Genomic DNA, 51102 nt, shown 5'->3' on the forward strand with positions numbered 1-51102 from the left:
CCTGGGATTTAGGAGGCAGGAATTCCATCCCCCGTTGATCAATCTGCTTGCTATAGGAAAGTTCTGTTGATAGGCAGACAAAAAAAGCCTTTCTCAAGAATTTGTAAGTGTAAAGTAACCCCACAGTTGGGATTCCCTACAAACACCAGTTTTCCCAGAGCCCTTCCCATGAGTAATGCCTTCGTTCCATTTCTGGGGTGAATAAGGGAGTCCATAATAAGCTGGTAAACGGTGACTTCATGCCTCTACTAATTAAAAATGCAGCGTGAGGCTTCCACCATCAGCTAAAACCTGAGCCAATCCCTTCATTCCACAAGATCAGCCGTGCTCTGTGCGTATTTCCAGCATGGGAGAACAGGAGACATCAGAACTGCTCACAGTGCCAGCCTCTCACATTCTGCCTGCAAATGGGTTTGACTTTCCTCAAAAAACCAGGGAGAGACAGAAAAACCTCAGTGGAAAGACCACTGGAGTATAGAGCAAAAGCAAATTGTTGGGTTTTTTTCTATTTTTTTCCTAGAATTACTTCAAATTGTGTATTAGGACTGTAAAAAGCTGTGTGGGAAGCAGCTGGGGACAGCAAGCACAGGAATTCCTAAATCTGCCTAGAATTCTTCTTGGTCACTTGGGATGAGGGAGATGATGTGAACTCAGGAAAGACAAGGCCACCGGGCTGGTAATTCTGTTATCACAGCAGGTCTGGTCTCCCTGGCAACTTGGGGGTTGTTTTCCCTGGGAGAATTATTAAAAAATCCAATTCACCAGGAATTTGGGACACCACCATTTTCACAATTACTCATCCCATATTTGAAGCAGAAACTTGCAGAACTGGCCCAGGAGCAGGACGTGCAGTGGGGAATTGGGAAGTTCCAACCCAGACAGGTCCTTTCTGAGCTGACAGTGCACCTGCAAGGGCTTGCACCACCACAGGGGCGCTGTCCCGGTTTTCTCTTTGAGGAACACTTGTCCAGGCCCCATCATTTCCCAAAGAACTTTCCATGGAGGGTGAGAAAGCACTGGAACAGCTGCTTAGAGAGTCATGGAGTCTCCCTGTCCTGGCCCCTTGGGATGTGCCTGTTGGGATCGATCCCGTCCCTCAGGGTGTGCCCGTTGCCTGTTGGGACTGATATCTGATCCCACTCCTTGGGATGTGTTGGAATCCACCCCCGATCCCTCCCCTCAGGATGCGGTTGCTGGGACCGATCCCCGATCCCGTCCCTCAGGATGCGGTTGTTGGGATCGATCCCCGATCCCGTCCCTCAGGATGCGGTTGTTGGGACCGATCCCCAATCCCTCCCCTCAGGATGCGGTTGTTGGGACGGATCCCTAATCCCTCCTCCCCTCAGGATGCGGTTGCTGGGATCGATCCCGGATCCCTCCCTCAGGATGCGGTTGTTGGGATCGATCCCCGATCCCTCCACTCAGGATGCGGCTGCTGGGACCGATCCCCGATCCCGTCCCTCAGGATGCGGTTGCTGGGATCGATCCCCGATCCCTCCCCTCAGGATGCGGTTGCTGGGATGGATCCCCGATCCCGTCCCTCAGGATGCGGTTGCTGGGATCGATCCCTGATCCCGTCCCTCAGGATGCGGTTGCTGGGATGGATCCCCGATCCCGTCCCTCAGGATGGGGTTGCTGGGATCGATCCCCGATCCCTCCTCCCCTCAGGATGCGGTTGCTGGGACCGATCCCCGATCCCGTCCCTCAGGATGCGGTTGCTGGGATCGATCCCCGATCCCTCCTCCCCTCAGGATGCGGTTGCTGGGATCGATCCCCGATCCCTCCTCCCCTCAGGATGCGGTTGTTGGGATCGATCCCCGATCCCTCCCCTCAGGATGCGGTTGCTGGGACCGATCCCCGATCCCGTCCCTCAGGATGCGGTTGTTGGGATCGATCCCCGATCCCTCCCTCAGGATGCGGTTGCTGGGACCGATTCCCGATCCCTCCTCCCCTCAGGCCGTCCCCGTTGGGCGGATCCCGCCCCGCCCCTCCCGGTCACTCCGTGGCTCCTCCCGCGCGCTCTCTCGGAGCGGCGCAGTCTCGCGAGAGCGGCGGCCGAAGATGGCGGCGCGGAGCCGAGGCCCGTGAGGCGCGGGCGTAGCTGCGGCCGCTCCGGGGGCTCCGGGCGGGACCGGCCCCGCGGGCTCCGAGCGCTGCGGGCGCTCCCGCCGGCCATGACCGGCGAGAAGCTCCGCTCGCTGCGCAGGGACCACAAGCCCAGCAAGGAGGACGGGGACCTGCTGGCGGCCGGCGAGGACGAGGCGGCCGCGGCGCCCGGGGGCGCCTTCACGGGCGGGAAGGGCGGGCGCGCCGGGGGGCACCGCGGGCCCGGCGCTCACCGGCACCGCCCGCCGGCCCGGGCCGCCCCCGCCGGGCCCGAGCGCGGCCCCTTCCCCGTGCACGAGTGCGTGTTCAAGGGGGACGTGCGGCGGCTCTCGGCGCTCATCCGCACGCAGGGCATCGCCCAGAAGGACAGTCACGGTGAGCGGGACGCACCGGGGAACCGGGGCTCGGGCCGCGTCCCGGCGGGGCGGGAGATGCGGATGCTGGACCGGCAAATAGGGAATTCCTTGGGAGTTTTGCAAGGGAGTTTCATAAGGGTGGGTGAGTACCCTGTAGGAAGGGTTGTGGACAAGGGATGGAGGGACTGGCCAAGGGGGATGGCTTCCACTGACAGGAGGCAGGGATGGATGGGATGCTGGGAAGGGATTCTTCCCTGGCAGGGTGCTGAGGCCCTGGCACAGGTGCCCAGAGCAGCTGTGGCTGCCCCTGGATCCCTGGCAGTGCCCAAGGCCAGGCTGGACAGGGCTTGGAGCAGCCTGGGACAGTGGAAGGTGTCTCTGGCATGGCAGGGATGGGCTTTAAGGTCCATTCCAACCCAAACCATTCCGTAATTCTGTGATTTTCGTAATGTGTATGAGCACTGTGAGCTCCAGTACCAGCACTGTGCTGGCAGAGCTGCCTCTGAGCAGGTGTTGCTCTGTGTCCAAGACCCCACTGCATTTAAAAGATTCGTTCTTTTTTAGGGTGTCTGGGCTGTCACCTGTTTGCTTTGGGGGATGCTGAGTTGTTCCTTTGGCTGTTGGCAGAGCAGTTTTGGATATTTCCCTGGGCTACAAAGATCAACCCTTTTTTCCCCCTTTCTTTTTAAATGCTGTGGCTCTGGATTTTGAGAGAGTTGTTCTCAGCTGCTCCTCTGCAAATGCCTTGTCCACAGTAGTGTCAGTGACAGAGATGGAATCTGATCCCTGTGCTGCTCTGAAATTTGTAAATATTGAATGTCTTGCCAGGACATTTCAAAACGTTTTAATTTGGAGGATATTTTATACTGTTAACAAATAAATCAGCCTGGGGGATGAGCTTGACCTTCATGGTTGGTTCTAATCTCTATTTCAATAGCCGTTTCGAGAGTAACATGATCCATTTCTGCTGGAGAACTCCCAGCTCCACGTGTGTGGTGTCTGAGAAGTTGTGATAAAGAGCAGGCTTGTGTTGTGTTTCTGATAAGGAGATGGGCTCTGCTTCATTGTGGTCTGAAATTCAAAGGGAGCACGAAGGTGAAGGATCTCAGGGGCTGGCACGGTGGCAGGAGCGATGGATTGGGGATTCCAGCTGTGTCTGTGGTGGCACTGGAAGGCAGCTGAGGGCTGCAGGGTAACACAGGGCTCAGCTCCCAGCCAGGATGGGCAGGAGTGTTCCCTGCAGCTGGCACAGCGCTTTCCTAAGGGCAGAGCTCCAAATCCAGCTACAGATCTGTTTATCCTGCCACCTTCATTCCAGCAAATCCTGCTAGAATGAAAGCAGCAGACTCGGGGAGGAATTTTCCCACTCTATCTATTCCTGCTGCTGCTTCTCCTGTTCCTCCTCCAGTTCCCCTTCAAGCAGCTCAGCAGCAGCTCCAAATTTTTCCTTGAAGGCACTTCCTGATCCCTCTTTGCTGTGCTGTCACCCTCAGTGTGTATCTCACACATTGATTCCATCCTTTTTGGATCCATATATAAAGCTCTAATTAAGATCTCCCTGCTTTCCCAGCTCTGTGCAGAGTTGGGACACTTTGGGGATCTCTGACTCATCATCTTCCTCCAAGTTTTTACTTGAACCATTCTAAAAAAAACACCCACAACAAACCTCTTGATGGTTTGACATTCCAAAGGCCTGAGTAACATTTCCCTGTTATTGTTTTCTTCCTGCCTGTTTCCATCTGTCACTTGTTTACACACACTGGAACTGGGAAACATTTGGGGGACACTCCAACTGATGATTTGCTCAGAAATAAGCCAGAGGAATCCAGGGATGTGCTAAGGATTGGACAGAGGGGAGAGAGAATTTATTGTTAATAATCCAGGCCTGTTTTAGTGTTGGTTCAGTGCAGGAAAGCCAAATCCTGTGGAATGGGAGACTCCTGCTGTTCTGCTAAAAGCAATTGAGTGTTAATTGAGTGCCTCCCCAGCTTCCCAAATTAACCTCCAAATCACTGCCCAGAGGAAGGCCGGTGTCATTATTCCCAAACAATGAGTTTCCTGGGAGAAGCCTGTAGCTACACCTAGTAGATGACTTCCAGCTTTATTATAACATGCATTTAAGAGCTTAAATCCTGAACAGACAAATCCTCTTGCTGGAAAACAGCCCTGGCTCCCTGTGGGTGGGTGGGCAGGTACCTCAGCAGAGGTGAAAGGCCACACGTGTGTGGGGACAGGTGCTGTGTTTGAGGTGTGGTGTTGGGTCAGCAGGCTTTGTTTGCCCACCTGCATGGGCACAGGCAGGATTCCAGGAGCTGCTGGAGCACTGATTTCTTGGGAAAGGGGGCTGTGGCTGTGCTGGGCACTGCTGAGGCCCCACCTCTAATCCTGGGGTCAGTTCTGTGGCCTTCATTCCAAAAAAGACCCTGAGGGGCTGGAGCATGTCTGGGGCAGGAAATGGAGCTGGGCAGGGGCTGCAGAATCCCTGAGGAGCCGGGCAGGGGCTGCAGAATCCCTGAGGAGCTGGGCAGGGGCTGCAGAATCCCTGAGGAGCTGGGCAGGGGCTCAGCCTGGAGCAAAGGAGGCTCAGGGGCCCTTGTGGCTCTGCACAGCTCCTGACAGGAGGGCACAGCCAGGGGTCAGTCAGGGAACAGGCGCAGGAGGAGAGGGAATGGCCCCGAGTTCTGTCAGGGGAGAACTGGGCTGGACATCAGCAGGAATTCCCCATGGAAAGGGGGCTCCATGGGAAGGCCCTGGAACTGCCCAGGGAGGGTTGCAGTGCCCATCCCTGGAGGTGCCCAAGGAAGGGCTGGATGTGGCACCCAGTGCTGGTGATCCTGCAGGGCTTTTCCACCCTCACCATTCCTGTGACTCCGTGATTTTATGGCAGTGTTTCCCCTTGGGTCAGGTAATTGGCATTTCCTGGGCACTCGGTGTGGCTCCCTCTCAGACCTGCTCCTCAGGAAGGTTATTGGCATCCCCTGGCAGAGCCTGGCAGCATGCAGGACTCCCAGTGCTGTGCTCCCAGATGTTGGAGCAGCTATTATTAGCAGCAGGAGCTGAGCTGGGTCAGTGTATAATGAGCTGGGCTGTGGCTGCCTGGGCTGCTGCCAGTGTCCTGCAAGGATGAGATGCAGGACACCTTGAACAGCCCTGTCAGCCCTCCTGGGCAGGCAGGACAGAGCTCCCATCTCCATCTGAATTCCCCTGATGATGCAGGGTGCTGGCATTCCTGTGGCAGCCTCTCCAGATGTGCAGCACACCCTCTGCACAGAGCAGGTTCTTCCTGCTGACAAAATGGGAGTTAGAGAACAGCTCTCAGCCGAGTGTGTGTGTGTTAGAATTGCACAAAAAAATTTGTTTTCCAGCATTTTTTTTCTCTTGACTGCTCTAAGAAGATGTTTAAATGTACAAAATACAGTTAAATGGAAGAACTTTACATCCTTAAGCTGCCTGAATAAATGGTGTCATGAGCCTGGTAGCAGCAATAATCCAGGAAAAACAGCTCTGGGTGCCTCACAGTGAATATTTAACAACACAAATACCACCTGTGTCACGAGCATCACCAGGAAAATGGGGACAGCTTTGAGAGGCTGCTGATATCTCCAAAGCTTTCTTTGGAAACAGCCAAAAGGCAGCTTTGTAGTGAAGGTGCTGTTCCTTCTCAATATGCCCAGTACTGTAGTTGTAAAAAATGAGTACTCAGTCTTTGAAATATTAATAAAACAGGCTGTTAAATTTTTAATCAGTATCATATCTGTGAGTAGCTTTTAACCCAGATATGTCAGGCTGGGAAGGGATCAGACCCTTCAGCCTGTGGGGAGCACAGGGGTTGTGTCTTTCTCAAAGACACCTCTGGACCTCTTTGCCTGGAGTGAGTTTCAAGATATCATTAAAAACCCTCTCTTGGCCCATGAAATGTGTCTCAATATATTTATTTTGACAATCACAATCCGAGCAAATGTCACTCCTCTGGTGGGTGTTGCTGTGTTCCTGGGTTAGAGCAGGAACTGCAGTTTCCTAAGGAAGGGATTGCAATGGATTCTGCTGACTTTCATCTCATCTCTTTTATTTCTGTGGTTTCTTTTAGGAAACACTCCTTTACATCTTGCTGTGATGTTGGGACATAAAGGTGGGTAGAACCATTTGTTTTGTTACCTTTTCAGCGATCCTGAAGATTTGGGGGCAAGAGGAAAAAAGGGGTTTTTCCCTTTCCTGAGTGTGAGCTTGTGTTTCAAGCTAGTGAGGTTTTCTGGGAGGAAGATGCCACATGGATTTGGAGAAGAAGAGTGGGAAAGGAAATCTGAGCTTTATTCCCAGAATTCCACCTAACCCTGCCCTCTGGCAGTGGGAAGCCATTCCCCCTTTCCTGTCTCCTCTTGTCCCCAGTCCCTCTGCAGCTCTCCTGGAGCCCCTTCATGCCCTGCCAGGGTCTCTGAGCTCTCTCTGGAGCCTTCTCCCCTGCAGCTGAGCACCCTCAGCTCTCCCAGCCTGTTTATTGAACTGGAAATGGAATCTGGCTGGAGATTCCGAGCTGATTTGCCTGCTCCCTGCAGAGTGATGTTGTTGTCCTGGGCACTGTTTAAGGAGCCATAAAAACCCCTGGGTGTCTTGGCTGGGTTAGTCAGGGCCTTTGTTTATCACACAGGAGACAGTTTGTTCAGCAGGGAGGGATCTCTTCCTCCCCAGCCACTCAGCCTGCCCTGACTCACAGCTGCTGCATCTGGAATGACCAGTGCAGTTTCCTGTGGCACCTGTGGTAGGAAAATAACCCGGGAAGTCCTGTCCTGGTGATGAGACAGCTGGGCCCTGCTGCATCACCTCCAGACAGCTCAGGGTGGCTTTAGTGACATGTGCTGAGGTTTCCTCATGGTTGGAAACTGCAGAACCATTTCCAAGGAGCACATGGGAGCACTGAAACCCTCCTTGCTTCCTTCAGTTTTCCACCATCGTGTCCACCTGTGGATGGGGAATGCAGCTGTTGGTTCCACACCTGCTCTGAGGCTTTCCTCAGAGGTGCCTGTTTGCCCTCCTTAAATCCAGATTCCCCAGGATGTTGTGGCACACAGGGATGTGTTGGTGCCTCAGGCTCCTCTGCCTCCCCTGTACCTGGTGGGAGTTGCCCCAGATCCGTGTCCCCGTGATCCATTCACCCCTTGGAGAGGGATGAGGGCCCTGAGGTATCTCTGCTTTGTGTGTGCAGCAGAGAGAGCTGATGTCATGCATTAAATATAAATATCCTTGTTCCATGGTGGTGTGTGTATCTGACATGCAGAAATATTATAAAAAGCAAACTCCACGTAGCAGGAGGGACAAGTCTCTTCAGTGTTATATAATTGGTGGCTGATCACCAATTATTTTTAGTGATAATATTGAACAGGGAAGTGCTGGAAGTCCTTGCATAAATGGCTTTGTTTGTTAGAGTGAGTCAGAACCCAGATATGTGTTTTGATAATCTCTGTAATATCTTTGATATGAATTGCTTTGGTAGAGTTTTATCCTGACTGCTCCTGCTGCATCCTTTACTGTAAATAACTGTGGATATTTTGTTGCAGAATGTGCCCACCTGCTTTTAGCCCATAATGCTCCAGTAAAGGTGAAAAACGCTCAGGGATGGAGCCCTCTGGCCGAAGCCATCAGCTATGGAGACAGACAGATGAGTAAGCCCCTCTTCATTCATCCCAGTTTGCCAGTTAATCCCAAATTGGGGCTCATTCAGAGCAGGAAAGCAGAGCTCTCAAGCTGGGTTATTTTCCCACAGCCCTCTTTCAGCTCTCTGAAGGGTTTCTCTTAATCAGCTGAACATTTTATATCTGAACATGATCAGGCACATCCATTTCCTTGATAAGAAATTGCACTGGGTTACGTAAGCAAGCTGTTAACTCTGCTCAGACTGAGGGCATTGGGAGAGCTCTGCACGAGCATATTCTGGGTTTGGAATGGCAGGGACAGGATCCACATGGATCTGGGCTGGGTGGGATCATCTCCTGGGCCTGCTCCCTGTGGTCACAGGTTTGTTAGTGTATCAGTTGCCAGTGGGATGTGGCTTTTAGGCTGCATCTCAACAGGCCGGTGGGAAAATGTAATTTATATATTATGTATTATTCAAATATTGTTTATTCACCTCAGACATGGAGTAGCAAAAGGAAATTATTCTGCTGCTACTCACTGGTGGATGTTAATAGTATTTGGTATTACCATGTGTGGTGGTGCATTCCTGTAGCAGAAAACTCACTACATGTTGCACATATAAATATATTATTAATATATTAATGCACTACTTTATAATCTACCAACAGCATTCTCTTGTCAGCTCCTCACTATTGATTTTCTCAGTGGAGTAGATGTTACTCAGTATATTTGTATCCACATATTTACTAATACCTGTGTACAAACCCTCTTGACATGATTCTATAGTTAATGTAACAAACAATTGTTGAGGCTTTCCTTCCTGGGGTGATCTGAGCAGGTTAATGTGCAGTTCCTGTAGCTGGGATTAATTCCTCAGGTCTGATGAAATGTTCCATTGCATTGTTGGGTTTAAGACCTCAAGTAAGACACTCACCTGTAATTACCAAACAACCAGAGTTCATGGATTAATTCCTGTGTAGTTTCAGCACTCCTGAGGAAGCTCAAGCAGCAGTCCAGGGAAAGTGTTGAAGAGAAGCGACCTCGGTTATTAAAAGCCCTGAAAGAGGTGAGTTGTGCTGACAAAACCAGATGGGTGGAAAGCAGTGCCTTGTGCTCTGAGTATGGACACTCTGGAAAACTGCCAGCAAGTTTTTTCCATGTTTTTACCAATCTTCTGCTCTTAAAAGCAATCTTGGCTCTGTTTTAAGCCAGAATTATATTTATTTTAAGGTCATACTTCCTTTCAACTTCTAGAAATTCAAATATAAGGTTTGTGTAAGGCAGACCTGCTCATCATCATTGCAATCTCAGAGTTAAAGAATCTATTTCATTAGATTTTTAAAACTTTCTTAAATCTTGTGCCAGTGAATAATTTCCTGGTGTGTTCAGTCCCCAAATCCCCTTGCCCAGTGCTGGAGGAGATTTTTGGTTTCATTCTCCATCAGCAGCCAGTTCCCCTTGGGCACAGTGAAATATTGCTCAGTTTGGGGACAGCAGTTTGTAGAAGCCCAGTTATTGATCAGAATCCCTGTGGAGGCTGAGCTGTGTTGTGATCCCTGAGCACCTCGTGCTGGGTTGGCTCTGGCTCACACGTGCTCTGACCCGATGACTTCAGCACATTTCCACCAGGCCACTGGCAATTGGTCTTTGCAACACTCCTGCCTGAAACTTGACTCATTAATTATTGTATAATTAGTTCTAATTCTGTGGGATTGATGGGATCAATCAAAGCAAGCAGAGAGCTCCATAGGTGCTTTTTAAACACATGTTTCCAATAAATCTTTTGCAATCTAGGGCTTGATAGTTGACCTAGTATTAAGAAATGATTAAAAATGTGAGTTCAGATGAGTTACATCATTTTGTCATTATTGATTCTGCTGCAGCTAAAGCTTCAGTGATGTTTAAGTTCAGTACAAATTCAAGTACAACATTAGAGAAAGTTTTCTTTGCCAAACACAACTTCTGCCTGTCTTCCAGCAAATTTTACAGTTTCTTAGCCTGAAAGGCTTGTTAACACATTCTTCTTTTCTTCTCAGCTAGGTGACTTCTATCTAGAGCTTCACTGGGATTTTCAAAGTTGGGGTGAGTGCTTCCATGTCCCTTCCCCAGGGAGATAATGCAATCAGCCTGCAGCACACTTGTTCTGTGCTTTGTGCTGGAACAGCCTCAGTGCTTGGGATCTCAGTGCTGAGGAAAGGACACACAACTTTTTCCAGATTTAGTTTTGCTTACTCACTTTTGGAGCTGAATTCTCTCCTCCAGTGACTCACTAAGGAGGGGAGTTAGCTCTTTGCTTTAAGAACCTGGGCCATGGCAGTGGGTGGGATGGGGATGACCCTTAAGGTCCTCCCAATCCAAACCAGTCTGGACTTCCATGATTTTATGTGTTTTATTAATTTAATAATTAATATTAATACCTTGGATCATTTTGATGCTTGTGGCTGTTCTGCTTTAATTGGAACCAGGCTTTCTTTCCCTTGGTGCATTACATAAACTGTTAAATCCCAGAATTCAAATTATGAACAGCCACAGTTATTAGGATTTATGAATGGTTTACCTGTGATGGAAATACAAATTCTGTCTGATATTGGAAGCCGGGTGTGCAATTACAATTACAAAAAATCAGTTTTATGAAATAGGAATACCCCTGATGTTGTGTTTGATTGAGATGTTGGAAAATGCTGTATTTTCATTAAAACACATCCAGAATCAGACTGATGGAATAGTTTTAATGGGAATACTTTGCAGAGGGATCTCAGTGCCCTGATTGCCTTTTCTCTCCCTCCTTTAGTGCCTTTACTTTCCCGAATTCTGCCTTCTGATGCATGTAAAATACACAAACAAGGTATAAATATCAGGTGAGTGCTGCTTTTGTGCCCAAATACTTCTGTGCCAGGGAAAAGCCGGATCCCAGTGAGCCTGAATCCCTGAGGAGCCTGGGCTCATCCATGGCACAGCACTGAGCCTTGCGATTTCAGGCTCTCTGATTATCTCTGTTGAGCTGAATATAACTTAAATATAGAGCAAGAGCAGTTCAGCTGGATAAGGCTTTATCTACCAGATGTGCCAGTGAAAAACAGGGATTGGGTATTTATAACACAATTGCAAATAAAATTCCAGTATTTCCTGGAGAAGTGTTGCTGCTCCAGTCTCTACTTAAAAAAAAAAAAAAAAAAAAAAACAAAAAACCAAAAAGTGATATAATTTCTCTCTTTAAGGTGTTTAATGTGACAAATTCACAAACTCAGTAGGGGATTTCAGGAGTCTCTCTGAGCTCAACTCTTTTTAGTTTGGAACCAAATGTATTTTCTGGCATTTTCTTTAGGGCCCAAAATTTAAAACAGAGAGGCAAGAATATGATCCTGGAGATTCAATCTGTAGAAATTTTTGTTGTATTAAAGGGGCAGCTTGGGTCTGTAAAGTGAATTTTTAGGTGAAGTTTGAGTCTGGGATTGTTGCTTTCCTTCTCATTTCTGAATGCTCTGCCTTTATGAGGCATGAACTGAGGGGAAATAGATAAATACAGGTTTTTCCTTGGAATCAGAGGCAAATCTATGAGGAGTTTTAATCCCTCACCACTTCAGAGTTGAAGTTACCCAGCTGAGGTTCTTTAACCACCTCTTTATGAGAAATAAATGCTCTGGCAATAGTGGACATGAATTACTGCAGACATCCATGGCCTCAGGTCCATCTTCTTCCAGTTACTCAGGTCTGCAGGCGCATGTCTTTGGTGTTGGTGAGGGAGAAAAATAGAAATAGCAATAAAAATAAATAAAATTTAAAAAAATGAGTTTGTTTCTGAGTCCTCTTCAGATTTTGGGTCATGTCCCAGTGTCGTTATTCAAGTCAGGACCCTGCTGAGGAGTTGTTTCTCAGTGTGTAGCACTGAATAGATTCTCTCCCCCTCCCCTCCTCATGCTAGCAGTATTAAATACAATTTTCTGAAGAAAACTTCACTTCTATAGCAATTTTTTGCTGATTTCTGCATCCAGGCCTCACTTAGGAAATCCTATGAAAACTCAGCCCTTCATGTGTTTGTTTGCCATTAAAAAATGCACTTTCCTGCTTGAAAGCTGAATTTCCTCCTGCATTTGTGGGTAATTTTTGTGACATTTGGGGTTGTTTTCACAGGCTGGACACAACTCTGATAGACTTTACTGACATGAAGTGCCAACGAGGGGATTTAAGCTTCATTTTTAACGGTGACGCCGCACCCTCCGAATCTTTTGTAGTTTTAGACAATGAGCAAAAAGTTTACCAGCGAATACACCACGAGGTAAAGCTCTGGGAAGGGGGTGGGACACATCCCAGGCTCTTTTGGGAATGTGTCAAACAGAATTTGCCTCAGAAACACCCAAAGAGCTGCAAAGCAAAGAATTTTTACCTCAGTTCTTCCAACTTGAGCTGTGAAGGTGAAAGCAAATTTTGTGAGGGAAGCCAGCTTTGAATCCAGATTTCTGGTTGAGGAGAAGCTGGAATGGGAATGGACTGGAAAGATGTGGTTTAAATTATGATGTGCTGCTTTTAATCTTTCCACTGGGCTCAACTCAGCTGTCCTCAGGTGGATTTTCAGACCTGTTCCCACTGCTTTGCATCCTTTTAGTCACTCCATGGCCAGTTCAGCTGATAACAGTGTGAGGGTCTGACTCACTGGACCCCCTGTAATTAGTCAAGTCTTTAATTACAGCTTTATCCCCCAATCACTTAAGCAGATGGATTATTGACTGTGGAAAGGGTGTGGCTGCTGAGCTGCTGCATAAATCCCATTGGGATGCTTTATTCACATTAATATTCAAGATTAAACTATTTGGAAACCATTTGGCCAGAGGTTTTACAAACCCGCTGGAAAATGCAGGAAATGCTGCTTCTGGGAAAAGATCCAAAGGACAAGGCTTATGCATTTGTGTTTATTGGTGTCTCTTTAGAGGAAGCAATCGTTGTTTGCTGAGTTCTGCTGAGTATTTTGGAATTTTTCTTCCAGGAATCTGAGATGGAGACAGAAGAGGAGGTTGACATTTTGATGAGCAGTGATATTTACTCTGCCACCTTATCCACCAAATCCATCACGTTCACGCGGGCCCAGACTGGGTGGCTCTTCAGGGAGGACAAAACTGTGAGTGAGGGGGGCTCAGAGCTGCTGCTGGGCAGGAGGGAGGAGGGAAAGGCACTGCAGGAAGCACTGGGGCAGATTCCTGGAGAAACTCTGGCTGCCCCTGGATCCCTGGCAGTGCCCAGGCCAGGCTGGACAGGGCTTGGAGCAGCCTGGGATGGTGGAAGGTGTCCCTGCCATGGCAGGGAGCTGGAATGGGGTGGGCTTTGAGGTCCCTTGTGGCACAGACCAATCCAGGATTCTGGAAGGATAAGGTGTGCAGGACAAAGGAAAAATCCCTGTCCCTGTATCCCAAATGAGCACAAAGATTGTGCTTGTGCTGGGAATGGTTTTGTTCCAGGAGGCTCTGATCTCTGCAGGTTGGTTCCAGGGAGTGCAGGAAGGATTCTGTGTGCTCCTGCTGGAGAAAGGCAGGGATGGGAGTGCTCTGGAAAGGGATTTCACTCAAATTATTCTACAATCTCTGTCTTAAAGCTTCCCTGCATAAGAAGTACCTGTTCCTGCTGGATTTTTGGGATTGCCCAGTGCCAGCCCATGTGGGGGGCTGGAGGAATTCTGGCTCAATCCCCAGGTTCCCTTATTGCCATTATTTGATATGCAAGAATCAAAGTGTTAGTATTTTATCTTCTGTGAGTTATTAATGTCCCGATTCCTTTCGTGCAGGAAAGAGTAGGAAACTTCCTGGCAGATTTCTACTTGGTGAATGGACTGGTGTTGGAATCCAGGAAAAGAAGGGAACATCTCAGTGAGGAGGACATCCTTCGGAATAAAGCGATCATGGAGAGCCTGAGCAAAGGGGGAAACCTCATGGAGCAGAATTTTGAGGTACAGTTGATTAACTTAACTTTGCCCAGGATGTGGGAGAATAATCTTGAACACCACTCCTCGTGGTGCAAAATACATAGATAATGTTTTTATTTTCTTTTGATTGGCATAATCTAAAAATCACAAACATGACCCACAAGTATAATTTTGGTGATGCATTAATGAATTAGCCTGATTAGTGCACACAGGGAGGGATTTCTGTGGTTACATTGGGTATTCAGCCTTAATTTGTCTCTTAGAAGAGATGAGGGGTTTGGCTGTGGCAAATCAACTGCGGATTCTTTTAGACCCAATGTCGATTGTTGGGAATGAAAGGGAAGCCAGAAAGGCAATCGTGCTCCTTTGAGCTTCATTAAAATGGGAGGAAGCCTGTGATTAGCACCAGGAAATCAAGAGCTCTTCAGAAAGAGCCAGGCTTCAGCTGGGAGCACACACAGAGCTTTTAAAGTGATTAATTTATTTCTGTGTGAGCTGGAGCTGCTGCCTTGGCACTCAGAGCCCCGAATTAACTCATTATGGGGGAGCAGCACAGCCCAGTCCTGCAGAGGGTGCCCGTGGGGGCTGAGAGCAGGGGCTGGCTGAGCAGGGCGGGCTGTGGCTGTGTTTGGAGCCGGGGGCAGCTCCAGGTGGGAATGGCAGCAGGAGGGAAGGGGGGCAGGAGCTCTGAGCTGAGCTGTGCTTGTCCCACAGCCCGTGCGCCGGCAGTCGCTGACGCCGCCGTCCCCCAACACCATCTCCTGGGAGGAGTACATCTCTGCAGAGAGTGGCAAGTGAGTGCTGCTGGGCCTGCCAGGGCTTCCCGGGACCCCTCTGCATCCCTGGCAGGGGGCTGGGGGTCTCTGGGGGTTTTGGGGTCTCCACTTGGTGGGTGCTGCTTGTGGGGAGGGAGGAGCGCTGGGTTTGGTGTCTCAGCGTTTGTTCTCCAGAGGGCTGGGAAGGGATCCTTGTGTGTGGGAGCAGTGTCAGTGCCTCAGCTGCAGGCAGGGAGTCCTGGGATGCTCTGGGCTGGAAGGGACCTTGAAGCCCATCCAGTTCCACCCCTGCCATGGGCATTTCTGGGTAGTGGTTAATAAACACTTCCTGTAGGGTTTATTAACACTGTGTTTATGAGGAATTATTTTATTGGAGTAGTTTTCCTGGTTTTGTCTTGTCTCCTGGTTTAGCAGAGTAATCTAATTTAAGAGGTTTTTTATCTTTGTTCTGCACAGCTTTACAATAAAGCAAACCCTTTGGGAGTAGGGATTCCTCCCTGAGGTTTTCCAACCCAAGTCTGTTTTCCTTCCTCTAAACCCACGATTGCCCTGGGAAACACTGACTTTGTCTCTCCTTCACAGAGCTCCTCACCTGGGCAGGGAGCTGGTCTGCAAGGAGAGCAAGAAAACCTTCAAAGCCACGATAGCAATGAGCCAGGAATTCCCCTTAGGAATCGAATCGTGAGTCAAAGCTCCTGGCCACGGGAGTTATTCCTGTTGGGAATGTTTTAGTGTGTTCATGAGCTGCAGAAAGAACCCTCCAGATCCCCAGGAGTGGGAGTGGGAGTGCAGTCAGGCTATTGAGCAAGGAATCCCTTAAACTGGGAGCTGCTGGCACTGGGGGAGGAGCCAAGCCCTTACCTGGCTTGATAAGAGCAGAGTTTTGGGCAGGGTTATCTGTGGTGTCTGATCCCACAGAATTCTGAAATGGTTTTCCCTGTAATAAATTTTAGCACAAAGTTGTGTCCCCTAACCCAGTGCAAAGCCAGGTCAGTTCCACATGTCCATGGAGAAAGGGGGGTGGTACCTCATCCCTCATCTCCTGTGGAAAATGAGGATAAAGAGTTGCTATCCTGGTGTTGGTTTGTTGTAATTCTGGATGTGGGGTGATCCTGACGCCCTGGGATGGAGAAGGGGGATGCTGTCATTGTCACCCTGTGTGTCCCCTGGGCCCTTTGGGTCACGTTTTGCTGTCCAGAGGGACAGGGTGTGTGTGGCAGGAGGATCTGTCACGGGCTCTGCTCTCCTTTGCAGGTTGTTGAATGTCTTAGAAGTCATTGCACCCTTCAAGCACTTTAACAAACTTAGAGAATTTGTTCAAATGAAGCTTCCACCAGGCTTTCCTGTCAAATTAGGTAAGAGCACACAGCAGCTCCTGGGGCTTTATTTATCCAGAATTTTAGGTTGGAAGAGCCCTCTCAGTCCAACCATTCCCCAGCACTGCCAAGGCCACCACTGCCCCATGTCCCCCAGTGCCACATCTACACAACTTTGAAATCTCTTCAGGCATGGGGATGCTGGAAAACCCTTTCCAAGAGAAATTTTCCCAAATATCCAATCCAGATCGAAACATGTGCATTTATTCTTGCAATATGTTCAGAAGGTCTTTTGTGGAGTTTTGGGGAGGAACCCTCACCTAGGGATGTGTTACTGAGAGTTCAGGAGCACAGAAGTGCTGGGGCCTTGCTCCAAGGGCAGTGGGATGTGCTGGATTATTCCTGCATATGGGGAGGATCTCAGGTGTGGAGTATTTTGTAACATTCCTGTGTTTCCTTTTCTTCAGGGATTACTGGGGATAGATTGATTTAAAGTGAAAAATAGAAAACTGTTGCACTTGTAACAGATGGAAATGTCTGAGGTCAGCTTATTCATGGGGTAGATGATCCCAGAAGCAGTAGCCCCTTTGCTAAGGATGCAGGGTTCTGGAGTTGCAGGGAGCTGTGTGAGCCTGCCAGTTCTGCTGTATTCGCACAGCGTTCCAGAGCACTTTGGGTTGGGAATGACCTCAGATTCCAGCTCGTGCTCCCATTCCCATGGGCAGGGACACCTCCCACTGTAACCCAGGCTGCTCCCAGCCTGGCAGGGGTGGGGACTGGTGGCACTGTGGCTGTCCCTGAGCGTGCCCTGTCCCCGCAGACATCCCGGTGTTCCCCACCATCACGGCCACTGTGACGTTCCAGGAGTTCCGCTACGACGAGTTCGATGACTCCATCTTCACCATTCCCGACGACTACAAGGAGGATCCCAGCCGCTTCCCGGACCTCTAGGGGGGGCTGGCAGCTCCTGGGAGCACCAGCCCGGCGTCCCAGGGCCAGGGCAGGGCCGTGGGGCACAGCAAGGGACGAGCTCGTGAGCCCGCAGCCGAGGGACGGAGCTGGCGCTGCACTGGGCACCCAGCCCCTCCAGCTCCCGCCTCCCAGAGCCTCCCGCTGCCACCCCCTCTGGCACAGCCGCTCCCGGCTCGGAGCTGCCGCCCCAGCTGGGAGGAGCTGCTGCTTTTTAAATTTTTTACACTTGTGGTGATCCGCGAGGCACTGCTGGACCTTGGCACCGAGCTGGGGCTGGGGTGAGGTGAGCCCCCTGTCCCTCCCCTGCTCCCCGAGCTCCCAGCTCAGGCACGGAATGTTGGAATGTCGGAAGGTATCCTGGAGGAACGCCTTGGCTGTAGATGAATGCACCAAATGGGCACCACTGACACTTGGATCTCCTGCTGCACCCAGGCAGAGCCAGCTGTGCTCTGCAGGGAGCGAGGCACCTCGGCAGCGCCGGCCCAGCCTGCTGCTGGCCCTGCCCGATCCCTCCCTTCCCCTTCCCTCCCTGCTCCCTGCTCCTGCCTGGCTCCCGGGGCTGCCTGGCCAGGAATGTCACTCGTTGTTTATCCTTTATTTGAGAGAGGCCGAGCACCGCCAGGTCAGTGTGTGGGCGCTGGGAGGGGCTCAGGCATTGCCCCTCACGGCAGGAGCAGCTCTCCCTGCACTCGGGGCCACCCTGGTGCTCACGGGCAGCTTGGGCTGCTCCCACATTCATTCCCTGCCTCTTGGTGTTTAAATCACAGAGAATCCCAGGCTGGTGTGGGGTGGGGGGACCTTGAAGCTCATCTTGTGCAGCCCCCCTTCACGGATGGTTCAGTACTCCAGCTCCTCGAGCTTATTCCCATTCCCAGTTGTTCCAGTCTCCTCATCTAACAATAATCCACCTTTTTGGGGTTTGTTAGGCAAGACTTGTGCAGAAGGCTGATGGTGCTATTTGTTTGTATGAAGAAATTTAGATTCAAGTGCTGTGGTGTCATTGTACAAAAATGTAAATATTTTCCAAATTATATTCTTTGTGCACTGTAGGTAAAACTTTTTCTGGAATTCCATAGAGTTAAGGATCAAAGTTTATAATGAAGAGGATCATTGATGCTCAGTGGAGGGAACAGCTGTGCTGAGCACAAGGGACAAGGAAGGGGCTCAGCACAGGGCAAGGTGTCAGGCACACCTGAGAGCAGGGAATTCCAAACTGCTGGAATCTCTGATCCATCCCAAAGAGGCTGCTCTGGGGAGGGACAGAGAGGAGGCCCAGGGAAGCATTGTCAGCAAAGTCCAGGAGCACTGCAGTGGGAGGGTGGGGTTGGTCCTTTCCCAGCTCCCCTGTGGACCTGGGGAACAGGGGAGCACTGGGACAGGGGAGCACTGGGACAGGGGAGCAGTGCAGCTTTGTTGTTAATTCAACCTCAAATCCAAAATGAAACTTTAGGGAAAACAAGCAAAGGGAAATGACTCCTGCAGTGCCGTGTCAGGGCAGGTGTGGAGCATCCTCTGGGAATGATGGAACTTGTTCTCCCAAGTCATGATGAATTCCTGATGTGTTTCACACCTCTGGGATGAACTGGCACCGTCTGTGCTGCTCCTGGGAGCCAGGTGGGGTCCTCTGGGACAGACTGGGGATGTCTGTGGGGCTGAGCTGGAGCTTGGATCGGAGCCTGTGGGGCAGCACAGGGCTCATCCCCTGCCAGGGGTTCCCTGTCCCCTCCAGGGGTCCCTTTGGGGTGTTTTGTGTAGCTGCAGGACCTGTGCCAGGTGAATTCCAGTGGTGAGAGGTTCCTCCCCGAGGTGAATGTCAGAGCTCCCTTTGCTCAGTGGTACAGGGACATCCATGGCTTTGTGTCCTTTGCATTTTTGCTCATCCCAAATCCACCCCTGGCTCCGTGGAAGTGTTGCTGGGGCTGTGGGGCCTGGGCGGTGCAGCCACTGCTGGATCCCAGGGGGGATCCTGGCCTTGGAACTGGAAAACAAAAAGGGTTTGGGTGGCCTCCTGTGGGATTGAGGCTGCTGTGGCTCTGTCCCCTCTGGACAGCCCTGGTGGCCGCAGGGTGTGTGCCCAAAGCCCAGGGCAGGTCCTGGAAGCGTTTCCTGTGGTTCCTGTGGCCTCTGGCTGCAGACATGGGGGATTTTCACCCCCAGACAGGGCTGCTCCCTGGGACACTTGCAGGGGCTGCAGGAAGGGCTGCAGGAAGCTGCTCCTAAGGCTTGTTCTGCCTTGGAATGTGGGCACAGCTTCGGGCTGTCCTTGTGCTGGGTTATCCCAGGAACTCCAGCTGCTCCTGCTCTCCCTGTGAAGCTGAGGGATGGCAATTCCCTGCATTGTCCCCCAGCTCCCAGGGCAGCCCCTGGGCTCCCAGAGCTGCTCTCAGTACTTGTCCCTCCTCCTGGGATGTGGTTCCTGTCTGAACATTCCTGGTGAGGAGTTCTCACACGTAGGGACACCTGGGCATTCCCGATGGATGCACTGCAGGAATTCTCAGTCAGAGGGACACTGGGCTGAGCCTGTGCATCCCGAGGGGCTGCCCACGTTGAGATCCGTGTTTGTAGCCATGTGTTCTCCACTGAAGCCTGTTTTTGTCACTGGGTTGTGTTGCATGGACACAGGGAATGTTTGTGAGCCCGGATGCGTGTCCAGGGTGTTCCCAGCCCCAGCCTGGGGCACAGGGTCCCTCCCCTGTCCCGTGGCTCTGGGAAATTCCTTTTCCAAGCAGCATTGATCCAGCTTTGTTTTCCTGGAGGCCAGGCCAGGTGTTCAGGAGGGTTTGGTCCCTGGGAGTGAGCACAGATCCACGGATTGTGTCTGTGCAGCAGCTCCAGCTCGTCCCCGTGGCCTGGGAATGTCAGGGGACCAGGAGCAGCCCTGGATGCCCCAGCTGGAGTCCAGGGCAGGAGGAGAAGGGAGCTGGACCTGGTGGGAATCACATCCTGCTGCTCCTGCCCAGGTTGGGGCTCCCTTCCCACCACTTCTTTTTTTCCTGAGGATTTTTATGGCTCTTAAAAGACAACCGGGAATTTTGCTCAACCCAATTGCGACCTCACTGCGGAAGGATCCCGCGGGTTGTTTCTGAACCAAACTGTTCCTCTGGTCTTCCAAGCTCCTGCTCTGTCCCGTGGCAAAGGGAACACCCTGGATTTCCTCTCCGGAGCTGCTGTCCAGGCACTGCACTCCCAGCACAGCAATTCCTGTTCCTGCGTCGAGTCCGTTCGTCCCTCCCGGGTGTGTTTGTGCTGGAATCCCCCGGTTCCGTTGGTATTCCCACAGCCCTCTGTTATTTTCTGTCTCTGCTCCTGAGTTGTAATTCCCGCCAGGAGAACTGCGTTATTTAATCCGGATTAACCAATTCCTGTAATGCTGCAGTTTCACTTTTCTGTTCCTGACAGTTTGTAACTCCCATGGAAAACGAGTCACCTCTCTTGGTTTTCCTGTCGTCCGCTCCCTGGTTTTCCCTTCCCTTCACTCATAGTCACTTTGGGTTGTATCATTGTTAGAATAAAGACCAAACTATGCTGTTGGATTTGGAAGCTGCTCCACCTGTGCAATCCAGGCTTCCCTCTCCTGTCCCGCCGGGCCTCGGCTGCGCTGCGGGAGCGGGACCGGAGGGGAGGGAACGAGCTCCTGCTGCTGCGTTCTGCAAGGGCATTTTCTTGGTCATTTTTTAAATAAAATCCTGCATTTTCATTACAGCCTCCTCTCGGCCCTCTCTGAATCCCAGGATTTACGGGGAAAGGATGCAGGAGTGGTTCCCAGCCTCACCCGGAGCTGAGGGAGCAGATTGGGAACAGCTGCCTGGGAGGGAGGGGGGAAAAGGAGCCTGAAATTCACTGAACTCTGTTCAGCCCTTCCAGAGGTTTCAGCTCCTCCATCCGGGAACAGCCTCCCCTGGATGACAGGCTGGACAGTGCTGGGGGAAAGGAGAGCAAAGCCTGGATGTCCATGGAGGCTTTGGCCTTGCAGGAGGGTGGGGGCTTGGAGGGGATTTTTGGTTTGGTATTTTGGCTTTGAGGGAGACTGTTTGGGGTTTTGGGTTCTTCTGGGTTTTTGGTTTTTTTGAGGGAGGGCTGGGGGCTTTTTTTGAGGGGGAAGGGGGGGTTTGGAGGGATAGCTTTGGGGCTATTAAGCTTTTTGATTTAGCCTTGCTCTCCTGCCCCCAGCATCAGCCCCTGAGCTGAGAGGGATCAGGGCCTCCCTCTGCAGGTACAGAGCTGCTGATGGAAAATCTGTTTCCAAAGGGGCAGGAAAACTTCCTGCAAGGGCTCCAGGCACTGCCAGTTAGAGTTTTCATAACTGCAGTGGCTGGAGCTCCCTGCCAGGCACGGTCTCCCCAGAGCTCCTCTTGCTTTTCATCCACCAGCACTCCCAGCTCCTTCTCAGCAGTCCCATAAACCTCCACATTCCCATTTTAACCCATTTCCCCCCAAAAAGGAAAATAATTCTTTCTTCACTGTAACAGAGATGGGAAAGTCCCCTGTAAGGAGCAGGTTAAGTTTGGTGCACTCAGAGGTAGAAATAAAACCCAGGAATTTTCTAGGAAGAGGAGGTGAAGTTTCAGGGTTTTATTATCAAAGTTTTGTAAAACATTTTCTGAAACTGTACATCGACATGGCACAGACTGTCGGCTACTTTTGTCTCTTTACCTGCACAAAAGTAAAAGCTCTGGAGCTGCTGGAACTAAGGAACAGCTTTGGGTAACTACTCTGCAAATACCATGGGATCACCGAGTGCGGGAGAGAGGGAACGGCCGGGACAGGAACACAAATTTATCTGTTTGTACAACTTGAGATCAAGTAAAAAGTACATTATCAATGGACTTGCTTTAAAAACAGACCAAGGTCATTTTAAAATGCACTCCCTGCTGCAGCGGGCGAGCTCCTGAGCCCCAGCCCTGGGTGAGGCTGCTCCCCCAACCCTCCCTCACTGGGCACGGCCAGGATTCCCCTTCCCGAGCTCTGAACGGACACAGTGGAGACAGAGCCCTCAGGAAGGTCAGGGCACAGAACCCTGGGCAAAGCCAACCAAAACCCGCCGGAAAGCAAACCCAACCAAGCCCAGCACGTGGCTTAAAACCAGAACTAAAGCCAAGAGCACAAAGAGCTGGTGCGATCCAAGGCCGACCCCTCGGTGGCTGCAGGACAGGAGGGCTGTGCCACACTCCCAGGGCATTCCCACAGGACAGGGGGCTGTGCCACACTCCCCACACCCCTGGGACGCTGCCACGCTGCTGGCTCAGCCCGGGACACTCCGGAGGGAGGGAGGGAAGCAGGGAGGGAGGGAGGGAGGGAAGGAGGAGGGGTGGCCCAGCCCGTGCTGTGGGAGGGACGTGCGGGCTGGCCCGGCCCCAGCTGGGCCCCGGAGCAGGGGATCCCTGTCTCAAGCTTTGGGTGTGAGTTAGTATCGGGATGGACAGACCATGGAGAGCTCGGAGCTGGATACATCTAGGTTGAGGATTAACAAGTACAGCATAAAGGATCACACTGAGGGGCTGTGGGCGGCTCAGTCGCTCATGTCCATGTCCTCCTCGTGGTGGTCGTCCCCGTTCACCTTGGACTCCCTGCCCGGATCCCCGCTGCCCTTCTCGGCCGCGGGCTCCTTCCCTTTGGGGGAGGGAGCGTCCGCCACCTTCTTCTCCTCCTTCTTCTCCTTCTCGCTGTCGTAGCCCTGTTCCTCCTCGTCGTAGTCCCTTGTGACCTGCTTTGCCAGGGAAAGGGACACGTTAGCACTTCCCTGTGGGCCGGGCCGGGGGGGATGTGGGGCAGGGCTGGGAGCAGCCCCAGGCCTTTTTGGAACATACTTTCACATCCTTGTCGCTCTCGGATTTCCGGTCTCGATCCTTCTCCTTGTCTTTGCTCTTCTTTTTCTTGCTCGTTGACCGCTCCCTCTCGTCTCTGCTCCTCTCCTTGTCTTTGTCCTTCTTCTTTTCCTTTTTATGCCTATGAGGACCAGCAGGAAGAGGATCAGGCCCATCCTTATCACCCCATTCCACAGCTGGAACTGTGTCCAGAGCGTTACCCACAGCAAACCCAAAGGAAAACGGCAGAGGGCAAGTAGGGAACAGGCTGTGCTTCCAGGAAATACCCAAAATCCCAACTTCTCAGCTCTGGCTCAAGGACAACAGCACAAAGCCAAGGCTGAGCAATGCTGTGGCAAACAGAACCATGGAATCTCCTGAGCTGAAGGGCCCCACAGGGATCATGGAGTGCAAAACCTGGAGAGCACAAACAGCAAGAGGAGCACCCTGAGTTCCCCATCCTGGGACAGGGTCACAGAACACCCAGGCCACCCAAAATCAGATGATTCCTACTGTGCAGAGCCAAAGGGGCTGGGAATGGTGGCACATCTACTCATATCACCCCTGGAACGCCTGACCCTTGGAGCTCCCTGCCAACCCCAGAGCAGCTCCGCAAAAGCAGCAGAGATTCCCCCACACAGAATCCCACGGAGCCTCCCTGAAGGTCACAATTTGGGCATTCCCCACCCAGACACCATTCATTGTTCCCAGCCAAGTGCTTCCCTGACCTTCTGGGCGACGGGGACCGGGACATTTTCCGTTTGGGAGACCTGGGCTTTTTCGGGGACCGCGTCCCGCTCCGGCTCCGCCGGCGCCGCCGTTCTCTGCAGGGAGACACAGGAGCTTTGCAAATCTCTGCTGATTTTTTTACAGCTGCAAATGCATCTCTAACTTCAACCCTAGCCCTGTTCACAGGGCTACGCTGGATTAACAACTAAAGAGCCATTAAAACTGCAAGCTAAATTTGGATTTTTTTTTTTTAATGAAACACTTTTGCCTGGATTTATTCCCTAAATGAGGAAGAGCTTCACAGAGACCCTGGAGCATCAAACTCTGACACAGAGCAAGGAAAACTGTTCTAAGCCTAAAGAATTTACCTCAGACACTGCAGGAAAATGCAAGTATCAATAGACACAGGTGGTAGAGGTGCTGTTGTGCCTGTACCAGACACATCCTCATTGGAACCATGATCCAATGGGATCCAGGCATAGTTTGGGGTGGAAGGGACCTCAAAGCCCAGCTCCTTCTATGGGCAGGGACACCTTCCACACACCAGCTGCTCTATCACAAGAACATTTTTTTCTATTTAATACTGAAGTGCATCAAAATCCTGCTGGGAACAGAGAGCAAGGAAAATCCCATTTCTGTACCTGCTTGTGCTTCTGGATCTTCTGGTTGTGCTGTAGCTTTTGGGGGGAGTTTTAGAACGTTTCTTTTCTTTCTCTTCCTTCTTTTTATCCCTTTTAGTAGAAAAGAGATTAAGTCACTTTCAAACAGCACTTCCTAATCTGCTGTGGAGGGAAAGGGATGCAGAGCTGGAGGGACACAGCCCCGTGGGGACCCAGCAGTGGCAGCACAGGGCACAGTCCCTGCCCTGCTCAGGACTGCACTCCCTGGAGTCATTACCTGGTTTTGGACGTGCTCCGAGACCTCCTGCTCCTCTCTCTGGAATGAGATCTCCTTCTCCTCGGACTTTTGGATCGCCTCCTGCTTCTGGATTTGGAATGGGACCTTCTCCTTGACCTGCTCCTGGAGCGTCTGCCAGGGACAACCAACATGGAGTCACGGGGAGGAGATCCTGGGACTGCTCGGGGCCAGGAACCCCCAGACCACAGCTCAGCCTGGCCTGCCAGGAACCCTGCACACTGAAATGGCAATGAAGCTTTGGAGCCCCAAATCAAACCCAAGGCTCTTCCCAAGGATGATTTCTGCAGGAATTGTTCCAGCTGTGGGAGGTGTTGCTAAGGGATTGCTCAGTCACCTGTGTCTGGATGAGGAAGGTGTCCTCCTCCTCCTCGAGCGCGACCTCGACCTTGAGTGTCTTCGCTTTTCATCTTTTTTGTCTGGAAAAGGAAAACCAGAATAAAAACCAATGTTTGATTTTAATATTCAAAAAGATTTTCTAAAGGAAAGGACCCAGAGCTTCATATAATTGATATAAATCAACCTGATCTTGCCATTTGCAATGAAGGCTCATCTATAATTTTCTTCACAAGAAGACAAAAAGAACCAACAGAGGATGGGCATATGTTTGTGACATAAAATAACAGTTTTATATTAAATTAGAGAAGTCAAAATTCAGAAAAAATCTTAAGTCAGTGAAAGGCTGATGGCTGCAGGGCCATGGAAAATCCTGTGAAAATCCCAGAATCTGCCATTTCCTGAGGGGCTGAAGAACCTGACAAATGATTGTTTTGAATTTCCCACAAAAACGCCTGAAACTAAACAAGAACAGGAGCTCTGTTCTTTCCTAGAAATCATCAGGAGGCTGCAGGACTGATGAATATTCTGTATTTTCAGCGTTCAAGTTTCTGCCTCTCAGATTTGGTGGCTCTGACATTTGTGAGGGAGCTGCTTGTTCTAAAACCAAACCTGCTGAAAGAAGCTCCAAAAAAGAATTATTTACAAACCTCCCAGATTAGGAATCAAGATTAACAAAAGCATCCCTGAGAAACATCAGCAGGGTGCCAAGTGGTGAGGCCAGGAAATGCACATTCCCTTGGAATTTGAGGCAGCAGCAAGAACTCCCCTCAGGGAAGCCTGGTTGTTTTACAGCCTTCGAATCAGTGAATTTTGGGAAATCAATGGATTAATTTCAACCTGTTTCTGCAGGAAATGGAGCATCCACTGCAGGATGATTAAAAACCTACTACAGGAATTCCCACAGAGCACAGGCATGAAGGCAGGGCTCTGCAGAGCACCAGTTCTGCTCAGTGCTGTGTCCAAGCCCCATGCTGGCTGGAAGGGCTCATTCCAGGCTGCAATTACCTGGCTCTATAGCAGCAGAGATTAAGGACTGTGCTTCTCGGACTCTCTTCATGGCCTCTTCTATTTCTTTACTGGAGGTATCTGATTTCAGACTGGGGGACACGAGACCTGCAGCCACGTGGTTCAACCTGGCCAACACAGAATTCCAAAACTCAGCACTCAGCAACCCAAGGGATACAGCTCTGCACTGTCAGACTCGGGGAACCCTGGAGTGGTTTTGGTTTGGAGGGACATCAAGCCCATCTGATCCCACCCCCTACCCCGGCTGCTCCAGCAGGACAGGGCCTGGGCACTGAACCCATGGATATTCCCAGGGACATTCCCATGGAATCCCCCAGCAGTGCAGTACAAGGGTTGGGGAACACTGGTGCTTACTTTGGATCCACTGTGCTCATCAGTTTTAGGAGCTGATCTGCTGCAAGAGACTGTGAGGGAAAAACAAAGTTAGAACCAGGCTGGGAGATGTGAGAGCTCCAGAGAAGCTCCCTTGGAATGTCCCCTGGAGTTTTCCCAGCTGGAAAAGCAGAGCAGAACACCTCCAGCAAAGAGGAAAGGCAACTCTGGATGCTGTGAACACCCCACACTGGGGATTCATCCTCCACAGCAGCCAAAGCCAGCCCTGACCGGGCAGGATCAGGGATAAACCACAAATGGGTGAAACCACAAATGGATAAAAATACCAGCAGATAAAAATACATTGCTGGGGTGTGTTTGTCCTTATGTACTAGTAACTTTTTGTGCACAGGTTATTTCTGTCACTGCAAGAGAACAGAGCCCTCTCTAAGCTGTCTGTCCACTAAAGAGCTCAATGCCAACTTACAAACATTTAAGTATTCCATGAAAAAAATGTTACAGCTCTTAGGATAATCCAGGTATCATGATCACTTCCTGCACCAATGGGGTGTTAAGAAAAAAAAGTTTAATTCTCACTCATTTTTTTATAATGAACTCCAACTTTCATTGTTGAAATGTTTGTTACAATCTGATAGTTTAATGTACAAAAATACTTCGTCTCCCCAAATTTACATTTTTCTAATTTGCCTTAAATTTTTTTTCATTTGTTATTTAATTTTCACCATCATTTACTTGTTCTTCCACATGGGAATACATAAAAAATTTAAGTGATGGTAGTAGCAATGCATTAAATTATTGCTGCTTCTTGTGGCTGTAAAAGAGTATTTTATTCTTATCTCTTAAATATTTTATCTATATAGATATGACCAATATATTTATATTGACATATTTTTATTGATATAAATATTCTAGTACTTAGTACTTAAAAACCTTTTTTGTTCAGCTGTAACAACCTGATGAAGTTTCCTCACATTTTTGACACCTACAAAATTAAAAAGCCAAACTACTTTTTACTTGAAGAACAAGGCAGGTTCCTGGTCTGATAATGACACATATTTGAAATACTTCATTGCTATTCCCAAATTATTCCTTGGCCCCTTCCAGCCTTTACTTTGATATTCAAGCAGGTATTTTCATTCCAATCCCCGGAGTTCCCAGGCAGTGGCTGTGAGGTGACACAAATGAAAACCACTCTCAGAGCAGGAAAGAGGGGGCAGTAAAAGATATTTGGAATGAGGACGTACCTGGGAGTTCAGGTTTGCTCCAGGAAGCCCAAGAGCAGCAAGGGCAGGGTCGAGAGCAGGAGCTCCTAGAGCAGCTAAAGGGACAGCACCAATCTGTGGCAGAGACAGCAGTTAGGGCACAGCAGTGACAAAAATCAGGCAGGGACATCACTGGGCAGGGGAAATAAAGGTGAAGGAGCAAAGCATTCCAGCCAACTGAAGGGATAGTTGAAAACAAAGTTATTTTTCAGTGCTAAAATAGAAATTAATTCCAAGTTTTTGAGGCTATTGCCCCATTTCTAGTTCATTTTAGGGTTGAGATGGCCATAGTTTATGTTGAAAAGCAATTTAACAAGACTGCATCCCTGCAAATGTCTCCAAATTGGTTAAAAAGCTACTGGGAGAGCAGAAGGTTCCCTAAAGCAGCTCATTTTGGGCCATTTCAAATGAGATGGCTGAGACAGCCAGCCAAACCCAACACACAGTGCCAAGATGTGCTGAACTGTGCAGCACAGTCCCCTCCTAAAATGGATGTGCTGAACACATCCCACCAGAGGGGCTGGGAGCAGAGCCACAGCTGCAGTTCAGGTGGCTCAGCATCCACTTCCAGGATTCACATGCACACTTTTTTTAGTGAATGAAATCTTTGGGTTGTATTTGGTTCTCCCAACCCCTTCCCTGGGTTTCAAAGGTTAAATTCAGGCTCTTCCCTCCTGAGCAGCTCCGTGGCCAGGGGCTCCTTCAGCTAAGCAGGAGCTGGGGAGGGTTTGAGAGGTGCAGAATTAATGAGGCTTTATTGTGATTAATTTGCCTCCTGCACTTTGATTCTGTGCCCTGTTAAGAGCTGAGCTGTGACTCCAGCTTTTCCCACAATGTGCAATTCTCACTGTTCATCTTCCACATGAATTCCTGTGGGTTCACACAAGCAGGCTCCAATTTTCCCCTCAGCTGGAGGATTAATGAAGGGAATCTCACAGTGTGGCAGCTCCTTGGACTTGAGGAATTTACAGTCTGTGAGATCTCTACTGCTTGTCACATCTGTAAAGTACAGCGGGTGAGAGGGGCGGGAGGCACAAACAGAGCCCTGGGAAACCAGGAAAGAGGAAATAAGGATATTCCATCTAACAACTTGTCACTGTCATGCCCCAATCACATCAGAGCTGTCCCAGTCCAGCAGGGTCAATAAATCACTCTAGGAATTGGAATGAACACATCAGTCCTGAAAGAAAGAGCAGGAATGAAGGGGAATGCAGCAGCAGGCACCCAGGGGTCCCCAGCCTACCTGAGAGAGAGGGTTGGGAGTGGGCAGCAGGCCACCCCCGGGCAGCAGCCCTGCCACGGCATTAGCTGGTGCCAAGAGAGACAAAGCCTTAGTCTCATCAGGAATGACTCCTGCAGGGAAACAGCCTGGCATTAGAGGGCATCCCAGCCCAGAGGCACCAAATACACAAATACACCCAGCAAAGTCTCCCTGATACACCACCTGAGTTTGTTGAAAGTACTTATGTTGGCTAAAATACAAAGCTTGATGGCTATTAATATTTAGCATTAACTTTTTTTGTCAGAATGCAACTTCAATGGGTGACAATTTGACTGTTCCTTTTTCTCTACAAAAGGTTAAGTTTCTAGAGCAAAAAAATAGCACAATACACACTACTTTGTTGTTAACACTGCCAAGGTTTCATCACCTGTACTCGATTTTTAAGTCATGAACCAAACGTAAGCAAGCACAGTCGGTTCTCCAGGGGTGAGAGTGCTCTCAACTTTCAAAAGCTGTTTTATGAACAACGACTCGTGTCGGCTGCTTCACTACAAAGCACACAGAAAAATCAAGATACACAAGACAAAAAAAGTTGGATTTAGGGGTTAATAATATGGTACAGTTCACTATGTTTTCTTTTTACACCTACCATACAAATTTTGGCAAACTTAAAGAGAAGGGACGGGTGTTTGGGTAGGGCTTTTGCTGACGTGGCACAGGGAGTGCGGTCCCTGCGGCTCTCCGGGAAGGCTGGGGCTGTGTCTGTGGCTGGGACACACACAGGGATGCTGGCACATTCCTTACCTGTGCAGTAAAATGCTTTTGCTCCAATACGTGCCAGCCTAGAGCGCCAGCAGTGCTGCTGCCACCTGCCGTGGCACAGGGGACTCTTGCAGCCAGCTAAGCCCAGGGGTTACTGCACTGCCTGCTCTGCACACAGAGTGCTCAGGGCCCTACTAGCAAACAGGTGTGGAGGGAGTTTTACTCTATCCAACAGCAAAAGCCCTATACAGATGGATTAATTTGTTAATGTGCCCAAGCCCCCAGAATGAGAGTTCAATAAAACAATTTTACTATATAGTTGCAAATACCAGTAGTGTTTCTGTAATACATATTAAGAAACTGCATCTCATCATAAAACATACAATATGTACAGGGCACTTAAGAGAAACTGGATAAGCTGCAGAAGAAAACTGTTGGGTGGTATTTTCAGCAGGGCCTGGTATATAGTTCAGGCTGAACCAGGGAAAAGAACTGTAAAACACAACAACAAAAAAGAAAAACCACTGTTAAATAAAGGTAATGGTTCCTCCCACCTATACTGAGAAGTGCCGATAATCTACACAAATGTACAATACACAGCACTGATATCTGGCTCGTGGCACTGAGCTGGCAGCACTTTAGATACCCAAAGTTATGGAGGGACAGGGAAAAAGGTCATGGAGGCAAAGGGCAGGAATGCATAAATATATCAACATACCTACAGAGAGATTATGGGGTCATTTGGCATGCAAAATTATGTCTCAAGAGGATATTTATCAATTACAGCTAAACATTTCAAATTAGTGCAACTACAACATTTCTGGCATCTAAATACAAATCCTCAGACTTAGCTCGAGACACCTCACAGAAGATCTGCATCCATTAAAAAAATTCATGCATCTGATCCTCTAATTGTTTCTTTTAAAAGTACTTAAATAAACTACAATTTTAAAAAAGCAATGAGGCCCCTCACCAGTTAATTTTCATGCTTCAAGAGCTTTTTTTACTGCTGCTTTGTTAGAACCATGAAATACTGCATGAATGTGTAGAAATGAAAGAAAAAGAAACAGACAAAAGAAACAAACATTAACCAAAGAACCTAAACACCCCCCCCAGCCATCTTTAACCTTAAGAGTTCCTTCCAAATCCAGGAATTAGCCCAGAGAAAATGACAAATACTAAACCTTACCGTAGCCTTTGTGTATAGTTCTATAACACAAAGCAACAGCCAACACCAAAGTGTCTGTGTGAGCTAAAACTTGGGACAGGGGGGGAATTATTGCACTAAACAGATAATAAACATTTGCTTTAGTGACAGGCAATAATCACACAGGTTCATTAGCACAGCAGACATCAGAGAGAGGACGGCCCCACTCAGCACAGGCCTGGCTTTAAGCACATCAGCAGTGGCACTGTGGGCTGGGGAAATGCTGCTCCTGCTTCAGCTGGGACCCTGGCAGCTGAATTTTGGGGGAAACTGTATTCCAGCACAGGGACACAAGTATGGGATCATCAACCCAGGGGCAATGCTTTATTGGCTGAACATCTCCCTTGGGATGTGCCAAGGCCATTAAATTCTGAACTGTCAGACAACACAAGGTACAGCCCAGGAGTGACTCCTTGACAGGCCCAGGAAAATATTCTACTTTAATAATTGCATTTTCTGCAGCCCAGCTGCTGGGCAGGTTTCTCTGTGTGCCAGGTTTATCCAGAGTGGACAAAGTGAGACTGACAAAGAGAAAAGTGGGTTTATCCTTGTAGGAAGAGTTAAACACTGGCATTATTCCCATGGGCCTTGGAGAATATTGCAGCAGAATCCCACTGGCCTGGTGCTGTGTTAACACCCACACAGGGACAAGAAGCTCTCAGCTCTGCTGTTCTGCAGCAGTGGCAGCAGGAGCAGTAACTCCACTGCAGAAGGGGCTCTGTGCCCTCAGGAGCAGCAGGGCTCAGTCAGAGGCCACACTGCACATTCCTACACTCCAGGAATTAGGCTGGACATCTTGTAAAGTTTAAGTTTCGTATCTTTTAAGCTTAAAGAATACAAAGATAAGATAAGACAGCTCCCCAGGCCTCAAGAGACAGCTCCAGCAGGACAGATTAAGATTACAGGTGTGACCCCAGGCCATGTACCCAACTTAGCAGTGTAGTATGACTTAATCTGCAAGATTTTATTCAATTCAACCTTTCCCAGAAGTAAATCAAGAAATGCACAAGTACAATGGAAATCAGTTACTTCTAAAGCAAGTCTAGAAGAGTTTAATAAGACTTCTGTAAGAAGAGGTGTCTTCTCAGCACTTTGCTTTTAAGGTAAGTTCCAAAAACCCTGCTCATTGCCTTTCAAATTACTGTAACACCCTAAAATGTAAAAATAAAAAGAAGAAGAGAAAATGTAGTTAACAAGTGGTTACACCAGGAAAACACTTGGGGACTTGAGTGCTTGCTGGCCTTTAGTTAATGGCTAGAATCCCCTGTAGCTGCAGAGGACCCACTGTTTTTCAGTCATCTGGAAGGGCTTTGCATTTGCCTTCTCCACTACAAAAATCACACACACAAATAACAGAGAGAAGAGTTTATTATTTAGTGAAATTCTATTAAATATATCAAGGATGAACAAGAAAACTTGGAATTAAAAACTAGGACCAGTGCCCATGTGGCACCTCTTGGAAGTTGTCACTTTTGAATTAAACCATAATTATTCAAACCCTTGGTATACTGGACTCCACAAGGAGAGTGAGGGCCTTTTTTTGGGGATGTTCCCAAATAAATGCAGTGGCAGCATAGCCCAAAGGAATGTTAATTACTCTCCCATGCACTCTCAGGGAGGGAGAAACCATTCTCATGAAGAGAGTGAAACAATTATTAAAGTAAAATTTCCTTAAAATATGGACCTGTTTGCATTACGAACTGTTTGGGAAAACGTCTCATTGAGACTGACACAGAGCAAAATTGGCATAGAATTCTGCCTAAAACGTTCTTAGACACACACAAAAAAACTCCAAGACACACAAAACTTTCCAGTTAGATTTGGTGTCACTATGGAAACACAGTGACCAAACGCAGGGGCCAAGGCAATATACCAAGGGTTTCAGAATGGCAATCTCTGACGTGTTTGACACACTACTGTTAAATTCTGAGCACTGGACAGGAACCAACCACCACCCAAGGGTGGCCCCATAGAACACCAAACAAGTTACAAACCTTCAGCATAGGGAACGACTATGAGGGCTCTGTCAACGAACACAGTGTTTGTCAGGTGCTGGGCCACCACGGCCGAGTCGGGGTCGTGGAACTTTACAAAGCACACGCGCGACGACACCGGCAAGGGGGAGTCACTGCAAGAGACAGAGCCACGTCAGGGACAGCAGGGACACTGCCACCCAACCCACACCCCACCAGCTGTTATACCCCCCTCTTGGAGCTGCACGAGAGCTCTGTCATCCCCCGGAGCTGCACGAGAGCTCTGTTATCCCCTGGAGCTGCATGTGAGCTCTGTTATCCCCTGGAGCTGCACGAGAGCTCTGTTATCCCCCGGAGCTGCACGAGAGCTCTGTTATCCCCCGGAGCTGCATGTGAGCTCTGTTATCCCCCGGAGCTGCACGAGAGCTCTGTCATCCCCTGGAGCTGCATGTGAGCTCTGTTATCCCCCGGAGCTGCATGTGAGCTCTGTTATCCCCTGGAGCTGCACGAGAGCTGTTATCCCCTGGAGCTGCACGAGAGCTCTGTTATCCCCTGGAGCTGCACGAGAGCTGTTATCCCCTGGAGCTGCATGAGAGCTCTGTTATCCCCTGGAGCTGCACGAGAGCTCTGTTATCCCCTGGAGCTGCATGTGAGCTCTGTCATCCCCTGGAGCTGCACGAGAGCTCTGCTGTGCGCAACAAATCCATGAGCGGCCACCTAAATGCAAATTCCGCCCTGGCTGGGAGGAAAACTTGGCTGAAAAAGGAGATAAAGTGACCAATTCTGTCTCAGTTAAACCCTGAGGTTTCACGCTCGCTGCTTTAGGCCCCAGATGACTGACTAAGGTAAATGGTGAAATGAAGAGGGTGATGATTAAAGGATCCTTGGGCGTGTAGGGGCAGGGTGTGGGGTGAAGGATTTGATCTGACAGAGGGCAGGGAGGGATGGGATGTTGGGAAGGAATTCCTGGCTGGGAGGGTGCCGAGACCCTGGAATGGAATTCCCAGAGCAGCTGTGGCTGCCCCTGGATCCCTGCAGTGCCCAAGGCCAGGCTGGAGCAGCCTGGGACAGTGGAAGGTGTCCCTGCCCATGGCAGGGGTGGCACTGGATGAGCTCTAAGGTCACTCCCAACCCAAACCAGTCTGGGATTCTGTTTCATTCATCAACCCAATTCCATCCCAGCTTCTAGGCTAAACTTCACCATGCTCTCACATCCTGAGCAATGCCCAGTGCTGAGCTCCTGCCTGTCTTCAGCAGGGAAGAACAAACAGAAGGAAATGCAAGGAGCTCAGGCAGGACTGGAAAGCTGAGCACACTAAAACAGACTTCTCTCCAAGGCAGGCCTGTGCTGCTCCAGCTCAGAACAAGTGACTGTCAGCCTACAAACCCAAAACTGAGAAGTTCTGAGCCACTTCGAAGAAAAACCAACCCAGAAATATCAACTTCCTATGACAGGAAATAATGGTAGCACTACAGCTGTAACTTCCCTAATACCAAACCAAACTGAAAAACCAGGTGCAGTCAATCCAGGCACGGGTTTTAAGAGTCCCCCCCGTCCTTAAAGTGGGGCAGATTTTGCTGTAATTGGATGTACAAAGTGAAGGACAGGAAGGAAAATTCTTCTGCAGACAGAACTGTGGGACAGAGGAGTTAAAAGCTGCCTCCAGAAGGCCCAGGCAGGGAGTGGAAGCAGCAGCAAATCCTAAACCCCTTGTTCCTACGCCAGGCCAGAGATCCAAATCAGCCTGGGGAGCTCTGAAAACATCCCTGACGCTGACAAAAAGCTGCTTTTCCTACCTGGATTGCCAGCCCAACTCCAAAACATCCGACTTCAAAGCAGTTTGATCTGGGCTGCTGAGGCTGATCAAGCCTTTCAGCACCGGAGGCTGTCGGAATTCAGGGAACAGCTCCGACACCAGCACGCAGATCCAGGCTCTATTTTGGGCACTGCAAATGCCAAAAGCTCCCTCACCTTCAGCCCCACCGGCCCCAACACGCACAACTGCCCCCAGTGTCTGTCAGACCACACTTCAATAACCTTACATTTCACCTGGTGTGGAAAACCAAATGGGAGCCAGCACATTGCAGCTTCTGAAACATTAAAATTAGAAACAGCCACTTGCTCCCACAGCTTGCAGACTGAATAAATTGGGAAATAACTGCAGTGATAAATGAGAAAAAAAATGGAATCTGTTGGCTCATTTGTGCCCAGGAATCCACAGTAGCTTGCCAAAATGGTGCCTTCTTTAGCCCGTAAGTAATAATTAATAATAAGAAATAACAAGAAATAAAAAATAATGATTACATAGAACCAAAGAAGCCTTAGTAGAAGGTGTTTAACAAAATCACAGAAAAATTGTAAAGGAAAGTAAATCAAGGGTTGAAGGCAGAGCTGAAAGAGTTCCTAATCTAAACTGTATAAAAATTACACAATTCATTATAGAGATGCAGCCCAGGATTTTGAGGCATTTTTAAAATGCCAGATAACAAAGGAATGTGAATCAGAGCAGATCCTATTGATTCTTCAGCAGATCCTGTTTACAGCCACGAGTGCCTGTGGGAATGCTTTGGGGTGGCTGAGCTTTCTCCCAAAATAATGAACCTAAAATATCAACTGAAAATGTGTGAGGCAACGCTTCTGCAGCCTGACATTTAATTTACATCTGTGTATTGCACTTTTAAAAATGGTATTTCCACTCACTCTCAAATCCAAGCTGGGTGAAATTCAGCAAGAACTGGATGTTCTCAACAGCTCCCAAAAAAAGCCACCATCCATCATTATTCTAATTCACCCCAAGGCTGAAGCATTCAGGAATTGTCTCTCAGCCATTGGAATGCTGGGACACACAAGGATTTCCTGGGGCTGCAATACAGGAAACTCAGAAATCCACTCCCTCCACTTTCCAGTCTGGATGCAGCTTTATGGAATATAATAAAGATGAGAACCAGGCAATGGAGTCGGGCAAAAGCAGGAGGAGGAGGGGGAGGAAAATTGGAAGAAGTCCCAAAGCAGATTGTGCATTAAAGATGCAGCTGAGGTGTACAAGAAATGAGAAACAGGGGATTAAATAAACTGGGAAAAGGGGTGGATGAGGGGAGAGGAGGAAAAACAGGAACTGAGAGAAGCTCAGGAAGTTACACGTGATCTGGAACAGCAGGAGAACGAGGAAGTTCTACAGCAGAGCCAGAGTGACACAGATCAAACAAAGAGGTGGAGCAAAGGAAATGGGATCGGTTCCTCAAATACTACAGGCAAGGGAGAATCCCAGCAGGATCCAGGAAGGAATCCAGATCATGGGGAGAATTCACCGATTATGATTTATATCCCACATCCCTCCAAAAATGCATGGGCACCATGGGAAGGGAGAAGTCAGGAGATGGAATCTGAGGGAGAAGGAGCAGAAAAAGAATGTGGCACTATTAGAAAATGTCCCTTTCTTCGTGGCGATGTGGATGGGGCCCTGAAGTGCCAGAGCAGACTCCCATCAGCTCGGGGAAAACCCCCTGGGGCTGAGCTCCTCACACAAGGGAAAGGACACCGAGGCACTGCAGCAACCTCTGAACAGGTTAGTTAATGTGTATCGAAAGCTACAAAGTTTCAGAGACACAAATCACCTCCAACAACCGCCCTGAAAAACGAGACAAAGTGCTCAAACACAGAGCAGGCCAGGGAAGGACTGCTCCTGCCACGCCAGGTATCCCAGCTGGGAACAAGGGAACTCCCTCTGGAACTGTCTTTGGTTTCTGTTAACAGGGATAGAAACCTCAAGGAGGAAAAACAAATGTTCTGCTATAGCTTTTTTCCCCCTAAAATAATAAACCCAAGTAATTTTGGGCATTACAAATAATTGATTGTTTGATTAATCTTCAACGTGGCAGAAAGAAACCCTTTAATTTATATGATGAATATGCAAACCACCAACACATGATGACACCAGGCTTTGTAAATCAAACTGAAACCATCAGCACTGCCAACACCCAGGTTTTATACTGCATCAGAAAGGATTTATGTTCATTAGAACTTAATTTATGTTCATTATTTATGTTCATTAGAACTTAACTGCAAGTGAAGATATAAAAACTGTCTTCTTTTTTTTTTTTTGTTTGTTGCTATTTGTAAATTGCCAGGGTACCTGAAACTTTCTTTTCAGTTATATACGCACTTGAAATGCACATTATTTGTTTTAATTTGCGCTGAATTCCTTGCAAGAGGTGCAACAGACAAATCCGTATTTGTCACTTTCCTTTCTGCTCAGCACGGATCTGTTTGCACGGAACACAAATACCAGAAGCGTATTTTTTGCACATTAGCGGTAAGCTGCTCTTCTAGCAAACAATCCTTTGTAACAAACGCATTCGCGTACACTGGAAGTTCTGGCGCTGCGGGGGTGACGCGGAGAGCAGAGGCTCAGCGGGCACAAACAACTCCCGGAGACAAACGTGGGTTTCACCGGAGCCGCACGTGCCGCTCCACGCCCGCAGTCCCGTGCCCGAGCGGGGCCGTGCGGGGCGCACCGGCAGCGAGAGCCGCCCCCGCCGCGGCCGGGCGGGATCGCGGGCAGCGGGGGCGGCCGGGCCGGGAGCCAGGCAGGGAGCGAGGGAGGCGGCGCCGGGCCGCGGGCAGGGCGGGGGGGAGGGACGGACGGACGGGGGGGAGGCGGCGGGGCCGGGCCGGGCCCGCACTCACTCGGGGGGGAAGAGGCGCAGCTCCTCGATCTTGCCCAGGAAGCCGAAGAGGGTCCGCATCTGCTCCGAGCTGGCGCTGGGCGAGACGTTGGTGACCTGGATCACGTCGGTGCCGCTGCTGGAGGCCATCGCGCCGCCGCCCGCTCCGCCGGTGCTGCAGCAGACACACAGAGCGGGGGCGCGGGGCGGGTGAGGCGCGGGCGGGGCGCTGCGCTTCGCCGCCGCCGGCCCCGTTCGCTCGGCCCGGCCCCGCCGCCCCCGGCCCGCTTCGCTCGCCCCCGCCGGCCCCGCGCGCGCCGCCTCACCAGCCTGCCCGGGCCGCAGTATCCCACGGTGCACCGCGCCGCGCCTGCGCGCGCCGCCCCGCGCATGCGCCGCGCCGCCCGACGCGCACGGAGGAGAGGGACGCCCGCGCGCGGGGGCGGCGCGTGCGCGGAGGGGGCGCGCTCGGCCCTCACCCCCCCCCACCCCGTCACGGCCCCGCGCGCGGGAAAGCTGAGGGGGCTCTGAGGGGCCGCAATTGCCGCCTCGTCCCTCGTCATTGCACAGAGCAAAGTCACACAAAATACACTGTCCCACTGATGCATTAGGATTCTGGATTTTCCGTTTTTCTATGTTTGTGATCCTGCAGTTCTTTAGTGTAGAGCTCTAAACTCCATATACAATCCTAGTTCACAGTTTGGTCAGACAAGACAGTTTCTCTCCAGGCCTGGGAATCAAGGACTCCTCACTGTCTCAGGCCCAGACATGTAAACAAAAGTGAGTTGAGGGGAGCAAACTTGGGGTAAATGACTTCATCACCTGAAGATGTAATTGCAGGATTAATCCCCAATATGCAAATGGACCAAACTTATAAAAGTGTAAAAATTCGTGACCCATCATCTATTTTTGGGTGTAGTACCTGGTGGGCCTTGTCTGCCCTTAATGTACCTGCAGGCCTTTCAATAAATATACCTGCTTTTTACTCCCTTACTTCTATCTCTGTTTTCAGGTATCCCCAGAAAAGGCATCATGAGCAGTAAAATGTTGGGGTGGGAATTTCTCATTAGAGAGGGGAAAAAAATGTATTTGCAGTTTACATAGTACATGCTATTTCCAGATGACTTTGTTGTTTTATGTTAATGTGTTTCCCATAATGTTCCTGAATGTAAATAAAACCAGCTTTATTTATTAATCCTTCTGAAATTCTACCTCATCTGATTCATAAAGTAGGAGATGCTTACTGTCCTCCCTTAGCAGATATCACATTTCCACTTCTGAAATATTACTGATGCCGTATCTTGTACTGAATTGCCAAAAGCTTATTTAAATTCCAGATTTGAATTTGTCAGCAATGTTCCACGTGGACCTTAGCTATCCAACAGCACTGAAACTGAATGAGATGAAAGTGACACAGTGTTTATACCAGGGGCCCTGAGGCACAGAGCACTCACCCTCTGAAGTCCTTAAAACCCATTTTTAACCACCACTGTTTTTTTAAATAATCAGTTGAAATACCCAGTATTTTCTGTGTGTTTCTGACTCCACTGAGAGAGGAAAAAAAGAAGTGGGGAGATTAAAGAACACTGGTAAAAAAAATAATGAGGCCAATATCCTTAATCAAGAGCAAGTGCCTGAAGTGAGTTTCCTGAATTACAAACTTGACTAATGTACTTAAACCTTCACTAATTACTTTTCATTCCAATGGAACTACTTGTAGAAGCATTTTTCAAAGAGGGGAGTGTTTGAAGCACAAGATGTGCTGTTACAGAGCGAAGAGAACTACAGTCCAACATGGGGCCACATTCCTTTATCAGCATTTTTCTCTCACTGGGAACTGCTGGTGGGATCTGCAGGCACGGGGCTGGTTCCATGGGCTGGTTTGGATGGGATATTGGGGAGAAATCCTTCCCTGGGAGGGTGGGGAAGTTCTGGCACAGAGACTGCTCCTGGATCCCTGGAAGTGTCCAACACCAGGCCGGACACTGGGGCTGGGAGCAGCCTGGGGCAGTGAAGGCATGGAATATTTTGTATGATTAATGAGAACATCACTGCACCTTCCAAGCTGTTGTGACTTTGAATATAATTTCGTTCCACCTCAGCCGTTGGATCCCTCCCAACCCAAACCATCCTGAAAATCTGCTGAGCATGGAACAGACCCTGGAGATCATGGAGCCCAGCCCCGCACAGCCCCCCAGAATGCTGCAGTGTAGCTGCGCACAGGGCTAAGGGGGAAAACAAACACAATAAACTGATGCGAAAGCGCCGTTCCGTGTGCTGCTCCTCGTGTGTCCGCGTACAGCACCGCGAGCAGCCGCGTTCCGGGGCTCCATTTCGGCACCGCGGGGCGGGAAATGGCGGCGCCGGGGCTGGGCCGGGTCCGCCCGCGGGGCCCCGCCTGCGCGGCGGGCGGGCGGCTCCGGCTGAGGGCGGCTCCAGCGCGGGCCCCGGCAGCGAGCGAGCGGCAGCAGCGCGGCCCCGGCTCCAGCCCCGGCTCCAGCCCCGGCCCCGCTCGGGCTGTGGCGGCGATGGCGGCGGCTCGGCGGGCGCGGGCGGGCGGCGGCGGTGCGGGGCCGGGGTTCGGGCGGGTGGCCGAGCCGCCGCCGGTGCCGCAGGGGCTGCTGCGGCTGGCGCGGCGCAGCGGCCAGCTCAACCTGGCGGGACGCGGCCTCACCCACGGTGCGTGAGCCCAGTCGGGGCTGGGGCCGGGGCTGCGGCCGGGGAGCCCCGGGGGCCGCCGGGCTGCGGGCGGGGCGGGAGCGGCTCCCGGGGAGCGCCATCTGCTCGCTGGTGTCCGTTCCTGGCATGTTTCCATCGGTTTCTGTTGATATCTCTGCAAAAATGTCTCTGGAACACAATGGACTGGAGAGTGGCTATTGGGATGTGTGTATTATGTGTGCATGTATATATATATGTAGCTGTATAGATGTATGTTTTTACATATGTACTTACATATGTATATGGCCATATGTGTCCATATATATTTATCTGTCTCTGTATATGTCACCCCCCAAGGCAGAAGGGTTGGAACTAATGAGCATCAAGGTCCCTTCCATGCCAACCCACTCAATAATTTTACACCCAAAAAGCACTCTGACTGTGAAATCTTGGAACGGACACCTGCGGGGTTCAGCTGACGGCTGTGTTTGTGCTGCAGTGCCTGAGCACGTGTGGAGGATCAACCTGGACACGCCGGAGGAAGCCCAGCAGAACCTGTCCTTTGGAGCTGCCGATCGCTGGTGGGAGCAGACGGACCTGACCAAGCTGATCCTGGCCTCCAACAAGCTGCAGAGCCTCTCGGAGGATGTGCAGCTGCTGCCTGCCCTCACCACGCTGGACGTGAGTACAGGGATCCCTTGGTGCTCTGATGGTGCTTCCCTGTAGGACATGGGGAAATGTTATCCTGGATATTTGTTTTCCATTTCCCTGGTGTATCCATTTCACAGGGCCCTGGAGTGCCACAACAAGGGAGAGTGGCTTCCCACTACCAGAGGGCTGGGACAGATGGGATATTGAGGAGAAATTCTTCCCCAAAAAAACCCCTCTGAGGTACAAATTAGTAACTGTGTCCTAAAACCTCTCTTTTCCAGGTGCATGACAATCAACTGACATCACTTCCTTCTGCTTTAGGGCAACTTGAAAATCTCCAGAAACTTGATGTCAGGTGAGGCCATGTTACAGATCAAACATGAGAAATGCTGTGATGACTTTCGGGTGTGAGTGAGATTGCAGGATAGCAACCTTTCTTTCAAAAATTTAATTCCAGATTACTCACTGTAGAGTGTAATTATATGTTTGTTGCATTATCCATTTTGGATCTATACTGGTGGTGGCCTTGGGTTTCTATAAATTGTTTTCACTGATATTCAAAGTCACAATTGCTTGGAAGGTGCAAACAGTGATATTCTGAATAATGATACACAAAATATTTATTTGCATTTATTTGCTTCAGTCTGGCAGTTCTGAGGATAAAACATTTCCAGTCATGAATAATGCACATTGTAAATAACAGTGTAGATCTTGTTTGTGCTGGAAGGTTCAGAATCTTCTGTTTACTGGGGTAATTTTGTAAATTTGTGCACAAGGAGAGGTTATGCTATCACTGTGTGTGTTAAGTACATAAACAAAAAACCTGGAATGTTGTAAATTCAGAGTAGGATTAGAAGTCTTCTTGAACAAATAAAGACAGTCAGTTGTTCTTTAGAGGTGGCAGTGTCCTGACCAGCAGGCTGTGGCACACAAATGTTCTGTGTGCAGTTACATTCCTAAAATCTCCTGAGTGTTTTTCCTTTCCCTTTGTGTTCCACGTTTCCACCCCAGCCACAACAAACTGAGGAGCCTTCCCGAGGAGCTGCTGCAGCTGCCGCGCCTGAGGAGCCTCCTGGTGCAGCACAACGAGCTGAGCCAGCTGCCCGAGGGGCTGGGGCAGCTCCTCAGCCTGGAGGAGCTGGTAAAGCACGGCTTCAGACCTGGTCCTGTGTTTGGGAAGGCTTTCTCTGCTAGTTAAAAGTCCCTGCATTCTGCAGCAGCACTTGGCAAATATTCCAGTGGTTGTTGTAGTGTCAGTGACTGCATGGTGGGGTTTGTTTTTAGTGTGTTCTTGGTTTGACATATTTTGGGAAAGCTGAAATCCCCGGTGATCTGTCAGTCCTGGGGGAGTTGTTCCTTCTCTCACACTTGTGCCAGTTGTCAGCAATCTAATTTTACTGTTCTGCCACTAATTAACTTTGCAGTAGCAGCACTCCTGGGATGTTTCAGACACCTCTCATCTCTCTCATCTCTGTTTCCATGTGCAGGACGTGTCCAACAACCAGCTCACAGCCATCCCCACCAGTTTTGCTCTGCTGGTGAACTTGGTGAGGCTCAACCTGGCCTGCAACCAGCTCAAGGAGCTGCCTGCAGATCTCAGTGCCATGAAAAGTAAATCACTTTCTTTGGGTTATTAAATGCCAAACAGCCAGTGCTGTGCTTATGTTCAGCAATACCGTGCAGGGTTTTAAAATGGATCTTTAAATCTGAGTTATTACTTCTAGAATCTGTTTGGCAAAATGTTGTGTTTATTTTAAACTAAACCCCAGGACATTTATGCTGCTGTAGAAAGGTATTTTTATCTTCTCCTCTGTTTCTCACTGGACATTGACTTCCACAGGCTTGAGGCAACTGGATTGTACCAAAAATTACCTGGAAACGGTCCCTCCTAAATTAGCAAGCATGGCATCCCTGGAGCAGCTTTACCTGAGGAAAAACAAACTGCGCTCCTTGCCAGAGCTTCCCTCCTGCAAGCTACTGAAGGTGAGCTTGGAATGGCTGCTCTGCTGGAAATGCCTGTGCTGTAAACTTTGAAATAATGACAGTTGCTTTAAACACCAGCTTTTGTGAGGTGCTGTGATCAAAACCGGATGACAGCTCTGTGTTTAGAACTCTGTTTAACGTGCAACTTCTCTTCCTGCCCTCATTGTTCAGCCTTTTGAGTTTGCAGGACTTTCCAGATTTGGAAAATAAAAAGTCTTCAGGAGAGGAATGACTGAAAGCTGGATCTAATATTGCCTGCAACAGTTTTTTTTTATCTCTGGGAACTTTTTCTGGATAAATTCACTTTGTTCATTGTCATTTTTTCTTTATAACTATGGATCATATACACTGTTTTTCCTTTTAACACAATCAGGTTATATCCAGGTATTTTGTAGGCAGATGAAAGGGAATTAAAATGTCCATATTCTCCACATCAGCATACTGCTGATGTCACAACTTAGGAGATAAGTTATAAAGTAATTTGAAACAGTTGTGGTGCCCTTTGTTCCTGTAGGAGTTACATGCTGGGGAGAATCAGATAGAAATCCTGAATGCAGAGAATCTGAAGCAGCTGAGCTCCCTGTGTGTGCTGGAGCTCAGGGACAACAAGATCAAGGCAGTGCCCGAGGAGATCACAGTGCTGCAGAAGCTGGAGAGGCTCGACCTGGCCAACAATGACATCAGTAGGTAATAGTGGCACCTGGGCTGGGGCTGGGTGCTGGCAGCTCCTTCCTTCCTTCCACGGGAAGGGAATGACTCAGTCAGGAAGTGAAGGAGCCCTCTGTGTGTTGTGGGATTGCTGAGATCAAACTGGGACTTGTGGAATGTTCTGCCTGTGACTTAGCTGTGACTTGGAGGAGCAGCTGAGGGAGCTGGGGAGAGGCTGAGGGAGCTGGGCAGGGGCTGAGCCCGGAGCAAAGGAGGCTCAGGGGACCTTGTGGCTCTGCACAGCTCCTGACAGGAGGGGTTTGGGATCTGCTCCAGGGAACAGGGACAGGAGCAGAGGGAACGGCCTCAGGCTGGGCCAGGGCAGCTCAGGATGGGCACAGCAGGAATTTCCCAATGGAAAGGGGTGTCAGACACTGGAACTGCCCTGGGAGGGTTGGAGTGCCCATCCCTGGGGGGCTGCTTTGGAATCAATCAGTTGTTTCCCTCTGCAGGTTGCCTTACACCCTGGGGAACCTCCCTCAGCTGAAATTCCTGGCCCTGGAGGGAAATCCTTTGAGAACCATTCGGAGAGACCTGCTGCAAGTGAGCACTGGGGTTTGGCTGTGTGTGTGGGCATCTGCACAGGAGGGACCTGGAGCTGCTGGAGGAGGTCCAGAGGAGGCACCAGGATGGTGCCAGGGATGGAGCAGCTCTGCTGGGAGGAAAGGCTGGCACAGCTGGGATTGTTCACTTGGAGAGGAGAGGCTTTGGGGTGAGCTCAGTGTGGCCTGGAGGAGCTGCAGGAGAGCTGGAGAGAGACTTTGGACAGGGATGGAAGGACAGGACACAGGGAATGGCTCCCACTGCCAGAGGGCAGGGATGGATTGGATAATGGGAATTAGGAGTTGTTCCTTGGGAAGGTGGGCAGGCCCTGGAATAGAATTCCCAGCTTTGCTGTGGCTGCCCCTGGATCCCTGGCAGTGCCCAAGGCCAGGCTGGACATTGGGGCTGGGACAGTGGGAGGGGTCCCTGCCATGGCAAGGGTGGAGTGGGATGGGCTTTGAGTCTTGTCTTAATGAAGGTTCTAGGATTCAGTTCTCTGTTCTCTTGTAGGGAGGCAGCAAGGGGAGGGTGTGGGTTGATCCCAGGGTAAGGAGTCCTTAGGGCAGCAGGAGCCTGGGCACCACTCCTGCTGCACAATTCCCTGTGGTGTTTGCCCTGGCAGGCCCCTCTCCTCAGTGGTGCTGCACATTCCTACTTCTGTGCCTTTGCCAGGGTTGTAAAATCAGTGTTCCCAAAGCACTGGGATGCTCCCAAAATAAGCAGAGCTGACAAGTCTGTGTGGCAATGAAATCTGTAACATCTGTCAGGAGAGGGAAGCCCTGGTGTGCCTGGCTGAGGGAGCAGTGTGCCCTGAGTTAATGAGCACTTGTCCAAAGTGCTCCTGGAAAGGAGTCTGAGTCAGGAGTGCTGGAGTTGTGCTGTTCCTGGATTACTGAGGGTTTGCTGCTTCAGCTGGGCTGTGTTTCCCACCTGGGGCAAAGGCCAGGCACGAGGAGCCCCTCGGGCCACGCTCTGTTTGTGCTGCCTGGATCCATCACCAACACTGTAAATTCATTTGGCTCAATTTTCTCTGCCTGGTTGGATTTTTTCCACTTGGTTTAAAGGAGCAATTGGTGGAGGAGCTCTAGGGCTCCCCAGGCACAGCTTGGAGCAGGTGGATACTGAGATGAAGGACTGGGGTGAGTGTAGAGGAGCAGCAGATCCTTCTCTTCCCTTCTGCAGCCCTGCCCAGCTCACCTTCTCTTCCTCAGGCCTCTTATTCCAGTTCCAGCCCCATTCCTGGTTCTTGATGAATTTCCAGTTCATTTCTGTTCTGTTTTTGTTAACTCTCCTGCCATTACTTGGCTCTGGAGCTTTACCCTGCTCTCTGCTTTCCTTCCCACACATCTGTTACTGAGATTTCAGTTTGACCTTCACCTTTCCCTCACAACTTCCCAGCTTGTTCTGTGTTGGCTTCCCTTGCCATGCTCAGCACAGTCCCCTCTCCCTGCCTGTCTCCTTGTGGCAATTCCCTCCTTTCCAACATCCACATTCCCTTTATCCTTCTGTGTCCACCCAGTCCCTTGGGCTGTGTCAGCTGGAATGAGAAATGTTCATTCACATCCAGCGCTTTAGGTCAGTCCCTGGTTCTGAAAAACCCTCTAAAATCACACCCCAAACCTGCCTTTCCCCTAAAACAAACAGTGCAGAGGAGATTGGACTTCACTACCCTCATGTTTGTGCAGGTGGCAGCTGTGTCTGACCACTGGGAGTTGCTGTGAGGGGACTGAGGGAAATCTTTGGGGCTGATTTTTAACAGCAAATGATGCAAACTGCCACGATTTTCCCGGAGTTTATGATTTGGGCCATAAAAAGGTAGCAGAACAGTGAGCAGTCAGCTTCACTGGCACTGTGTGCTCTCCACAGCAAATTGTGCTGGAGCTTTTTAAAGGGAAAATGAAGCTCCTTGGAACTTTGTTACTTGCTCTTGGAAGTGGCAAAAATCTTCACATAAGGAGCTACAGAAGTGCAGCCTGAGGCTGTGATTCAGGATCAGAAATTTTCAGCTGGAATAAATAAAATGACAACTAAGCAAGCTCCCAAGCTGCTGTGGGGTTTTCAGTGGGATTTTTAGTCAGGAGTGCTGTGGGCTCCACCTGTGTGCTGGCATTGTCCCTCTGCACTGTCCCCCCAGATGTACAAGTACTGCTGGGTGACTTGGGGTTTGTTTCTTTTTTAAAGAAAGGCACCCAGGAGCTGCTGAAATATCTGAGAAGCAAAATCCAAGGTATGTTGCTTTTTTCCACTTCATTTTAAAGAGAATATTCTAAGAAATTAAAGTAAATTAGAGTTTAGGGAAGGTGGTTGTTTAAATCTAGGTTCTTCCCAGTTATCTTGCAGTAGTAATTTCTTTTACTCAACACTTTGGTGTGATATTTCAGTTTCTTATCCTATTAAAGCTGCTCTAGGCCATCATTTCCTGTCAGAATTCCCTGGTTTTTGTAGTTTCCAGCCCCCTACCCCACGGAGCAGAGCCTCACAGAATCTCATCTCCAGTGCTCTCTCTCCTGCTTGGCAAAGTCCAGGTCAGCACTGCCCTCCTTCACCCTGAAAGACCCCCCAAATCTAAGATGGTAAAAACCCTTTATTAGGCAATGATTGAAGGATTAGAGGGGGGTGGTGGCAGCTGCCTGGGGCACTCAGAGCAGCTCAGCTGTGTGCCTGCCCCCCTCTGGTGTCCCCAGATGATGGACCTGGCCCCAATGAAGAGCCTCCTGTGACAGCCATGACTCTTCCCAGCCAGTCCAAGGTCAACATCCACGCCATAACCACACTGAAATTATTGGACTACAGGTATTTGGGAATATTGCTCATTCCTGAAGCTGTGAGAACACTGTCCTATTTTATACTTGTGGGTTTTTTTCCCCACCTTGGTTGCACACCAAGCTGTCCACAAACCCTGCTGCATGTGGGCATTTCCCCCTTTAATTCCTGTGCTTGGGAATGGGCAGATTTAGATGGTGGGGGTTGAATTTTTTTTTTTGTATTATCAGATATTCTGTAGGAATTCGTTGAAGTGCTGAATCCCAGCAGGTGCTTTTAGTACCTTTGAAGCTCTTTATGATTTTCACTAAGCCCCAGAACATCTTATGGCAGGGGAGTTGCTGCTCAGTTATTCCTTTAAAGGACCTGGAAGGGTTAGGAAGTGGAAAAAAGTCCTGTTTGGTGACACTGTGGGCATGGGGCAGTGCTGGGGGTTTCCTGCAGCTGCTCCCTGTGTTCTGCTCTTCTCTAGAAGGGGGTGAAAGTGCTGTGTTGATTAGCAGGCAGTGGTTAATTGGTGTCACTCCTGTCCCAGTGACAAGCAGGCTGCCGAGATCCCCGAGGCCGTGTTCGATGCCGTGGGCGCCAACCCCGTGGCCACCGTCAACTTCAGCAAGAACCAGCTCAGGGAGATCCCCCCAAGGTACTGCTGGGAGCCCATTCCCACCTGGGCTTTGCTCTCCTGCCTTGGTTTCCAGCGTGCTGTTCTCCCCTGAGCTGTTTGTGCACACGGATCCCAGTGTGTGCAGTCACCAGGGCCAGCCACAGCCCAGGAAAGGCTTTCCCTGGCACTGCTGGGAACCAATGATCCCTCTGTGTCAGCAGGACGGCTGCTGTGTCTCTGGGAGCCCCCAGAGACCATCCACACTGGTTTTTGAGGGCAGTTTATTCCCAGGGGTGCTGAACACAACCTCTGGCACAGACAGCTTGGGCAGGTGCAATCCCAGAGGGACAAAAAGGCTTCTAGAGACTCAGTTTTGGGAGCTGCTGCTTGTGCATCCCATGCTGTGTGTCACCGTGTGAGAGGCTGCTGAATTCCCTGGGATGGGTGTGGGGGAGTGTGCAGCTGCCACAGATTTCCATTTCATGCAAATCCAGACAGGAGACAGGAGAGTTTTCTCATTTAATTGCCTTTTGTTTCAGGGCTAAGCCAGAGATTCTGTTTGGGGGGTTTAACAGGGAACTTTTTGAGCTGTGAAAACCTTTACACCAAAGCATGTTAGTACAATAAATAACCTTCTGCAAGCAGCAGCAGGTGCTACCAGAGTTTGTAACAGCACAACAGGAGAGCAGAAAAAAAAGATGGGGAAAAAATAGGAATTTTTGGTCAGGTTTTTTGGCTGCAGAAGAAGGTGGGTAAAGTCTGTGTTAAAACATATCAAGGGCATGAGGTGGCAGTGATGTCACCTGGGCCATGGTCTCTGAAACAGCTCCTGACTGCATTTATTGAGGAGGCTTTGGTTGCAATGTTTGTGAGAGAAAATGCAATCTGATAATTGTAGATAAATTATTTGGGCTTTGCCTTACCCCACATGTAAGGCTGTAGGAGCAGAGCTCCCACAGGTGACATTGCATTATCTCCCCAAAATCCCTTCAGAAAAAAGCACAACTTGTCCTTGATTTGTAGAATAAACAGGGTTTTTTACTAACTTACAAAGCAACCACGAGCTTCCATAGTGACAGCATCTCCTTTTGTGCTTTAGGCTTGTGGAGCTGAAGGACTCAGTTTGTGATGTCAGCCTGGGCTTCAACAAAATCTCCTCCATTTCCTCGGGGCTGTGCCTGCTCCAGAAGCTGACACATTTGGATCTCAGGTTGGTGATGTGTGTTGTTGCACTTCCTTGCCTGGGAGCTTCTTTCCCTAGAGCAGCCATCTGTTCCAGTGGGATGGCAGCACTGAAATCATCTTCACTCCCAAAATCTCTCCCTGTCAGAGCCAGAATAGGAGTTGGCCTAAATTTGGGCCTTGCTTAAAGAAGACACAAAAAGAAATGGACCAGTTCTGAAATGTGCTGGAGGAGAGATCCTGCCTCACTCAGAGAAGGGTTCTGAGATGTTGCTATTTCAAAACACTCCCACAACCCCCCAGAAGAAAACCACACCAAAAATTCCTGGGAGTTAGGACAGGGAAGGTGCAGATTCTGTTGCACTGCCAGAAAGAGAGGCAGGAGATGGCTCCTCGTTGTCACCTTGCCTCCTCTGATTCCTGAGAAATGCTCCTGGCTTCGTTAGCTCAGGATTAGCTCAATCCATTGATTTTGGGGAGCTTTGGAGTGACCTTTGGAGTGATTCACTTTGGCTCCAGGGTCTGGGCACTTTGATAAGCTTTCCTCTGGAAACAAGGAGCTGAATTTCCAGGCAGCAGTGTGCAGTTAGTGGCTACTTGGGAATACTTGGGAATCTTTAGAGGACAGGCTTTGAGTGTCCTCCTGGCAGAAATGGGAATCCCTGGCATGCTCTGGTCCCTGCTGTGAGGCAGTGGACCTGCCCCAGACTGTGTAGCTGATCTGGGAATTCTCAGGCAAACCCCTGACTAAGTTTACTGCGTGTTGTTTGTCTTTCTTTGATAACAGAAACAATCTTCTGACAGCCTTGCCTGAGGAAATGGAGGCGCTGAAAAAACTGCACACAATAAATCTTGCTTATAATAGGTGAGAAACTCTTCAGACTTTTTTTAATACAATAATGAAAAGATCTGGGCTGAGTTTGACACAGTTTTCCTGTGGTGTGAGAACAAGGAGCCACTTCAATGAGCTGGAGCTCCCATGAAGTGCTCCTCTTCCGAATGCCCTGTTTCTGACTATCCCTCCTTTCTCCTCCTGAAGATTTAAGGTGTTCCCCAGTGTCCTGTATCACCTGCCAGCCCTGGAGAACATCCTGCTCAGCAACAACCAGGTGGGATCCATCGACCCTGTGCAGCTGAAGGGGCTGGACAAGCTGGGAACGCTGGACCTGCAGAACAATGACCTTCTCCAGGTGCCCCCAGAGCTGGGCAACTGTGAGAGCCTCAGGTGTGTGGGGCCAGGGGGCTGCTTATAAACACATTTGCTGTCAGTTCTTCAGGGAGTGTTTGCCAGAGGAAAAAGCACCCATTGAAAGGGTGTTGGGATTGCCCAGAAAGGGTCTCTGGCCATCTGTAGAACAGGGCAGTTTCTTCAATAATCTCTTCCCTAATTTCTCAATATTGCAGAGAATTGTGGGAGTTGTTTTATCATTTAGAACTGATGTTGAGGGTCTGGGAGTTGTGTGAAGCTCGTGGTGAAGCCTTGGGGGTGACATTTCCTGTGCTCCCAGTCACACTGCTGGTGCAGCTCCCATTGAGCAGGGGGGTTGGACCAGCTGACCCCACTGCTCCCTTCCAGCCTGAGCCACTCTGGAATTCTGTTTCTATATTCCAGAAGTTCTCTTCTCTCTCCTCCTGGCAGAGGCTGAAGGAGTGGGGTGTGTTCTACACCCCCACTGATTTATCAGCATAAATTAAAACTCAGCTGCCTCAAAGCTCAGCAGAAACCCAAACTCCTGTAGCAGCACAGAGGGGGGACTCCCCAGGAATTTCACAGGCCTCAGACATGTGCCTGCAGTGGCTGAGTGTGTGGGTACAGGGAGATTTATCCCAGTAACTCACCCCTGTTTGCAGGAGCCTGCTGCTGGAGGGGAACCCGTTCCGCACGCCCCGCGCCGCCGTGCTGGCCAAGGGCACGGCTGCTGTGCTGGAGTACCTGAGGAGCCGCATCCCCTGCTGAGCCTGGGCACTGCCCTGAGCCCTGGGCACTGCCCTGAGCCCTGCCTGGGCACTGCCACCTCAGCCTGGGCATTCCCACCTCAGCCCCGAGCCTGCCTTGGCCAAGGGCACGGCTGGAGTACTTGAGGAGCCGCATCCCCTGCTGAGCCTGGGCACTGCCCTGAGCCCTGGGCACTGCTCCTGAGCCCTGGGCACTGCCCTGAGCCCAGGGCACTGCTCCTGAGCCCTGGGTATTCCTCCTGAGCCTGGCCTGGCCAAGGGCACGGCTGCCGTGCTGAAATAACTTTGGAGCTGCATTCCCACTGAGCCCTGGGCATTCCCACTGAGCCCTGGCCATTCCCACTGAGCCCTGGCCATTCCCACTGAGCCCTGGCCATTCCCACCTGAGCCTGGCCTGGCCAAGGGCACAGCTGCACTGCTCTAATACCTGCAGAGCTGCACATTCCAGCAGAACAGGAGCAGCCAGGTACCCCCTGTCCCACCAGCACCCCTGGGCTCCACTGCTCCCATCCTTCTGCTGCTCCTGGCTGGGAGTCTGCCCAGTGTTAAGGACCCAGCTGTGAAACATTCCCTGCCCTCTGCATGTTCCAGCAGGGATTTCAGGATCCCACACCTCTCTGTTTACACTGTTTGTAATAAAGGACAGCAAGGAAAGCTGCCTTCAGCAAGCACAATCCTTCCTGCAGCTGAGCTGGGCTCTGGAGAGAGTTGTCACCATTGAAGCACTGGGGCAAAGGCAGAAGGGAACACTC

At 50.1% G+C, this 51102-nt stretch overlaps 3 protein-coding genes across 6 annotated transcripts; 2 read left to right on the plus strand and 1 right to left on the minus strand.

Moving 5' to 3' along the window:
- Positions 1 to 2143: 2143 nt before the first annotated feature.
- ANKRD13C (ankyrin repeat domain 13C) lies at positions 2144 to 18448 on the plus strand. The gene is made up of 13 exons (XM_058029843.1): positions 2144 to 2481; positions 6550 to 6591; positions 8015 to 8119; positions 9071 to 9156; positions 10127 to 10172; positions 10882 to 10948; positions 12222 to 12366; positions 13072 to 13203; positions 13864 to 14025; positions 14716 to 14795; positions 15360 to 15458; positions 16032 to 16132; positions 16914 to 18448. Exons 1-13 carry the CDS (start codon positions 2175 to 2177, stop codon positions 17042 to 17044), a joined length of 1503 nt encoding a protein of 500 aa, XP_057885826.1. The 5' UTR covers positions 2144 to 2174; the 3' UTR covers positions 17045 to 18448.
- A 3174-nt stretch (positions 18449 to 21622) lies between these two features.
- SRSF11 (serine and arginine rich splicing factor 11) lies at positions 21623 to 37675 on the minus strand. Of its 4 annotated transcripts, none has more exons than XM_058029846.1 (13): positions 37629 to 37675; positions 37325 to 37477; positions 32659 to 32792; positions 28717 to 28826; positions 27456 to 27548; positions 26233 to 26282; positions 25858 to 25985; positions 24851 to 24932; positions 24496 to 24627; positions 24240 to 24329; positions 23598 to 23693; positions 22873 to 23011; positions 21623 to 22769 (listed from the first exon to the last, which is right to left on the minus strand). In XM_058029846.1, the coding sequence occupies exons 2-13, from the start codon at positions 37450 to 37452 to the stop codon at positions 22575 to 22577; spliced, it is 1377 nt and encodes a 458-aa protein (XP_057885829.1). In that variant the 5' UTR covers positions 37453 to 37477; positions 37629 to 37675; the 3' UTR covers positions 21623 to 22574. The 4 variants fall into 4 exon arrangements, with proteins under 4 accessions (XP_057885829.1, XP_057885828.1, XP_057885831.1 ...); XM_058029845.1 differs by having other exon boundaries at positions 21623 to 22772; XM_058029848.1 differs by lacking the exons at positions 37325 to 37477; positions 37629 to 37675 and having other exon boundaries at positions 21623 to 22772; positions 28717 to 29949; positions 30431 to 32751.
- A 2155-nt stretch (positions 37676 to 39830) lies between these two features.
- On the plus strand, positions 39831 to 50699 carry LRRC40 (leucine rich repeat containing 40). Its single transcript, XM_058029842.1, has 15 exons — positions 39831 to 39981; positions 40460 to 40641; positions 40893 to 40966; positions 41623 to 41752; positions 42099 to 42222; positions 42452 to 42594; positions 43109 to 43281; positions 43755 to 43845; positions 46027 to 46072; positions 46530 to 46638; positions 47144 to 47251; positions 48312 to 48422; positions 49182 to 49259; positions 49434 to 49619; positions 50246 to 50699. Exons 1-15 carry the CDS (start codon positions 39831 to 39833, stop codon positions 50349 to 50351), a joined length of 1812 nt encoding a protein of 603 aa, XP_057885825.1. The 3' UTR covers positions 50352 to 50699.
- The last annotated feature ends 403 nt before the right edge of the window (positions 50700 to 51102 follow it).

The sequence above is a fragment of the Melospiza georgiana genome, chromosome 9 (assembly GCF_028018845.1).
Source record: "Melospiza georgiana isolate bMelGeo1 chromosome 9, bMelGeo1.pri, whole genome shotgun sequence".
Classification (NCBI taxonomy): domain Eukaryota; kingdom Metazoa; phylum Chordata; class Aves; order Passeriformes; family Passerellidae; genus Melospiza; species Melospiza georgiana.

What these genes read in the sequence shown, in the direction of transcription:
- ANKRD13C (XM_058029843.1), top strand. Translation starts at nt 2,175, where the DNA reads ATGACCGGCGAGAAGCTCCGCTCGCTGCGCAGGGACCACAAGCCCAGC. An exon ending in CGCCCAGAAGGACAGTCACG is followed by an intron (nt 2,482 to 6,549) that starts GTGAGCGGGACG and finishes GGTTTCTTTTAG; the next exon opens with GAAACACTCCTTTACATCTT. An exon ending in TCTTCAGGGAGGACAAAACT is followed by an intron (nt 13,204 to 13,863) that starts GTGAGTGAGGGG and finishes CCTTTCGTGCAG; the next exon opens with GAAAGAGTAGGAAACTTCCT.
- SRSF11 (XM_058029845.1), bottom strand. Translation starts at nt 37,452, where the DNA reads ATGGCCTCCAGCAGCGGCACCGACGTGATCCAGGTCACCAACGTCTCG. An exon ending in AGATCCAGAAGCACAAGCAG is followed by an intron (nt 23,694 to 24,239) that starts GTACAGAAATGG and finishes GTCTCCCTGCAG; the next exon opens with AGAACGGCGGCGCCGGCGGA. An exon ending in AGAGCGACAAGGATGTGAAA is followed by an intron (nt 22,773 to 22,872) that starts GTATGTTCCAAA and finishes TCCCTGGCAAAG; the next exon opens with CAGGTCACAAGGGACTACGA.
- LRRC40 (XM_058029842.1), top strand. Translation starts at nt 39,831, where the DNA reads ATGGCGGCGGCTCGGCGGGCGCGGGCGGGCGGCGGCGGTGCGGGGCCG. An exon ending in CTGCCCTCACCACGCTGGAC is followed by an intron (nt 40,642 to 40,892) that starts GTGAGTACAGGG and finishes TCTCTTTTCCAG; the next exon opens with GTGCATGACAATCAACTGAC. An exon ending in TTCGGAGAGACCTGCTGCAA is followed by an intron (nt 43,846 to 46,026) that starts GTGAGCACTGGG and finishes TCTTTTTTAAAG; the next exon opens with AAAGGCACCCAGGAGCTGCT.